The following is a 72,089-nucleotide window of genomic DNA, read 5'->3' as shown; positions in this document are numbered from 1 at the left end:
CATTTCTTCTTTCTCGATGTGATTTTCACTTCTTGAACCTTTTTCTTCTTGATATGTCCTTCTATCTTGAGAGTTCGAGGAGTGGTAATTCTTGTCAATGATTTACAAGATATGGTCGGATTAATTTCTTCTTTCTCTGAGGTTGGTTCTTGGTATATATCCTCTCCTTTTGATGTTTCTTGATCCTTTTCTTCCTCCTCTTCATAATCTATGTAAAATAATTTCTTATCAACACACTTATGACCTTTAGTGCATTTTCTATCACAATTGTAACAAAGCCCTTTTTCGCTTTCTTCTTCCAATTGTTGTGGCGTAAACCTTGTAGGTTGTGGAAGGCTAGGAGAAAAAACACTTCCATAATTATAGTCATGAGTGGTGGGTTTCACTGTTTCCATAATTTCGCTTTCAATTTTTCTTGCCCACCTGAATGCCTTCTCCAATGAATCAGGTTCCCAAAGACGAACCTCATGTTGAATGTTATCCTTTAAATTACCTATGAAGACATCAATCCTTTACTTCTCTGGAATATCATTTACCCTAATATTCAATTTTTGAAAGTCCTCAATGTGTTCTACCATTGAACAATTTTTTTTGAGATTTATCAATTGGCTAAAGAAGGTGTTTCTCTTTGTATCCTCCTAATGTGCTATCATTTCCTCCCTAAAAATTGACCACGTAACAAGTGGTTTACGAGAAAAAAGCCATTTATACCATAAAAGTTGATCCGGTTCTAAATATGAAGATACAATACATACCTTTTGTAACAATTGCACCTCATGTAGATCAAAATATTGATCCATCTGTAGTATCCAATTTACTGGATCCTTGCCATCAAACTTCCTCATATTACCTTTTCTTGATTTTAGGAGCTCGATATTGAAACAACTGTAACTCTGTAATTTCAGCTTTTCCAGTTCAGAAATTGTTACCTGTAGTAGCCCTTTGCGTCCTCTTTCCAATGCCACCAGTCTGATCAAAATTGGATTCTCCAAGCAAGAGTTATGCACAATCTCCCAAGATGACCTGATTATATACCTTTTCAGAAGAGTGAACTTGCATGAAGTGGCACGTGTCACTTTTTTGACCTTTGGATATGAAAACTATAAACAGGAAACTACAGTCTGCCCTATTTTTGTAACTTCTTACGAAATTTCAATATGATGCTCAAAGAGAAAGTTATGACAATTTTCCCAAGGTCACTTGTTTAAGATGTAATTTAGGAGTCTGAAAACATCCTAAATTCCTCATATCATATATCCTAAAATATAGCAAGACAAGATATGAAATCTGGACCCGAGGTTCAGACTGGTTTCTTCTAAAATGGGTTTTTTTTTTAAGCTTCTGAAACTTCATAGCAAACAAGTTATAGTGAAACTTCCACGATGACCCGTTTTAGATGAAATTCTGGATTTTGCAAAAACCCTAAATTCCTCAGATCATATTGCCAAACATATAGTGAGACAAGTTCTAAAATTTGGATGCGGGCTTCAGTGCAATTTCGACTCAAATGGGCTTTTCTTTTTAGCTTCTGAAACATCATAGCAAAATATTTATAGCGTAAATTCCATGATGACCTATTTGGAGCAATGAAAACCCTAGAATCCAAAGCTCTGATACCAAATGTTATGAAACCAGCTCACAAAAAGATAGAAAAGACAGATGAACACTTTATAAATAAGCCTCTTCAAGGGGGCAACCTCCTTTACTTTACACAAATGAACAATTCTTGGATGATACAAATGAGAAGACCTCCTTTCAATATCTAGGAGCATAAGGGGTCATAATATAATCAGAGCTGACATAAAAATAATAATGTAAGGGCACAATAATAACGATAGTGGGTTTCTATGGAGCACAATAATAACAATATGGGGACTACATGGGTACAAAAATATAATAGGCGGCCTATACTAGTAACAATAAGGGGTTACACTAGTAGTATAGGGGCCTAACAGTGGTGGAGAAACCGGTGGAAGAAGCAGAAGCCGTAGTTGACACTTCTACAAAAGAACTAGCATCGACTGTCGAGTAAGCAACTAAAATGGAAAAAAAAGTGGCATAGGAAGAAAAGGAGAGGGAAAGTGCAGAGCAACCCGTAAGAAAGGGGGAAGAAGAAAGAATTTAAATAGAAGGAACTAAAAGGATGGAAATCGAGGAGGATATCCTCATTCTCTGCTTTTCGCTTCCTTGTTAAGAGGGACAAGAAAATTTCTCTCCCCTAGACACTCAGTGAAAGAAAATATATCTCCCCCAATAATAAAATTTGCAGGGACAGTTACGGGCACCATCGTCAACACTACCACACAAGAACCAGTGTCAACTGCTGAACAAATTGGGCAAATTGAAGAACTAGTGGTCAAAATTGTTACGCAAGATCTAGTGTTGAATGAGGGGAAAGTGGAAGAAACTGTGGCTAACTCTATTTGCAGAGAGCCATTGGAATAAAATGTTGTTTTTGGTACAAACCCGCAAGGGCCAGAACCAATTTCTGAGAAAATGGAGGAAGATGACCGTGTAATAGAGCAACCACAGGAAAAGGGTGTTGAAAGTGCTACTCTGCAAGGGCCTATGGTGGCTCTAGAGTTATTCAGGAAGGATATGGAATTTCAAAGGCTAGCAGAAGAACATGTTGGGGTCGTGCCCCGAGTTGTGGAGCAGAGGGAAGATATAAGGGTGAAACAGAAGATGGTTGATGAGTTTCCTGAATTCAATATGCCAAATACAAGACCAACCATGAGACCAATGGAGGAGGTCATTATCAAACACGAATTCATTGAAAAATGTGCAAAGAGAAGGGCCCCCATCCAGGAAAGGTACTAGTCACAATTTAAGGAAAATATGCAGTTGAAAATGGAAATTATTAAGCTAAGGAAGAAAGTATTATGCTTAAGAGATGAGTGAGGAAGCATAACAGGAAATCCATCTAGGTTTCTGTAAATCCTCGAGCTAAAACCACTTTAGCATTAGTACAAACCGATCCATTTTGCATCTGCTTGAGTTGCTGGAATTATTGTTCACCGCAGAAATTCAGAAATGGTAGGCTACTACATCTCATCTTCAACGGGGTTCTATCTCTTTGAAAGCCCACTAGAAAGGAGTGAAAGGAATTCGGGAACAACCTGCAAAATTAGTAACTGATTACATGACCTAGATGGAGAAAGAAAAGTAGAAACATGAAAACTAGCAGAAAAAGATTGAGGAACTAGAAGAGCAAGTGCAGCTACTGAAGGTTGACAAAGATGAAATGTTTTCTCTGGTGTAGTAGGTGATGGCGTTCCAACCTCCTTCTCATAGTTATGCTTTTTTCCTCCACGAATAATACCTATTCTTCTGTTTGGAGAGCATCGATTAGGAGATGAGCCATGAAATCCAAGATCCGATACAGTTTCTACAGAGGCGTCACAATATTCTGAACCAGCACTTGATGTATGAAATCTACATGCATGATTATTTTCTGTGGATTGACCATTCGTTCAATCCAGTGCCATATTTGGGGGATATTCAGTTGAGAGCCTTCACCTCCTTCATTATTAACCAAGTTAAATGGAAGAAAGCCTTCGACACATTCAAAGAGAACCAAGCGAACATGCCACTTGCAGTTTGAGCGGAGCATTGTCAGGCTATGAATATTTTCAACAAAAATCATACCTTCTTGGGAATAGAAGGATGGAAGGGTTAGATGTTGATGACACAGAAGTGGTGCGATGACATGTTTACAAATAAAAATTTTACTTGTCAAGAGAAGGCCCAAGGCGACTCTCAAAAATGATGTGTGTTGTCATCATCTACAGTAAGGATACACGAACCTTTTGGGGCCCCTAATTTTGTTCAGGCATTGGATAGAATACCACAATTTATTGCATGTATTCAGAACTGTGGGACCCAATGGATGGGCCTAAGATTTCGGTTTTCCATTGTTTGGCTACCAGCTGAGAAATACACACCAGCTTATGTGGTACACAAGGATTGGTGGAAGGAAGTCCTTCACACAGATGGATATAAGGTTCTCAGAATAGGAATGACCGCGAAATATGACCTCGCACAGCTTCATGCTGAGCATAGTAGCTCTAACCCAGATCTGCGTAGAAAATGAGATGCATGAGGACATGTAGAATGGCTAGTTGGGGGGAGATGTTGGTTGCTAGATTTTCCCATTTTTTACCGACCTTTTTATCCCTTTCCTGTACACATTTCATGTCCTTATTGATTGATTTGTATTCTAAACAAAAAAGGTATAAATATTATCATGTCCTTGTGAATTGTTAATCAATGAAGTGTAGGGGATTATTTCTTAAAGAGACTTGCTAACTTAAGTTTCCCTGCAGATTTGAAGGAATGATGATCAAGAGCATGATTCAACATATGATGACTATCGAAATGGTAGCTATCTTAGGATATCAGCTGCAACAATGGTTTAGATTATTGACCACCATAAGTGTTATCTTTATATTATGTTATATCTCAAGAATCGCTATGTATTTGTAGGTAGACAACTGCCATAATATTAGGCATTGTTAGTTTTTAAATGAAATGTATAAGTAGTGTTATGAGGCTCGGTAATCCACCACGAAGAGATACACGAGAATATTGAGTTGTAACAGCACACCTGTGTAATGCTATTTTAATTAATACAAATGTTGATCTTCTGAGTATTTTATAGTTCTTGATATTACCGCAACCCTGATCAGGGAGTTGGGCCCACTATCCTGACCAAGCGCTATTGGATTAGTTGTGTGGATAGGTTTATTTTTGTTGTATTATTTCCTTGTTGTGCAATGAATTCGGTGTATTGTTGTGAGCCTTAAATTGTTGTTACTCTGATTGTTTTTACACATTGTTATGTTTATGATTGAATTTTTAATGTTGGGTAGGGAAAATGTGGCCTACATATACCTTACATGATAGCCTTGAAATGATCAGTCGAGCCCAGGGGTTGACAATTAATGTGGAATTGGGTGAATTGTATGATTCATATATGAACATCAACACCTAGCTCATCTAGTGTTTTCATGCTCCAAGCCTCATAGGTCGCCGATAAATGGTCTGGTATGCCTTCATAATAGCCAACACCTCCACAACCTGTTATTTCTAACTCAACCCAAACTTCTAGTATTACTCCTCAAGGACCATTTCCTTCTTCTAGTATATCTCCTAATTCATTTCAACCTAGAATAGTTCCCTCGGGTCTTAACCATATTAGGCACTTCCCCAAGGCCATTACCCTTCTATTCAAATACAATTCTTATTTCCACCAGGAGGAGTTTATTCTACACCTATCATGGCTACGTTGGGTTTCCCTAACATCACCTTGGGGATCCTAGTCTGGTACATTGATCCACCCACAAACAATCCCCCCAATCAACTCAAACCTTACACTGCTTTGACCTCAATCCAACCTATTGTTCCTACCCCTTCCTTTTCTTGAGTTCCACATCAACATCAACATGAACCTTATCCTGTTGTGTAAGCATCTGGAGAGGGGTGGAAAACCTAGAAAAAGGGAACCAAAGATATGGCACCCGCAACAACTCCAGGTCCTCCTAAGCCACCAAAGCCTATTCCTCCATGTCCTTTGTGTGATGTTGTTGGTCATGCCACCAATAATTGTCTTCAGCTCCCTCATATCAAGAATTTGGTCTCTGATGCCTTCCTTGATTCTAACATTCCTAAGATCCATGTCACCTTACGTGAGTCAACTAAGAATAATATATCATTGTGCATGAACCACCCTTATGGTTTAAGAAGAATAGATCATTGTGCACGAGTTACTTTTGTCCTTCTCGCTTTAGCAATTGTATTGAGGCAGTCAAACAATATTCCAATTTCCATTTATATGCCCCTAAGGTGCAAGCTCCACCCACTCCCCTCCACCTTCTCATCGCAGTAATTCCATTTTGTAAATGGGCTATTGGATTTATGGGATTTCAATTCCCGTTTTCTAATAAACACAGGTATATTATCATGGTCTTCGACTATTTCCCCAAGTGGGATGAATCCATGCCAATGTTCAATAACATTGTGGCTAGTACAACCCTCTTTCTCGTTAACCCTGTGATCGCTCGACTTAGGGTTCCAAAAAAATTGGTCTCTGACCATGGATGACACTTTGAAGATGAGATGTGGTGTGAGATATCCTCTCTGTTGGGCCTTGAATACCAAGATTCATAACCTTATTACCCCCATGGCAATGGCCAAGTTGAAGCAGTCAACAAAATTAATAAGACTATGCTTCAACAGACGGTGAGTAAACACAAGACAAGCTGGCATCTAATGCTCTTCCCTGCTTTGTGGCCCTATAAAACTTATGTCAAGACTGCCAACGATTTTACTCCTTTCCACCTCATTTTTGGAGACGAGGCAATCTTACTAATTGAGTGTGAAATCCCCTCCCTCAACCTTGTCGTTAAATTCCTCCCAAACACCCAACCTTTAGAAGAACAACTTGTCATGCTTGAGTGTGCCAATGAAGACCGGTGTGTTGCATTTCAAACCATTGAAGTAGCCAAAAAGCACACCAAAGCTCAGTATGACTGCAAAGTCCACTCTCGTACCTTCCATGAAGCTGAAATTGTTCTTTTTAATGACCAAGCTCACAATGTACTAGGGCACAAAAAGTCCAAACCATTATGGCTAGGACCTTACATCATCCATAAGTGTTTGGGAAAAGGGGCATACCTTTTGGAGGGTCTAGAAGGAGAAATCCTTCCCAACCCTCACAATGTACTCTACCTGAAGAAATTTTACCCATAACATTTCCCCCCTGAGATGCGTGTAGCTTTTTATTTTTCTTGCATTTAGGTAGCTTACATCCCCCACCATCTTATACATTGTCTTCTTTCATATTTCAGATGGATCCATCATTTGCATCTTATATCGATTATGCTGATGGTGCAAGTCACTTCACCAGGAATCTAACCTCGGCAACTTAGGCCATTTTCACCCCCTTGCATTCGTTAGTTCACTCCAACGACGTATGTATTCGATCTGCCACTAATAACCAAGCTTAATATGATACTGTGATAGGTTTGTTAGCTGATTCCCTTGATCATTATATCCTTCACCTTCAAGTTTGTCTTAATTCCTTACTACTTGTCATGCAAATGAACGACATTTATCATGTGCATAATCCTGTCTTATTTAGAAAATATCTACGAGTTAAACTTTTGGCACGTGAATTTGAATTGGTTACATTTAATCATGTTCCTCAAGCCCAAAATCACTATGTATATACCAATATGAAAATTTTAAGGATGGAATTTTATCTTAAAATTAGAAACCTTGGCGAATGTTACTAATCCTTACTATAAAAATTATATTTTTAATTATTTTATATTAGTCTATATAAAATTTTGTCGATTTTCAAGGTAAAATAATTTTATACTATAAAATGTGGGTGAACCATTTTTAGCAAAAATGGAAATTGGCGAATCTTTATTTTGGAAAAAATGGAAAATTAGCCCACCTACAAATATTAGCCCCTAAAATTTTCCCTATATCATACCATTGCAAATAACATTCTTGATTGGCATTTATCACATGCATATATAAGAAGACATCGATAACATAAATAAATGTAAAACCACAATTGTCACAAAAAGTTGTGTAACCATAATTATGTGTCATAATACAGTGTTTTGAGTCCACTATTCTAAATACATCTGACATGCTCATTCACATGTTATAAAAAAATAAAAATGGGCACCCACATGTCCCTATGCCTAATAACTATCATTTGGAGGCTCCTGAGCTAATGGCTCCATCGCACTAGCCCATAGGTCTCGTACTGCCTAAGCGACCATAGAAATGTGTCGTGTGATTCCTTGCCACTCTGAGGTAAGACTGGTGCACTCATATATATACTGATCTTCTAACTCATTCCATACATGCTCTTTCACCCCAGTTAGTAGCACATTGAATGTATGTTGAAGATCCTCCAGTAGAGTATCAACACCTAATCTCTGTGGTGATGAGAGCCCACCCTGATTCGCAGTGGTAGGTGCTACGGCTCATCTTGTTTATCCTACCTACCTTACCGGTGCTATATGTTCATACCGAAAAGTTTATAAATCAGTACCACATACACATATTTCTTAAACTATAAATGCATCAAATATATAGAAACTTTCACTTACCATCTGGACCCCATGCTTGTCGCCGAAGTGGTAAGTTAGGGTCCCCTTGATATTTCAGTCCACTATATGAATAACGATATATGTACACTAACATCTAGTCCTAATGAGAAAAAAAATCAGGTCAGAACACTTTCCTAACTCCCCGTCCTCCACCTCATTATAGTAGCTTCCCCCAACAATGTATCCTAGTCTCTTGTGGGCCCTCATCACAGTCCTTACATGAGGACAGATAATGGGGATCTTCTTAAAGAAGAATGAGCATAATACTGTCCCAAAAGAATAGTTATCATTATTCCTGCACCTGCATAGTGTCAACTGTAATTTCAATGATGAAAAAATAATTTGGGCCCACCCATACCAGGTCCCTACTAACACACTCTCCACCAACATCATTTGCCCCCCAGTAATGTGGTGGAAGGAATGACTACCCAAGATCTGCAACACTACTACAGTTGTAGCTCATGTCTCAATCATCCCCAATTCATTGATATGAATGGTAATTCCCTTTGCACAAACCCTCAATACGTAGTGATGATCAACAACCTAACCTATATTCCTCTCACGAGGCATCACTAGATGTATCTCCCCCACTACCACCAAGGGGTGCAATCCTGTCAGAAAATATATGTCCTGAATCATGATCTCGATCTAGTGCCCCTATACTTTAAACAACTCCATATATGGGTCCCAAAAACTCACAATCCTCAACAACAAGGGCTCACCATCACTCATCAAAGACTTATCCAAGAACTTTAGCATGCCATACCGTTCCAAAATTCCTCTCACTACTTGATTCCCCTAAATCTCAACACCAAGGGTCTCCAAATCTCATTCTCACCATACAACCTTTAGCTCTGCCATACCTATAAAATGCCATTATGTTTTTCTAGTTCAGATTCAAAAGTATGCATGTTTGGTTCTTAGCTTTAACTTGCCATAGACCACCAGTCTTACTTTTCCTCTCAGCCCAGAACATAGTTTTTGCCTTCAAAATTGAGATGGACACACTTGTTATCCTAGTTTCTATGTTCTAGAATGTAGAACATGCCCCCAAAAGTGCATTACAACCGTGAGGATAAGCAGGGGTCCCCAACAGTGAACTCAAGCCCTAATTTGAAAGTCTAATCAACCAAAAATGATGAGTAAGGTTAGGCCACCTACCTCCAACTTGCTTATCCTGATTCCCATGGTCAGTTTGTATGCTACAATCTCCACAAGATTTAGGGCCTTCTCCTCCTCTCCAAATTCTCCAACAAATAACTATGCAAATGAATTGGATTTGGGTGCAAAAAGCCCTTTTATAGGAAAAACCCTAGATTTTCATTTCCCGTTACGACCAAATTGTAGCTCCATTTGATGAACCATCAAGACCATTGGAAAGATCTCACCAATTTCTATAATGGGTCTCCCTTCGTTTTAGTTAATTTGACACTTCACAAGGAGGCCATCTTTTCCATTAGGTCTCACTTTGTTGCCAATTAAAACCAAATTGCCTCATATGAGTCACGTGTACTTTGGTACCACTTTTCATTAACACTTGTCAACTCATGTTTTTATGGTTCCCTCATTATTTACTCATGTTTTTATTGTACCCTTTGGGCCTTCCCCATGTGGCATCATCATCGAGTCACCCTTGTTCAAAGCATCCGAGATGAGTCACCCCTATATCTATGGAGTCTATTCTCAATCCCCTTGAGTCTAGTTACAATGTTCCATACATTTTTGTGTCACATCCATCCTATTATATTCATATTTTACCTATATCTCTATTGCTTCATATTTCCCAAACCCCCGTTTGAGCCATTTATCATCCCCTCCGGAATCGAGTCAGTTGCTACCAGGTCAACCATACATATCATGATTTGACAAGGGAAGTCATCAATATGCCACTTATCTTGTTACCTTCCATCATCATCCCTAGTGTCAATCCATTAGTAACTCTACTCTGATACCTCATGCCTTTGCAAAGGATTCATTATTGCCTTAACTTTGGCGGGCCCTCTTCTATCAACCTCAATACAATTATTCCAGAAGAATGGTCTAGAAGGAATTGTACCTTTGTTCCATCTTTCATATTTGTTCAGCGACTCAGATCAAGCAAAGGGAATTGTCATTTCCCTTTGACTTGGTTGTTTCTCACATGTTTGACTCGAGTTCTTTATCACATTATCAAGAATCATGCACATGATGGTTTGGTGATCCAAATGATTGTCTGAGTGATTCCTGAGTGTGTGTGAGACATTCAAGACTTCATGAGTGGTGGCCCTTCAGGTGGCCCCCCACATGCCCATATGTACGGAGATGTTGATCGAGCCTCAAATGCAGTTCCGTAGATACGATGGGTTCAAATTTAGCCACTTGTAGTGCCCACAACATACATATCTTCTTAAAATGATCCATTTAGATCCCTAGAGGCCTTTCCTGGTTAGCAAGTCAAGAGGGTTTCTTTGGTTGCAGTCACATCCCTCACCATGTCAACTTGAGGGGAATTATGTCTCATGTACTCAAATTTTATTGTATATAGTCTTGGTCTATGTCTTTCCAGGCGCATTATGTACGTGGGATTCATTGTATTATTTTTTAACCCATTGATGCCAGCATATGATGTATCATGTACTTTATAGCTAAATTTCACATTGTTGTGCTCACCATTATTCTTTGTACATAGTTATCTTGTCCAGTATGAGTATGCCTCCCTCACCTCATTTGAGATCATGTAATCCAACATAAAATGAGACTTCTATTAGTTTAGTAGGTCTCACCCCCTCCATTTTTTTCTATCCTTGAATTTATTCAGTTATATCTCTCTCTCTATAAGACTCCCCTTTGGTGTCTCATGGAAGTTCAACCTACAAGATATTTCAATCATACGATTTTATCCTAACGCTCATAGGTTGCGGGGCAATCTATTATCACCCAAAAATGATCACCTAGCCATTTCAAACTAGGTGGATTGAAATACACCATGTAGGATTAATTTTGACATAGTAAAATAACTTTCATCATAGGAAATAATTTAGTAAACCATTTTTATTAAATTATTTTTCTGATTAGAATAAAAAAATCCCATGAGAATAATTGAATAAATCATTATTTTTTTTCTCTAGGAATAATTACTAAATCATTGTTTGATAATTATTCCTTGTCACATTTGACTAAATCTCCTAGGAATAATTAAATAAATCATTATTTATTTATTATTCCTTATTTTCATTATTGGAAGAATTGTTAAATCATTATTTAATAATTATTTCAATTTCATGCCACTCTCTATCCTCGTGAAATAATTAATAAATCATTTTATTTGTTAATTATTTCTAAATAAAGATATTTAACCATTTCGAATATATTTTCCCTCTCCAAAAAATATAATAAAATATTCCTAATGATTAGATCTTTATTGGGTCAACATTATTTTATTATTCTCCATCTTTGAGATTAACTCGATACTTTGTTATAAATAGGAGGGTTGACCATATCATTATCATCGTCATCATTATCGTCTCTTTTCACTTGAGCTCCCATTTGAGTTTTCTACATTTTTTTTGGGTCTTTCAAATATTGAGAGAGAGAATCGATTACGGAAGCATAAAGGACATCAAAGGACCCATCTCACAAAGGGGGATTCGTAGACCTTTTTTGTAGATTTCCTTCACAAGGTGTTATCAATAGAATATTTATTCATTTTAAAGTCTTTCCATTTGGGTTATTGCATACATACATACATACATACATACATATAGATATATATATATATATATATATATATATATATATATATATATATATATATATATATATATATATATATATATATATATATATACATACATATAAATACATACATACATACATACATACATACATACATACATATATATATCTATATATATATATATATATATAGATATATATATATATGTATATTTGTTGTTTTGCATCGTATAAGTAATTTTATTGCATGTTTTCCAAGTTTTATTACAGATCTGAAGCGTAAACAACCACAAATTGTTTTTAGGTTCACGTGTCACCTAGTGATTTAAGTGGAGTACTTTTGGTACACCTTCCAAGAAATTTCACAATAACAAATGCGACATTAGACCATGGTTGATTTTCATATTGAGAAAATCTTTCTCATAATGTGACGTCGGAGCATGGTTGACCATGATTATAAACCAAGGGAATTTATACTAAACCTAAGTATTAATATTATAAACCCTATGAATAATATTATACCCTAGGAATAAGAACCCTGAGATTAATAAACCCAAGGGATTGACATTATAAACTCAAGGGATAATAAACCAAAACAAGTAATACCAAGAACCCAAGAGATTATAAACCCAAGGGAATAATACTAAATCCAAGGGATAAATATTATAAACACAAAGTATATAAACTCAAAGATAAATTTTAAAACAGGAAATTGAATGGATTATAAATGCTCGAGAAAAATATTTGACCCAAGGGAACAATATTAAACCCTATGGAATAATATAAATTGAATGTATATAAACCCAAACAAAAATATTATACATTGTCTAATAAACATGTCCATCGATGTCTAGCCATGGTTGATTTTTATTTGGATACAATCTTTTGCGCATAGAGATAATGGACCATCGTCAACCATTAAGCCCTAACATTGATACTATAAAAGTAAATAATATTAGTACATTAAAAACCATTAACACATTAATATAATCCATTATTATCAATAAATTAATATTAATACATTATAAACTATTCATAAATTTTAAACCTTTAATACATTAATATTAATACATCAATATTAATACATCAATACATTAAAAATATAAACCTCAAGAATATTAATATATTAAAACTTAAGGGATTAAAAATCCAAGGGAATAAAATTAAACCGAAGGGACAAATACTATAAACCTAAGGTATATAAACACCAAGATACATATTATAAATGCTAAAACAAACATGATTGACCATGGGTGATCATGGTTTATTTTATATTGAGACAATCCTTGTCACAATGTGACGTAAGATGATGGTCGACAACGTTTGAACATTATCATTGCCATATCGATACAATCTTTGTCACAATGAAATGTTCGACTGTGGTTGACCATGATTGATTTCACACAATGTAGTTCGCCATGGTTCACCATGGTTGGCCAAGTTGACCATGGATTACAAAGATTTACCTTTGTTGGTCATGGTTTACCATGATTGGTCATGATTCAACATGATTGATATTTTAAAGAAGAGGGAATAATATACACAATCAAAAATAGCTAAAATCCTAATGGATTATAAACACTAGGGAATAACATTCAACTGAAGGGAACAATATGAACCCAAGGTATATAAGCCCTAAGATCAATATTATAAACCCTTAAATAAACATGTATGGCCATGCTTGACCATGATTCAACCCTTAGATTAATAAACCCATTTATTGATTTTATAAACCCAAGGAAACAATAAACCCATAGGATAAATACTAAAACCCCAAGGGATTATCAACCCTATGCAATAACATTGAACCCAAGGCATTAATATTATAAACCCAAGGTATATAAGCCCTAAAATAAATATTATAAACCCTAAAATAAACACGGTTGACCATGGTTGATTTTGATATTGAGACAACCCTTGTCACAGTGCAATATTGGACCATGGTTTACCCTGCTTGCCCATGATTGACTTTATATGGAGACAATGTTTGCTACAACGTGACGTTGAACCATGGTTTATTTTCATATTAAGACAATATTTTTCAAATTGCAATGTTCGACCATGGTTGACCATGATTGACCATGGTCGACCATGGTTTACCATGATTGATATTATGAACCCAAGGGAATAATAAACCTGAGGGTTCAATACTAAAATCCAAAGGGAATAATGTTAAATGCAGGTAAATAATATTAAAAGCGAATAAAAATCCAAAAGGATTCATACTAAAACCATAAGGGATGTTGAATGCAAGCAAATAATAATAAACTGAAGGGATTAATATTATAAACCCAATGCATATATTTATAACATAAATATTATAAACCCTAAAATAAACATGGTTGACCATGGTTGATTTTCATATTGAGAGAACCCTTGTCATAATGTCACCCTCATGATAATATTAAACCGAAGGCGACAATATAAACCCAAGGTATATAAACCCTACGATAAATATTATAAACCCTTAAATAAACATGTTTGGCCATGCTTGGCCATGGTTGATTTTGATATTGAGACAATATTTGTCACAATGCAACGTTATACCATGCGTGACCATGGTTCAACCATTAGATTAATAAACCTTTAGATTAATATTAATGTTATAATTTCAATGTTATTATGTAAATAAAATTAGATAGCTTATTATGATTAATAATATTATTGATTTTAATGTTAATTTGAATATTATTGTTATTAATAATAATATTTTTTATTTATGTTTTTTTTTTTAAATAATATTTCTTATGATAATAATTATTATAAACTAATAAAAACTTTAAAATAGATAATTAATAAACCCAAACGAATAATAAATATAAAGGATTTATACTAAAACCATAAGGGATGTTGAATGCAAGCAAATAATATGAAACCAAAGGGATCAAAATTATCAAAATTATAAACCCGATGCATATATTTATAACATTTAAGTATTATAAACCCTAAAATAGACATGGGTGGCCATGGTTGATTTTAATATTGAGAGAGCTCTTGTCATAATTCCACCTTCATGATAACATTCAACCGAAGGCGACAATATAAACCCAAGATATATAAAGCCTAAGGTAAATATTATAAACCTTTAAATAAACATGTTTGTCCACGTTTGTCCATGGCCAATTTTCCTATTGAGACAATATTTGTCATAACGTGACGTTAGACCATATCTACCATGGTTCAACCATTAAATTAATAAACCTTTAGATTAATATTAATGTTATCATTTAAATGTTATTAATAATTTTAATGTTATTATGTAAATAAAACTAAATAAATTATTATGATTAATAATATTATTATTTTTAATGTTAATTTAAATTTTATTGCTATTATTAATAATAACTTTTATTTAGATTTTCTTCAAAAATAATATTTCTTATGATAATAAGAAATAAAAACTATTTAAAAATTTAAAATAGACAATTAATAAATGTATAAAATTTATAGTAATACTTATTATAAAAGTATTTATGATAATATTTAGTATAAAATTTATTTATGATGATAATTAGTAAAAGCTAAAGTTATGAAAACCAAAATGAAATTATAAAAACTTTATATCTAAAATACATAAGAATTTAAATATATAAAAACCAAATATTACGAAAACCTAATACCAAAAGCCCTAAATAAGTTAAAGTTATAAAATCCTAAAATATAAAACCTAAAATTATAAAAACCTAAGCTATCACATTTATTAACTTGATATATTTTTTTAATATTTAGTAACCTAAAATTATAAAAGGTTATGAATATGATATTTAATATTTTAAATATTAAATATATTTTAAACTATTTTTTTTTTTTAATATTATGTTATAAGGTGATTATTTTTCAACTGTGGTTCATGGATGTTGAGTGATAGTTACATCCATGGCTTATAATATGGGCAAATCAATTTGAAGGGATCTATCTTCCACCCTAATTTGTCAACCCTAACCTCAAAGGCATTGCGGAGATTTGACCGTGTGACCTCCCTAATTAGCAAGGTACTTAACAACGTGAACTCGACCAACTGAGCTATCCCTTGGGACTACTATGGGATGATCATATATAAGACATTCAAATTTAATTTATTGAAAGGACATAACTATGACACTCATATTTAACTTTATACTAATTAAATATTAAAACCTAATAACACAAATTAACTTTACTATCAATGTAAATGTATAAATGTAAATAATAATGGTTTGAATAAAATTAAACATACATGTATTACAAACAACATTGGCATGTGATTATGAAATTCTCTATATTACGAATAATTTACTTCTATATATCTATTGTTCTTTCTAAACAAAAGCACAACATGCCAATTATAAATAAATAAACTAATATTAATAACATCTTATTAATATTATTAGTAAGATGTTATTAATATCATAGCTATTAATAATATTAATGTTGATAAATTTCTTTCAGATTAATCATATTAATGTTATTATGTTATAACATTAAATGTTAATAATTTTGAAAATTTATTATGATTAATAACTTTATTAATATTATTTTTTTAAACATATTAATATTTTATAAGGCATTCAAATTTAATGTATTCCAAAAGCAAAAATATGATGTTTGTATTCAACTTTACATTAATTAAATATTAAAATTTAACCACATAAAATTACTATTCTTAACTTTATTATCAATATAAATTTATAAATGTAAATATTGATAGTTTTAATAAAATTGGATATGATTGAGTATACATTTATTATAAATAGCATTTAACTTGTGAGTATGAGTTTTGTATATCAATTATTCTTTCTAAACCAATGCAAAGTAGATTCATGCTATACTTTTAATATTATTAATAATTTTCATGTTATTAACATTAAATATTATTAAAAAGAAAATAGAAAAAAACATTAAATATCAATAATTTTTAAAAATTATTATAATTAATAATGTTATTAACATTTTTTTAACATCATTAATATTACATTAATAATGTTATTAATAATATTATTAATAATACTCTTTATAATGTTATTATTAATAATATTTTTTATTTATATTTTTAAGAGGTAATATTTTTTATGATAATAAATATTATAAATTATAAAAAAAATATTATTATAAATTAATTTAAAAATCTAAAATAAAGAATTTATAGAAATATAAATTTTATGGAAATATTTATTACAAATTTATTTATAATAATAATTATTAAAAAATAAAAGTATAAAAAACCAAAACAAAATTAATAAATTTTTATATTATAACAACCTAAAACCTTAAATTTATAAAAAAAACAAATATTACAAAAACCTAATATCGTAAAACCTAAATAACTTAAAATAATTAATGGAATAACATTAAAATATTAATATAAATATTGTAACTTTATTATATTATTAATTAGAGGAAGCCGCCATCGTTTAATCACAAGTTGAGATTGATATTTAATTATTAATTTAATGTTTAATAACAACATTAAGCATTAATAAAAAAAATGTTTAATGTGTTGTGGACTTGCGGGGTCTGGAAGGAAAGTGGGTGTAATACAAAGTTACAGGTGGTTTAAATGTCACCTCTTTAGTGTATTCTTCATTATCACTTAGAAGTGATTTATGGCTTTTAATATTTAAATTAAAATGGGAAGGCAATAACTCAAACACATAAGCACATATCATTTAATATCTCATTTCAAATGGCTTTGCTTGGATGGAATACTTGAGTTCACTATTTTAAAATTATATTTCTGTTCATGTTCTTTTAGTTTGGGGGATTCATAAGCAACAATCATGTTATTCTGCATTAAAATCCTATTTACCTCTTCTTTGCAAGCATCTGTGCATACTATAAAATTTTCTTCTTGATCTGCAACCTTTAATACTGGAGTTGTGGTAAGCAATCGTTTTAAGTTTTCAAAACTTTCTTGACAATTTGGGTCCATTTGAAAGTTGTTCCCTTTTTTTGTAAGGAGTTAATTAGGTTAGCAACTTTAGAGAACCCCCTTATAAACCTCTTATAATAGCCTCCATGACCCATGAAAGAGCGTATGTCAGCCACATTGGTTGGGATGAGCCAATTCATGATCAACTGCTATACCTTCAGAGGATATAACCTGTCCTAGGTTCCTTATAAAAATCACACTTGCTGAATTTGGCTAATAGTTGGTTTTCTCTTAAGATCTGCAGCACTATCCGAAGGTGCTCTTTATGTTCTTCCATGCTTCTGGAATACACCAGAATGTCATCAACAAATATAAGAACGAATTTATGTAGATGTGGATGAAAAATTCCATTCATCATAGTCATGAATGTTGCTGGAGCATTAGTAAGTCTGAACGACAAGACTACAAAATCATAGTGGCCATGGCGTGTTCTAAATGTAGTCCTTAATTCGAATCTCATGATATCCAGATCTCAAATCAATTTTTGAGAATACTATTGCTTCTTTAACTTGATCAAAGAGATCATCGGTACTTATTCTTGATGGTTAACTTGTTCAGTTGTCTGAAATCTATACATAGCCGTAGAGTACCATCATTCTTCTTCACTAATAAAATAGGAGCTTCCTAAGGGGATACACTGGGTCAGATATACCCTTTATCAAGCAGCTCCTGTAACTGTATTTTGAGTTTTGTTAACTCGGGAACACTCATTCTTTAGGGAGCTCTGGAGACTCTGGTAGCTCCAGGGAGCAACTCTATGGTAAAGTCGAGCTTCCTCTTGGAGGTTAGTCTTGGAATTTATTGTAGAAATACATCCCTAAATTCTTAGATTACATGTATTTTCTCCAAGATTGACATTTTACCTTTGGAATTTGTATACCCCACTTGGACCGCATAGATTTGACAACCTTTGTGCATACATCTTGCTAGCTAGTGCACTCAGGTGGTAACTTGTCTTCTCTTTTAACACCCTGAATCTCTATCTCTATTCTGGTACCATAATTTGACAAAAAATTAATGGTCTTATATTTACAGTTTACTAAAGGCCACTACCCTTCCAACCAGTCCATGCCTATCAAGACATCGTATGAACTTAAGGGTAATATATTTAAATTTGTCTGCCATATTTATTTCACAGTCTTCTGCTTTTACACTTCTACCTTTGGACCTATTGCTAGTTGAACCAGCTAGCGGTTCTTAAATTTTGATATTTTTAGGTGGAAAATATCAACTATTATGGCGCTGACATAGCTCAAGCTAGCACCCAGAATTATTAAAATGGAAAGATGATTGAAGATTTTACCTTCCAGTTCTACCATCGAGGGTTGATAATCTGCTTGGCAGTCTTCCAATGGTGAGTTAATCTAGGGCATGCCCAGTGCCATGTCACCAAAAGTAGAAGCTTCGTGTACATTTGCAGTTGGTTTTTCTCTCCCTTTATGAGGACAATTCTTGTAGTAATGGGGTTCCCCACAGCCCCAACACTACAAGGGAGGTTTGGGAATTTGACTCTTTTCCAGCTTACTGGATGGTTCATTTTGCTTCATTTTGTTTTGCGATCTGTACCTCTACTGGTTTCGGTTAACAAACCCATTTGGTCCCTTCCGCCATGAATATCTGGTACCTGCATTCTTCAGATTCTTATTATTTGCAAAAAAAAAATTCCCCTTCTTACTGGGCCAACTTTTATTTCCTTCACCTTTCTGTTTAATTTGCTGGTAGTAGATCTAACCCTTTTGGACTACTTTGTCCATCATTTTTGGATTATCAAATTCAAGTTTATCTTTCATGAAAGAGAATAAACTACCGATAAAGGCGTTGAACTTTTGATTTTTCTTCATTTATATATGGAACATATCTTAATAGGGAGGTGAACTTGGTTATAAATTCATCCATGGTCTGTTGTCCTAGTTTGAAGTCATGAAATTCTTTTGCTCTATCATCATAAAATTGTTCATTCAAATATCTATCCTTGAAATTCCTTTGAAATTTTTCCTAGGTGACCTCATGTTCATTAATTTCTTTGATTGTTTTGATTTATTCCCACCATAGGGTGGCCTTACCTTGTAACTGATAAATTGCTAAACTTGCCCTTAAATTGTCATCATATTCATATATCTGGAAATATTTATTCATATTAATTAACCAGGCTTTCACTTCTTCTTCATCCTCACCATTATAGTTCAGTGGCTTTATTTTTTTTAACTCCCCTTGAAGTTCCATCTTCTATCTTTTTAATCGCTTTTTACTGGGGACGTTATCTGATTCTTCCCCATTCCCGGTTTGTCCCTTTGTAGACTCCAGGTGTTTCTCTTGTTGTCTATGAGATTCCGTCTTGTTCTCTTCTCCTTGACTGGGGTCTACGTACCTCTGATTCTGTCTATGTGACAAACTTTTCATAATCTTTTCTTGTTCCAAACGCAATCAACAGGTAGACTCTACATTTCTGCTTGTAACTGTTGCATTGTTTCTAATAAAATATCATTGGTGCTGGCAGTTTCTTCTCCCAGTTGTACCCACACTTTGGGGTTATGTCCTATAGTTCCACCAGAAGGGACGGATCCCATTCCTTGTCCCCTGTTCTTTCTGCTGCTCCTCTGTGCATCATAACTAGTTTGTTATTTCTAAGATCATTCATTCATGCCATAGAGTAGTAATATGAGGCTCTGATACCAATTGTAACACCGATTATAAAAAAAAAAAAAAAACATTATAAAGCATCATAACCAAAAAACAAATTTACTCACCAGGACCCTAGGATTAACTTTAACTGAACATCAGTATTGAAACGGATTAAAGTGCAAGCATATTTACAGAAGTACAACAAATACTACTGCCATGGATTACGATGGTACTCATTAAAGTTTATAATATCCATTTAATTAAATTGCTGACACGACTATACATAGAAATTAAGTTTTGGTTATTAAATTACATTACACACAACATGGCATTGACATTCCTTGGCCTTATCCGGTCGGTCCATGGTTGGATGGCTGCCAACTGCTAAGTCTCATCCTCATGATGTGCCATCAGTTGCTGGGACTACTGTTCGAAGGAGGCTTTGAGCTTGACACGTCGTCGGACCTTGAGGGTCTACCCTTATGATTTGGTGCCTTATCTCTGTTTTGAAGTCATTCGTCTTGGTGTGTCTCATAGAGTTGTAACTTGGGAAAATCCTGATCACTTCGGTGATAACCTCCCTCAATCCGTCTCCTCCTCATCTACAATGCACCGTGGTGGAAAGCGTTCCAACTTACAGACTGGTTCGCCTATGAGTTGCACTCTGCCGTTTCAAGGTCATTCGCTTTCTTCATGTAACATATTAACATGGATTACATCGACTACTTTCCTTTTTGGTTAATTTCAGTCTCTACACCAACAGGTTTACATATGATTCATGGTTAAGGGTATTAATATTAACCCATCTTTTCTGCAGAGATTGCTTCTACAGTGGTACCCGAAGTTTACGCTGTTAAGAACCATTGTTACACCTGCCCTTGGCTAAGTATGTTGATAAGTGGTTAAGGTTTCTCTTGCTAATATTTCTTGGATTATTCAACCGTGTTTTCTTTAAATTCCTATTCTATGTCTTACTTCAGGGTTTGATGTAGGGTTTTGATCTACTGGAGGATGGATGAGGGTGCCAAACCTTTAGAAGACTCGGTTTTCCCCATCGCAAAATAGACGGGTATGAAGGCTTTCCTTCTATTGGAAAATTTTGCTGGAATCTATTAACAGATGTATGATGGTTTCTTCCTTTGAAGGTTTTTTCATTTCGGGTTAACAACCCTTGTTGTATTTAACTCAAGCTTTGGAATAGGATGTTGCTTCTCATCACAGCTCCGTGGGAAACTTCCCAATGGGAATTTTGGCACAAATTCTGACTTGTATTTGGTTCTTGCTGTAACAGTTATCGAATATAAATATATCAACAGTAATCTACTGAATAGTCTTTCTTCCTATATGATGATTGGTGTGCAGACTAAGTTGTTTCCTAATCATTCTATTAATAGCTAATGTTTATGTTAATGGAATACCATTTTTCCTTATGCATGGTTGCTCATCCTTCAGAACAACATTCCTTGGCGTCCTTCCCAGGACTGACACCAGAACAAATCTGACAGGTTACGTGAATGTTAATTACATTCTGTTGTCTTTAAACATAAGCTTTCTTATTTAGTTTCTGTACCTAGGTTATAGCCATTGCACTGTTTAATTCTTTTCTGAGAATGGAATTATAGTTGCTAATCTGGCCGTAAATTTCTATTAACAATTGGAAGTTATTTCCCAGCTATCCCAGAGATATTCGATTGTTGACGAATTTATTTCTGCATGCATTTTGTTCTCATGGTTATTGGCAACGGCTGGACTGATTTCATAATATAGGTGACCATACTTTGAGTTTATCATTAATATATTTCACTGGTTTGCTTAATAGCATTAATATTTGATGTAATCTTAAATTTCGAGTTCAGGTTATTCCGAACGTTTATCAATGGTAAATTCTCTATATCATGTTTGATAGAAATCGTTCTTTGCCACAACAACTCATCTATTTTCTTTCATATATGGTTACATTCTTGGCTAGTTTAATATGAAAATACTATAACATAAACAATGGGTGTACAGTCTATGCCCAGATTCTTGGTTTGGGTAACATGACTATTTTGTTCAGGTAGCAAGGTACAATGTCTATACATTTGGTCTGTACATAAGGTATTATATTAACCTCTAAACAACATATTACCTGTATACCTAGGTTAACTATTCACAAATACTTGTATTCTCAGAACAATCTGAAATTCAAGATTAACTTCTTCACTACATTCTCTTTCTAGCTATAGTGAAGTTAGAGAACATGCAATACTAAATACCATAAAATTTATTATCTACTTGCATAATATTAACAGGTTTGCATTCCTTCAAAAGTAATCATAACACAGAAAACCATTTGCACTTATCTGCTATTGAAAGTCTAAATTGTTGTCAATGAACCTCTCCATCCTTCCAATGAGAACTTTTGCAATTACATCCAATTGTTCTCCCCCCTAGCTTCTCTTTTCCCACCAATCAACTTTCTATGAGATAGCAGTTATGTTGCTTTGGCCTCAGGACTCCAAGTCCAGCCTGCAATTGAGCATTTCTTCCTCTAGGGTAGTCTCTCTCTAGGTCATTCCCACTCACATCCTTAGCTTAGCTCAAGGAGTTCTTTTTCTGGTTTTTCCAACCCCCCTTCCTCTTCCTCTCTTCCCTTTTCTAAGGGAAAGACTGGTAAGGGGTAACTATTTCTTTAACAAATAACTGATAACTAATAACTGATAACCGTCGAGTGCAAAGAGAGTTAGTAAGGTTAGTAATTCTTTAGATATTTCATGGAAACCGTATTAATATTCCTATAACTTGACTTAATTAAATTTAAAATTAATAACACCACAAAATCAACTTGTTTATCTATTCCCTCAAATGTAATAGTAAAAACAAACAAAAAAAAATGTTCATAAAATAACATAAAGATCTGAAGATGTCATAGTCAAGGTAGAGGAATGGAACTGTAAATGCAAACAATCCAGGTGGTTCGAAATTATATTGGTGGGGTGATGTTTCGGAACTGAACCTTTGTGCATGTTCCTTTCTTCTGGTTTCTATTACTTGCGTGTGTAAAATTTCTAGGTGGTTGGAAAACGTTGTTGGATTCCTAGGCTCGATTTGGGATGATGCGAGTTGTTGCTGGGGATGCGTTGTGCAGATTTTATTTTGGTCTACTGTGGCCTTTAAAAGGTCTACCTCCCTTCCTATGGTGTTTTTTTTGGAAAATGAAATGCTAAATGAGAAAGGATTTTTTTTTATTTTTTATTTATTTATTTTTTTAATGGAAAATGATGTGGGAGCATGGACATAAGTTCTGTGAGCATCGTGTACAGTTCAATAGCCTCTATAGAGACCCTAGTTAGTTACCAAGAATCAACCAAGATAAATAGGCTTGGGTTCTCTTAGAGGTCCAGGGTTGTCGTTATGGGATTTTTGAAATTGGTAAACTACACAGTACTGCAATGATAAAAAATAGTTGCGTTGTCTTTTAATTTTTTTTTGCAATGACAAATGATGTACGAGTGTGGACATAAGCTCCAAGAGCCATGTGAATAGTTCATTAGCATCTATAGAGACTCGGGTTAGTTACCAGGCCCGACTAGCTAGGGTGCAGTCCACAAAAATAGTCCCGGGTTCTCTTAGAGGTCTGGGGTTTTCGTTATGGGATTTTTTAGATTGATAACTACACGGTATCACAATAATAAAAAATATTTGTGTTGTCAACATCTTTAACCAAGATGTATAATAAAAAAAAGACCAAAATCTGAGACTGCCCAAAGAATACATGGAATTCTATTTTTGTTAAGTGATAAATGAAGCAGAAACCATAAGGTTTTTGAAAATAATGTAGTGTAAATATATCGTATATAACATTTTTCTAAACATTCAGCTAGAAAACATCCAGGTCCAAAACAAGTTAACCCTCAGAGCTTAAGAAGTTGATAAACTGGATATATACATTGAGGTTGTGGTTATGGCATTTTTTGAAATTGTTGAAGTGCACAGTGTCGCAAAGTGATAAATGAAGCAGAAACCCATAGGGATTTCAAAATATTGTAGCGTAGATATTTGAATTTAAACAATGAGCTTGAAAACATTGAGCTTGAGAACATTCAGGTTGAAAACAGGTTAAACATTTTTGAAATTGCTAAACTACACAGTACCACAATGATAAAAAATAGTTGAGTTTTTGACATCTTTAACCAAGATGTCAAACAGAAAAAAATACCAAAATTTGAGAGAGTCGAAATAATACATGGAAGTTTATTTGAGTTAAGCGATAAATGAAGAAGAAACCCCGAGGTTTTTCAAAATAATGTATCATAAATATATCGAATATAACATTTTGTAAACATTTAGTTGGAAAACATTCAGGTCCAACCAGATAAACCTTAGAGTTAAAGAGTTTGATAAAACCCATATATGCACTCCGGATGTGGTTATGGGATTTTTTGAAATTGCTAAAGTGCATAGTCCCACAAAGTGATAAATGAAGAAGAAACCCTTAGGTTAAGAAGAAACCCTTAGGTTTTTCAAAATATTATAGCTTAGATATTTGAAAATAAAAAACATTTTTTAAAAAATCAACTCGAAAACATTCACGTTGAAAACATGCTAAACATGAGACCTTGGGACTTTCATAGACCCGATATATTCAATGAGGTTGTCGTGATGGGATTTTTCAAATTCATAAACTATAGAGAACCGCAACAATAAAAATTGCATGTGTTGTCGAAGTCTTTAAGAAAAATTGTGAAATACAAATAATGAAAAAATTCTAAGACAGTCGAAAGGATACATGCAACTCTATTTCAATTAACCAATAAATGAAGCAGAAACCCTTAGGGTTTTGAAAGTATTGTTCCGTAACATTTAATAGAAACACATGGAAAATATTTTGAACATAACATTTTGAGCATAACATATGGAAATAATTTCGAGCATAAATATTTTGAGCATAACATTTAATAAAAACATATGGAAAATATGAAAACGGTCTTGTTGTTTCGGGAAAAGCTATCTAGTAAACCTAACTACCCTTGGATGTGGTATTCTTTTAAAATGGGAGAATAAATAGCGGTTTTTGCGACCTACCATGAAAAAAAAAACTTGAATAAAATAAGTAATAAGCTCGGATTAGGAGAGGCACAACTAGGAACTAGTTGGCATCCATGCTTGCACAAAAAAACAAGGACTATGCTAGGTTGTGACTAGTAGTTGTGTGTGGGGATTAAAGAACCTTCGACGTCTATGGTTATGATATAATATTTTCATATCAACGCCAACCTCGATCTCTAAAAGGTATTGATCTTTAGAATTATCCATTTATAGAATTATAGAATGAGTACTAACCATAATGAACCAAATGTTACTGGCTCTGGTACCAAATTTGTAGCAAGTGCTTCTCCAAGCTTGCTCTTGTTGAGTCTCTTCTCTGTGATCAATAGACGAACCTTTACAGGAACCCATACACGAACCTCTAGACTTTCACACACTAGTGTCCTTCACACAAACAGATACTACCTCAACAGACAATATAACATAGGGAGAAAATAGCAAAGTACTCAGATGAAAGTTCAACTCAAAAATGGATACTCATATTATTTATGAATATTTTTACAAATTCATAGAGAAATTGTAAAGCTCTTTTCCATAGAGAGACTGTTTAAGCATTTATCAGATGTTGTGACTTGTCAAGCAAGAAGTTATTTTAAGGCTTCCTGACCTTTCACAGACTCTATCTTTCAAAATTGAATTCTTATGAAACACACAGACTCAAAACCTAAGAATCTCGACACTTTAGGTTCTACCCAGAGCTCTCACTCTCATGCGAAGGCTTCTCAGATCTGACTCTAAAGAGATGGAAGTAAGAACTTCCTCGTCAGACTCAAAAAATCAAAATTCTCAGCAAAATCACACTCACGCTTTGAATGCCCTAGAATGAGCCTTACTCCTTCCTTATATAGGAAATGAGGCCGATAGATTAAGTACTATCTTTCATGAGTCGAAGAGATGTGGCTCAAATCTCACCAAAAGTCAGAGAAGTGCTCTGAGTCTCGTGACTAAAGAATCTTTGTACTAGGTTACATTGTGGAAGATTTAAACAAATCCCACAGAAAACTTTGTACTGTAAATAACTTTTACATATTGGATGCTTTTAAACAGAAAAGCCCACGAGAACCATTAGTCCCCCAAGGGTGTGGCCCCTGGAAGTCTTATCTGAGAATATCTACAAGAATCCCAAGCCTTTGTATAAATTATTGATACAATCATAGGCTTTCTTAAGATGATTTGGTGTTTAACCTTAGTCATGACTAACCATTCATGGTGTCTTTTGATAAAGTAAACAAGAGTTTGATTGTCTTGATAATTAAATTGAAATCTCCAATAGTTTTACATGGAGAATGCTAGCATCCAATTAAAAATCCACAAGTGTCACATTCTAGCTGAAAGTCACACTGGAAGAAAAGAGGATCCATAGTAGCCTTGTTGAGGCCAAAATCGTTCCACCATTGTTGAAGCCATTCACATTGTTGTTGTCTTTGTGTGGTCCATGTGGGCCTGAATTTTACTCTTGTGTAGTGAGTTTTGTTTTTTTCCATCTACATTCATGATGTCCCACCACAAATTTTTGTAGTCCAAAAAGTTGTAAATGGTATCTAGGAAGATAATGCTTGGATTACCCTGTGGCTACATTTATGGCATGTCGTACCAACTTGGCCATCTAGTCCGATTTATGGCAAGATATTTGTTAAATATTTTCCTCTGGTTGCTCCCTTATGTCCAGATCATATGAGAGTTAGAAAAAGGGAAGAAAACTAAGGATTCATATGATGAATACTACACCAACCCAAATATTGAAATATTTGAAGGAAAAAAGGATGATACTATAGGTTTCACCGACCAATATCAGTAACATCATGTTATGTTAGATATCTATATAAATGGTGAATTGTTTTCCCTAAAAACACTTATTGATCTGAAAATGAGATCTTAGACAGTTATTAAGGTATTACAGACTCATGTGCATGGATTGCCTATGTTACTTTGTGCAATGGATCGATAAGATTGCAAAATACATAGATAATGAAGCAGTTAAAGAACATAATAGACAAACACATATAAACACAACAAGTTTAATAAGGAGTTCACCCAACACTCCTGGGCTACGTCTCCTGGTCTAGCATTCAATGGTGACCTCTCTATTATGTCCTAAAAACCAGAGTTTTACAATAGTGAGCTCAAATTGAGCCTCACAAAACAGATACAAAACAATAAGGCTTTACTTGGATCCCCCAAGTCTCCTTGAGTACACAGACTCTCCTCACTGACTCTCTGTCTCTGTTTTCTCTCTATCTCAAGACTTCTCGCCTCTACTTCTGTCAGTCTGTGGCTTTAAAGCCAATCTACGCTATCTGTTCATTTCTCCTTCTTAGTTTCTATGGCTTCCCGGCCTCTGTCCGCTCAGATCCCCCTCTAAGCATTAGCAATCATTGCTAAATGCTTTCAGGGATGGTGGCCACCTATTCTGTAATGAAATGGGTCGTAAGGCCTTTGAAATCCCTAGAAACAACATTCTCTGTGTTCATAGAGAAATACATTGAAAACTGTGAAAAATCACCAAACTTCCATTTATCGGGCTTGAAACATTATGAATCTACCTTATAACTCCTATTGGGTCTGCCTGCATATCGACATCGCATCTCCACCATTGATCTGGGAGATCCAGATCCAATGGTTGTGGTTCATTTCAGGGGGCTCTTTCATATGGGGGTTAACCGCCCAATAAGGGTGGTTTTCTCTCTCCTTAGCCTGGACATGTGGTAGCCAATGTATGGGCTTGGGCAGAGCCCGACCAAAACCATTTACCGGCTTTCGTCCTGCCGAAATCTCGCTTGTATCGTGATTTCTCTTTGTATTTAAAAATACATTGAAACATGAAAATCCCACTCATATCAGACTTGAATAATATGTAACAGCATTAACAAACCCTTTCGAGTCTAGCAACATCGCATCAGCCCATTTTCTTTTATTTTTTCTTTATTTATCGAAAACGTGATTTACATTGAAAAAGCCATTTTTCTAGACATGAAAATATATCAAATATCGTTTATAATTTTATCGGTTCCGGCTATCGCAGTCATAGTTATTATTGGCCTCGCTCCTTCGCATAGCTCTGATGCGATATTGCGATGTGAATTATTTCAATTACATGTCACATGAGCCCTGGACCGTTGTAAGGGCTTCCGTTGTAATTTGCTGATGCGATATGGCGGGTTAATGTGGGCCGTCAATCTGCGTGCTTAATCGACGGTCCTCATTGACCCCACTGATCGCTATCGCAAAATTTATGTGACCCCCTCCAATAGCCTCCGATAGCCTCCGTCGATTTTCGATATGCCGATCGGATCTGGACCGTTGATCGGCGAGATCTGACGGCTCCTGTGCATTTTTCCTTTTGACCACCAATACGCCTGTTTTCACTATTTTCTTCATATTTTTTCCTCCCGATAGTGTAATCCGATATTTCTAAAACTTCTTCTTTTTGTGATTATTTTGATTTTTGAAGACTTAGAGGGTTTCTTGGATCCCTTTTGGATCATGCCTTCCCCCTGAAAAAGCTTTTGGACAACCAAAAGTTTTTTTTAAAGTATCAATCAAGTGAGGATACAACTTCCTCACTTTCCCAATCTTTATCCATCTTGCACTGCTTGGTTTTGAACCTTTGAGTCCAATTCTGAGGTACTCAACATCCCCTCTGCGTGTAGTTCTCACCTTCCTATCCAAAACTATATCTTCATGCAATTCATTGAGATATTCAGGCAAACGATCATCAAGAGAAGGCAACTGACTTTTCTCTTCGGGATCTTCAATTAATGAAGGTTCAAATAGTCTCAAGTTCTCTGCATTAACTACTGAATAGATGTGCATGTAAGTTGGCAAATCAAGGTGAAAATCATTCTCACCAATTTTCTCAAGTATCTTGAAAGGCCCATAGCTTATTGGCTTTAGCTTCTTTCCTTCACCTTGCATTCTGTCTTTGCTGATGTACAGCTAGACTTGATCACCAACTTGGAAGTTGTGCTCCATTCGATGCTTATCATGCCTTTCTTTTTACTTGGCTTGGCTCTTTTCCAGTTGTTCCTGCACTGCTTGGGGAATTTCTTGGATTTGTTCAATGAACTTGGTTGCTTTGTCCACATCATTGTGTCCATCAATTGCTATGTCTTTACTAAAGACAAAATCCAAGGGAGACTTTGGTGTAAAACCAAAACAAGTCTCAAAAGGAGATCTTCGTGTAGAAGAATGTTTAACACAATTGTAAGCATGTTGCACATAACACAAATGTTCATCCCAAAGCTTGGGACGTTTGTTGCAATAGCTCCTGAGCAACTGGATCACTGTCATGTTGACCACCTTTGTTTGGCTATCTGTTTGTGGATGAAAGGTTGTGCTCTTCTTCAGTCTGGTGTCCATTAATTCCCACAGAATTTACCAAAAATTCCCCACAAATCGGGAATATTGATCAGATACAATGGACGTGGGTAACCCAAAATGAACCTAGACATGCTGAAAGAACAACTTTGTTGTTTGTTCAGCTATAATCTTCTTGTTACAAGGTATTAAAATACACATTTTGCTGAACCTGTCCATAATAATAGATAAATAGTCATGATGTTTTCTAGATTTTGGCAATCCCCCAACAAAGTCCATGGAAACACTTTCCCAAGGATGAGAAGGAACTTGTAGTGGAGTGTACAAGCCTATTTTTCTATTGCTGGGCTTGCTTTTAGCACACATGGTACACCCTTTAATATACCTAGAAATTGTTTTATGCATTCTTGGCCAATAGCAGAATCTTTGTAGCTGTGCAACTATTTTACTTACACCAAAATGACCAGATATGAGAGAAGTATGTGCTTCTCGGATTATGTTAACTCTTTCATTTTTAGGAATGCATAACATTCCCAAATGATACAAGAGTTGGTCCTTAACATGATAATCCAATTCTTCTACTTGTTTGCCATGACTTAAAGTTGCATATACATATGTAAAATCTATATCTTGAGCATATTGTTCAATGTAGCTTTCATGCAATACTGAATTATGCTCAAGTATAGTAGATGCATTTATGATTGGTCTTGATAACATTTCTGCAACTTTATTGTGTATGCCTTTCTTGTATCTCATGACAAGATGAAATTGTTGTAGAAAACCCATCCACCTATAGTGTATTGATTGTTGCAATTTAGTTTGTGAGTGAAAATATTGAAGTGGTTGATGATCAGTATGTATAACTGTTTCTTTTCCCATTAAGTAATGTTTCCACTTTTTCACACTCTGTACTAATGCATACAATTCTTTTTCATATGTGGGATAATTAACTATTGCAAAATTAAATGTCTCAGAATGATAACATATGGGTTTACCATGTTGCATCAACACTGCTCCCATGGCATAGTCACTGGCATCTGTTTCGATCTCAAATGGTCTTTGAAGATCTGGAAATGCTAGTACTAGTGCTGTACTAATTTTTCCTTTCAAGGTGTCGAAGGCTTTCTGCTGTTTTCCTCCCCACTAAAACACCTTATTCAATCTTGTTAAAGCATGTAAGGGAGCTGCAATCAAGGAAAAGTTAGCAATAAACTTTCTCCAATATTGTGCTACTCCTAGGAAGCTTCTAATTTCTGTAGCAGATCTGGGTTTAGGCCAGTTCACAATGACTTCAACCTTAGAGGGATCTACCTTCAATTCACCACCACCTACAGTATGACCCAAATAATTCAAAGAGTTTTTGCCAAATTCACATTTTGATAACTTAACATAGATATTTTCTCTTTTCAAAACATTTAGTGTCTACTTTACATGCTTTAAATGTTCTTCCCATGTTTTACTAAAAACAAGAATGTCATCTAAATATACAATTACAAAATCATCAATAAAATGCCTAAGTACATCATTCATAACTCTCATGAAAGTGGCAGGAGCATTAGTTAAGCCAAAAGGAATAACTAGCCATTCTTACAACCCTTGCTTTGTTTTGAAAGCAGTCTTACATGCATCTTGTTCTGCTACTCTGACCTGATGGTAGCCACTATTCAATTCCAACTTGGAAAAGTAAAAAACTTCTTTCAGCTGATCCAATAGATCATAAATGCGAGGAATGCGATAACGATTCTTGATCGTTATTTTATTCAGTGCTTTGTAATCAATGCACATCCTCCATGAACCATCTTTCTTTCTCACCAACACGATTGGAGATCCGCATGGTGATGTGCTGGGTCTTATGAACCCTTTCTCGAGCAGCTCCTGTACCTACTTCTTGATCTCTGCATTCTGTAAAGCGGATAACCTGTACATTCCAATGTTAGGCAATGGAGCATCTTGCTGCAAATGAATATCATGTAAAATTTCCCTTTTGGGTGGCATAACTTTAGGTTCTTGAAATAGGATATCATATTCTGAAACAACTTTTTCTAAATCATCTTTCTGTTTAGCATCACAGCCCTCAAATACATTGGTTTTATCAGGTTTCTTTTCCTTTACAACCATTAGTAAAAATTGCTTGCATGAATTTACAATTCATTTCATCTGCCTTGAGTTTATGAGAGTGTAATTATTTTTTGAGTTTATGAGCTCTTACAATATATTCTATTCCATGTTTGGTGAGTTGATACTTATTTTCAACTCTATAGAAAATGGCTTTTCTATCATACAAGTAAGGACTTCCTAAAAAAATTCCACATATATCCAAGGGAACGATATCTAACTCAACCTCATCTACAAATGTTGACCCAAAAGAAAACCTAAGTTTACATTGTCTAGTCACATTGTCTAGTCACTTGTAGCTTTTCTTTATCACATACAAAACCTAATGGATATGACTTCTTGTGAGGTGTGGTTAGTAATCCCAACTTCTTTACAATTGCTTCAGAAATCAAGTTTACTTTTGAACCACTATCAAATAAAGTATCAATATTTTGATGCTTGGAAATAACTCTAATATGAAAAAGGTCATGTCTCTTCCTCTCATTTTCTTCATTATAAACAGTCTGTGAAGAATTACTAGTAGACGCTTCAGAATTTTCACCTTTTATACCTGTGGCTGTGATTGTTGTTTCATCATCTGAGTCTGACCCCAAATATTTTTGTATAATAGCCGCAATATTCTTATTCTTTCCATTGAACTTATTGTGTTTCAACTCTGGATGCAAAGACTAGCAACGTTCATCATCATGTCCATCCTTCTTGCAGTGATTGCATCAAGGTTTTCCTTTTTGTACAGTGTTTGCCTTCCTCTCTTTCCATTTCTACTTCTTCTTTCCTTGTTCTTGCTTGCAATGTATTTTGATGATCCCCTAATCTTTGGGTTCACATTCTTGCCTCTAGCCTCTAGATGTGTAGCCTGAAAGGATACCTCATCTATGCTAGTGGGGTTAAACATGAGAATGGTGTGCCTCAAATAGCTATGTAGACCACCTATATACTTCATCAAAGTTTTAGGTGAGTCTGGAGAAATGCCTAGAATTAAAGATCTTTTCCTAAATTCCTCGGTATAACTTTGTAAACTTTTCCCCTTTAATTGGCAAAGATTTTGCCAACTCATCATGGCTTGCTGCATATAGGCTAGTGGATAGAATTGTTTTTTAATGGCAAAAACAAATTCATTCTAGGTAGAAAGAATTTTACCATCCTTCTTCAAATCAGCTTTTTTCCTACCTTCCCACCACACTAGGGAAGTTCCTCCAAGGCGAAGGTTGGCCATCTAAATCTTTCTCCTTTCTGAATCGATGTTCTGCACCCTGCCATATAAATCGATCTATCTAATCTAGGTATCTAGATTTTCTACATTTAATTCTCCATAATATGTTGGAAAATCAAATTTTACATCTAATTTAATCATAGAAGTATTCTTCTTTTTATTTTTAGGGCTAGAAGGAGGTGTTGATGGAGGAGGTTCTTCCCCTTTCCCTTTGCCTTCTGAATGGGCAACTAGAAGAGGTTCCTCTACTCCTTTTCCTGTTTGAGATGCTGAAGGGCTTTCCCCTCGGCCTTTCTTAAATTCTCAGTACATTTCTTCTACCATGGCTCTAATGGTCATGAAACTATCCATGAACTGAGAGCTTGATTCCAAGGGAATTTTTTCTGTCAGTTTCCTCCTAGGATAGACTCTTCCAATCTCTTGGTTGGCCTCAACCAATTCTCCTTCTCCTAATTTGAGCTTTGACCTAGTTAGCATTCAACATTCCAGCACAAGCTTGTCTAACCTTAGCAAACCTAAAGCTCTGATACCACTTGATCTGAAAATGAGATCTTAAACAATTATTAAGGCATTACAGACTCATGCGCATGGATTTCCTATGTTACTTTGTGCAATGGATCAATAAGATTGTGAAATACATAGACAATGAAGCAGTTAAAGAACGTAATAGAAAAACACATATAAACACAACAAGTTTAATAAGGAGTTCACCCAACACTCCTGGGCTACGTCCCCTGGTCCGACCTTCAGTGGTGACCTCTCTATTATGTCCTCAAAAACATAGTTTTACAACAGTGAGCTCAAATTGAGCCTCACACAACAGATACAAAACAATAAGGCTTTACTTGGATCCCCCAAGTCTCCTTGAGTACACAGACTCTCCTTACTGACTCTCTGTCTTTGTTTTCTCTCTGTCTCAGCATTGCTTGCCTCTGCTTTTCTCAGTATATGGATTTAAAGCCAATATGCAATGTTTGTTCATTTCTCCTTCTCGGGCTCTCTGGCTTCCTAGCCTCTGTCCACTTAGATCCCCCTCTGAGTGTTAACAATCATTGCTAAATGATTTCAGGGATGGTGGGCACCTGTTCTGTAACGGAATGGGTCATTGGGCCTTTGAAATCCCCAGAAGCAAAGTTCTCCGTGTTCATAGAGAAAGACATTAAAAACTGTGAAAATTTGCAAAACTTCTATTTATCGGAGTTGAAACGTTGAATCTGCCTTATAACTCCTATCAAGTCTGCCTGCATATGGACATCACATCTCCACCATTGATCTGGGAAATCCAGATCCAATGGCTCTGGTTCATTTCGGGCGATTCTTTTGTACGGGGGTTAAATGGTCGATAAGGGTGGTTTTCTCTCTCCTTAGCCTGCATACGTGGTAGCCAATGTATGGGCTTGGGCAGAGCCCAGCCAAAACCATTTACCACCTTTGGTCCTCCCAAAATCATGCTTGTATCGTGATTTCCCATTGTACTTAAAAGTACATTGAAACATGAAAATCCCACTCATATCGGACTTGAAATAATATATAATAGCATTAAAAAACCCTTTTGGGTCCGACAACATCTCATCGGCGCATTCCTTTTGTTTTTTGTTTATTTAACGAAAATGTGATTTACATTGAAAAATCCCTTTTTCCAGACTTGAAAATATATCAACTATCATTTATAATTTTATCAGGTCTGGTTATCATAGTCATAGTTATTATTTGCCCCGCTCCTTCGCATATCTCCGATGCAATATTGCGATGTGACTTGTCACAATCATATGTCGCATGAGACTCGGACCGTTGTAAGCACTTCCGCTGTAATCTGTTGATGCGATATGGCAGGTTAACGTGGGCTGTCGATTTGTGCACTTGATCGACGGTCCTCATTGACCCCGCTGATTGCTATCGCAACATTTATGTTACCGCATCCGATAGCCTCCGATAGCCTCCGTCAATTTGCGATATGCCGATCGGATCTGGACCGTTGATCGACCTGATCCGATGGCTCTTGTGCATTGTTCCTTTTGACTGCCAACAAGCCTGTTTTCACTGTCTTGTTCATATTTTTGCCTCCCAATAGTGTAATCTGATATTTCTAAAACTTCTTCTTTTTGCAATTGTTTTGATTTTTGAAGACTTAGAGGGTTTCTTGGATCCCTTTTGGATCGCTTAATGACTATGGGGTAGATATCAATATTCTGAACTCAAAAATAGTACCTGCAAAGTACTGGGTAAAATTATTTAGAAAAGTGATTGGGTTAGGAGACAAATATCTATTGTATGAAGTACCTCAGGATTTTATTTTCTTTAAAGAGCACTACATCAAATTAAAATTTTCTGTTGCAGACATTCCTATTGATTGTATTTTGGGGAATGTATTTTTAGCAGCTGTAGAGCCACTTGGTCAGCCAGATTGAAATATGGTATGGTTGGTTGTTTTATATTTGTAACAAGCTCAGATGGTAAATTACAAACAATCAAGTTACCTTTTGTCTCTACTCCAAGAGTGTCTACCATCGTACAAGCAATGTAGAAGATTGGAAAGTCAAAAAATAAAATTGAAGAGCTCAAAGAGATAAAGACCACCATAAACAAGGAGATTATCTTCAAACTCCTATAATTAAACAAAGTATCTCAAGTTTGAGATCACTGTCCTGAAGAACCAAATGAGTTTTGGCATAGAAAACAAAACTGTGTAGAATTTCCCTACAAAGATGAGTATCAACAAAATCACTGCAAGAGTAGAGAAATTCCTATCAACAAATAATATAGAGATCTTTGTCAAAAAGAGATAGAAAGCCTCCTAAAAAGGAGACTGATCAGAGAATCTAGCAGCCCTTGGAACTACTATGGTTTTTATCTTAATAAACATTCAGAACAGTTAAGAGGGATCCCAAGATTGGTTATAAACTATAAACCTCTAAATATTGTCCTCTCAAATGATACTTACCCCATTCCTCACAAAGGAAATATTCTAGCAAGAATGGCAGGGGCTAAAGTATTTTCTAAATTTGAAATGAAATCAGGATTTTGGTAGGTGGCAATCAATGAAGATGATAAATTTAAGACAGCTTTCAGTGTCCCAGCAGGACACTATGAATGGAACATCATGCCTTTTGGACTAAAGCATGCTCTGTGGTGAAGTAAAATTATAAGTGCAGACACGAACGAATTCCTCTAGCCTGATAATGGGTCTAGCCACAACAGATACATTCTATGGAAGATTTACTTAGGTTAGAATCAATCAAGAGGGCCTACCTCTTGGTCACTTATCTTGCTTGATGATGTCCTCACTTTCTCGCTCCAGAAATCTCTCACTTCCTTCTGCAAGCTCTTGTAACAAGTAAACAACAACAACACACAAACATAATAATAGACAAATTGCAATTAAACCTACTCAACAAGTCAAGAAACATTAAGACATGGATATGTAATATTACAAAACATGTAGGAAATCAATCGATAGTTGCATATATTAACATCAAAGAGAGATTACAACCATTCATCTTAACATTGCAATCTTCCTCTGACAAGACCAGGTTCCCACACACTTCTGCTAGCATTCCATGATGGCTTCAAACAATAATATTTTAAAGGTTCTTCCCTTTAGGCTTCACTCCAAACCAAATCACACTTCTCCCCCACACAACTAGATAGCTACAACTAGTAATGGCTTGCTTCTCTACTCCAAAATAGTATCAACACTCAACAATAACTCTAGCAAAACTATCAATTGTGACTAGTTTGTGCTTGGGAAGAAGGGAGGTTTATATAGAAAATATGGATGGGAGATGGATCCTCTTCTCATGGGAGAAGGACTTATCCCTTGAGGTAGTTCCATCATTATAAGGGAAAGGAGCCCAAATTGTCATCCTCAACCCCATCCAACCAAACCATTTACCAGACTTCTGTTACGGAGCTTCTAGAGCTAGAAGCTTCGACTCTAATTTAAGAAACTGTGCATAACAAGATCGACGCAACTGAGACACAACCTAGTCGCTTCGGTCGGTGTGAGGAGTAGTGCTAATCTCTACACATTGACGTGGGCGAGACAAATTCCATTAGCATTAGTCTTCTAAACTGGGAAAAATAGACGTTTAAGGGGAAATGGTGCAAAAGGGAATTGATCCACTCATGAAGAGTGACACAATGGGGGTTTCTTCATGAAGGAAAAGCAAGTAGGGTTCATTGTAGAAGTCCTCTAGGATCAAGGAATGGGGAGTATAGGGACAGTGAAAAATGTTTTGTAACAGATTCCCCCTAAAGTGTGAAGGCCGAGCTGGAGTGAGGGATGAAATGCTTTATAAATCAGTGCGGGGAATCGGTCTGCCATCAGAAAACCTGCAAGCAAGTACAGATACATATACATAAACTGAGATCTCTGTCAAATGATACATGAATCATGGCATGGACGCAGCCATCTAGAGAATGATCATTTAAATGGATCCAAGTATGGGTGCAGCCATCTGTCAAGGGGGATCATAACGAAACCAAGGTATGGTCGCAACCATCCATTAATGAGAAGGATCACATATGATAACTCATGGTCTGGTCATAGCGAGCCATATGAAAGAGACATGGATATCAACATAACCATGTCACATCACTTCGCAACCTGGACTTTTTGTCCTCTGAGTCCAGGGCCTTGCGCTCCAACACGACCTGATCCAAGTACAGATCCTAGCATGCGAATGGATGTGTTGACGTCGAACATGTTAGAAAGTCACTCGATTACCAGTCAATGATGTAAATTGTTAATAAGCATGAGAGAAACCACCAATAATGACAATGATCCTCAAGGTACTATCGGTACAATTCACAGAATGTGAATAGAGGAACTGAAGTCGAACACTCGTGGTTTCACTCGATTGAAAGCCAATGATGCGAACTTGTTGTTGAGTGCGAAGAAGTTGCCATTAGGGCATGCAAGCTCTACGGTACTAGAAGGGAGTCTCTCGGTCAACTTTCTAGATAATGAGTTGAATTCGATGCAAAGCCACCATGTCAAAGGAGGGCCATAATGAATCCCACATCATCGACATGAGACGAGAGGATGAAATATTATTTTGGATGATACAGAGAATCAGAGGTAAGTGTAATTGTAGAAGGACAACTCTTGAACATATCGACGACACAACTGGAAGTTTGGCAGCTTTTGGATCCATAGGATCAGTGGTCATGATGACATAACAGAGATCAGATGGAAGGTAAAATGAATGGTCAAAATCCAAGAAGGTCAAAAATGTAAAGGAGGATGTCCCAACCCGACGCGAGGCAAAGAGTTTCATGTTTAAGAGTGAGTTTCTGACACAAGTGATAGATTTCCAAAATTTTCCCCCACCATTTCTGGCAAGTACCCCAATTATTTTTTAATCGCAAGCTTGAAGGGGATAGCATATGCTTTCACTATAATTTCATCCTTAGGATGAATCTAACCTAGTAAGTTTAACGAGCCCTAGGAAGGAGAAGTTCATGTTATTCATGGTGATGAATCCATTGTCGTTGAATAGTTTAATGAGTCTGACAAAGGTGTAACTCAATATCTTTTTCATGTTTAGAGAGTTTTAAAAGACAAGGTAGAAAAAAATACTTGAGAGAACCACTTGACGATTTCAGTCGAGATGTACCATTTCGTAAATAGTGCCTCCCAACCACAAAAATGGGTAAACTTATACCGGGTGCACGACGTTTCGCATCCATTAATGAGTTCAAAACGACAAGGGCTCGACCATATTTTTGCTTTTAAAGGGTAGGAAAAGAGATGAAAGCAGACCCCCCGTTTTTATTCTCTTTAACAAGTTAAAAAGGGAAAAATTACTTGGAAATCTTTTCATATGAGTTTAACGAGTCGAGGAAAGAGTTGAAACGTGACCCATCGTCATCGTCGAACATCCATCACCTGTTGCTGCACAAGTAAGGCAAAGTGTATTATCACGTCCTTAAGGCAAAATATGTCAAAAATATATACAAAACTGGATATTTTCATGAAAAAATGAATAAAAAGGTGAAAAGTAAATACATTTTACCATTTACCATTTTACCTTTGCTATGAAGACTTTTTACCCACTTTTTCCCTAATTGTTTCGGAGTAGATTGCGGGAGATCTGGGAGGTCAATCAATGAGTCGTCAGTCCCAGGTAACAGCCGACACCCTAAGCTCCATTTTCATGCTATTTATTTATGTTTTTTGTCATTTCTTTGGATTTTTAGGGAGCTTTTTGAAAATATTTTTCGCCCATGGTCGGCACGATTTCCATACATGGAATCACACCAACTGAGGGAGATTTTCAAATCTATCCACGCCGATCAGCACAACTGTTTTTAAAACAGGTGCACTAGTGCCATGGATAGGGAAAAATCCTATGTTCTCAAAAACTGGCTGTTTAATCTTGAATTTTATGTGCCAAGGACGATTATTGACTCAAATTAATGGCTTTTGCAGGAGAAAATCGCTGAAAATGGTGGATAGGAAGGAGAGGGAACATGAAGATGTTGACACCTAGGCAATGAATGATCCAAATTACCTGGAGGCTTTGAGGGCTTGTGCGCTCCTCAAATTCTTCCTTACACCAGGGACTCCGGCCCAGCCCGAGTTGCTTTGATACTTGACAAGCCTTTGGGACATTAATTGGGAGATTTTTTTCATTGGGGACCAGGAGCTCCCCAGGAGATGGATTTGACAACGTCAGATATCTACTTCATCCCTAGACTATCTCGCAAAGGTGAGCCAGTGATCTTGTATGGGTCATGTTCGATCATAGCAAGCATATCTTCCTGCTTTTGAACAACTGAGGCACTGAAATCCAAGAGTGGGAAGATAGAGATTTCTAGTGTGTGGGATTTGACACTGAGGGTACTTCTGTTGACTATCAATAGAGTGGTGGATTCCTAGGAGGAACATGAGACTAACAAGTCGAAGTTCCTTTATGCTATTGACTGCACAACTCCTACGATCTTCAACTCGGTAGAGGCCATGAAGATGAACATCAAGCGTGAGTTGTCCAAGGCCAAGGCGAGGAATCTGAAGCAATTTGGCTTCGGATCTATACTTGTGACCTTCTTCCTAGAACGAGTGCTCATATTCCAATATCAGTTGACTGAGGTAGATTCTCCTGCACCACACGATCCGTGAATGGCCCGCTGGAGTCATTTGATGCCCAAGAACACTAGGGGTCAGCACATGTCATACTGACTTGCATTCTTCTCATGGTTACGACGACAGAAGATCGTGGTGGAGGATTGGCCATATAGTGGCACTGATTTCCATGGAGATCCATATATGCCCTTACAAGATGGAGAGGACTTTGATGATGAAGGTAACAAATCAAATTTTGAGATTTTGAGATTTTTTAATTGTTTTTGGTATATGCGTGCTTATAACATTTCTCTTGTTTATAAAAATGTTAGACCAGAGCAGCCAGCTGGGATGTCCTCAATAGCTAGGCGTGCCCCCCACCATATTGATGTTATCACCCATTATCAAGAAGGGAGTGACAACGTGGAGGAGATCACAAGGAACCTTGAGGGGTTAACTCATGGTATCTTGGAGTATGCTCAGATAGCAGACATGCCCCGTCGGTACCAGAGGCACATGGTGGGAGTCTCAGATCAGATCCGTTGACTGCTAAGTTGAGTTGCACGAGATGTCTCATGCTATCATGACCACCATGCTGATTAGTTCCTAGGTCGAGCACTTACATATTTTTTGAGGCCTGTGTGCCACGGATGTATGAGGCGTGCGAGACACGATGTTATTGTAAACACACATATTATTTTTTTGGGTTATGATGTATCAAACATTCTCACCATATATATATATATATATATATATATATATATATATATATATATATATATATATATATATATATATATATATATATATATGTTTTATTTTCCTATCTATTATCATACAAATGGTTTGTCTTATCTTATACATGTTTTGCAAATGTCTATCCAACACGTAATTAGCTAATGCATTTGTCAATGTATTCATGCATCTAGGAATATGATGATATGTAATATAATCAAAGTGCCTTTCCATTACACGAATATGGAGATACATTCGTAATATTTGAGGGTTCCCAATGGAATATTGCCTATTGAGTTGAAGGACGACAAGCTGTGAATCCAGGTTGACAACCAATTCTCTGATGCCCAAAGCGATGCCATCTGACAACAGTTTGATGACCGCACTGTATTAAGAATTGTTGTTGGTTGTATGACCTAGGCAGATAGCTTGAAGGTCAATCAACTCACCGCTAGGGTCATAGATGTCCCATTCTATGGATAATAGGTTCCAGGTACTACGGCAAGCACCATTGGTGAAACCAACGTGAGGAGTCATAGACATCTGCAAATCAAGAAAAGCATAGTAAATAGGAAAGTTGTTTGAAAAATATCACACGAAACCATGCTATACAAAAATGAATCACACACTAATGTACATAAGTAACCATGCAAGATGACCTAAGCATAGTAATTTTTGAGTTAAGTCCCATTTCGAGGATTATCGAGAGGATTTCCTTCATAATCAATAAGCTTATAGGCTCCTTTCTGCAAAACGCATTTTACAATATAGGGGTCATGCCACATAGGTTCAAACTTTCCTACCCCTAGCTTATCATTAGCTTGCTCATATAATAGAACCAAATAACCCTCAGAAAATGCATGAGGGGAGACTGACTGATTGAAATGGGATTTTAACTGTTTCTTTTGTGCTTCAATGACCAAGGTAGCGAGATCGTGAGTCTCATCCAATCATTCTAAATATAGGAGGAGTTCCTCTTGAGGTGATGTTTCAGGGAGGCGTTCAACAGCTAACTTGAGTGAAGGAATCTCACATTTGATCGGCAATGTTGCTTCCATACCATAGACCAGCTGGAATGGTGTGAAACCGGTTGCATCTTTGGTTGAAGTTCAGTAGGCCCACAGAGGTGAAAAGAGCATGAGATGCCAAATTGACTTGTGCATCCAAATAATATGCTAAAGCATTGTGACCAAAACCTTGTTCACGGCTTCAACTTGGCCATTGGCCTGAGGGTAATATGGGGTCAAGCCATCGTGGCACAAACCCAATGCAAAAGACAACTCTGCCATCATGTAATCTCGCAAGCCATGGTCTGTGACAATGGCTTGGGGTACGCCGAACCTGGAAATAACATGGTTAAAAAGGAATTGAGCCATCATCTTACCATGTGCAGAATGTGTAGGCATCACTTCGGCCCATTTGGTGAAATAATCCACAACGACCATAATATAACCATGCCCCCTAGTCAAACGAGGTTTACATGTCATAATTAATGCCCAATTTGGCAAAGGGACAAACAGTAATGATGGGGTGTAGGTGAGCAGGTGGGGCGCGCATCTTGCATTGGTAAATTTGGCATTTGTGGCACTTAAGGACAGCAAGAATGCAATCCTTGAAGATAGACGACCAAAAATAACCAATGTGAAGGATTTTTTTGAGCTGTAGCATAACCAAACATATGACCAACACATGCCATGGAGTGGAAATCATTGAGAGCTCTTTCATCTTCCTCAGTCATGAGGCATCGGCGAAGAACAAAGTCGACACTGACATGGTATAAAGTATCACCAATAATATGGTAGGGTTGGGAATGATGTTGAATCCTTCGATGATCATCCTTGGGAAACACAGACCAGAAAATGGAGGTTTGGAGATACATAATGATATCACCATACCATGGATTAAGGGTGCTAATCACTAAAAGGGTCTCATTTGGAAGTTGTTCATCTGCACCAACATGGAGAGCTTTGGAGGGAAGGGAACAAATCAATTCATCAAAAACAAGTGATTTATTATATTTGGCCATAGTGAATACCAAATCAAATTCTTGTAGGATAATGATAAAATTAGAATACTTGCCCCCCAACAACTAGCGAGTCAGGATATAGGTCAGAGGGTTTCATTCATAAATCATTGTAGTCGTACGTAAAAGGATATAGTACTAAAAGCATTGAACAGCCTAAACGGCAACCAAAGCCAACTTCTCAACATGTGCATAACATGTTTCAATGTCGAGGAGATTCCGACTAAGGTAGTAGATCACATGTTCGCTGCCTTCGTCATTGTCTTGGAACAAAACCATAGCAATGGTGCTAGGGGCCACAACTAGCTAAAGGAAGTAATCTCAATAATAGTCTGGCAGATGCAACAGAGTATTTATGAGGATGGTCTTAAGATCATCAAAATATTTTTGGGCCACCTCGTCCCATGCAAAGGGCGTTCCTTGTTTGAGTAACCGGGTAAATCCTATGGCTAGCCTAAAATAGTTGGGTATAAAAGGACAGAGAAAGTTGGCCTTTCCTTGTAGGCTCTTGAGTTAGTGCAGTGAAGATGGAGGGGCTAAATTTACAATGGCCTCGAATTTGAGCGGATTCAAGCGAATACCGTCCTTGGAAACGATAAATTCAAGGAGTCATCCTGATTCCATGGAGAAAACACATTTGTGTGGATTTAACCGAATGTTATAGTGTCTACAGTGTAGAAAAATCTGCCAAAGATGGTCTAGGTGGTCTTGGCGCTTACAAGAATGGGCAGGAAGGTCATCTAAGTAAGGCTGTACAATGTTGCGAATATCACAAAATGCATCCAACATTGCTCATTGAAACGCGGCTCCAGTATTTTTGAGACTGAAAGGGAGCTTCTTGTACACAAACATACCCCATGGATAGATAAATTTTGTCTTTTCTTGTTCGGCCGATGCGATATTAATCTAGTTATAACCAGAAAAATTGTCCATAAAGGAAAACATCTTTCTCCTCGCACATTCATCAATGATTTTATCAATGAAGGGAGTAGGATAGTTATCTTTAGGACATGCATGATTAGTATCTCGATAATCCATGCAAACGTGAATCGTGCCTTGCTTTTTAGTCACCTGGAAAATATTTGACACCCAGTCTGTAAGGGGGATGGGATAGATGAACCCAACCTTGAGAAGCTTTTTGACTTCACCCTTAATAGTAGCGGCCTTCCTAGGGTGCATCGGGCGAAGTCGTTGGCGAACGGGCTTCACGTGTGGATACGTTGGTATTTCATGCACCACAATCCTAGGATCGATGCCAGGCATTTCTTCATAAGACCACGAACCACATCAAGGAATTCTTGAAATAGATGAGTATATGTCTTGATCTCATCTCGCAAACAAGATACCCCAATATGAATTTGTTCAATGACACCAGGTTTGATAGAAATGACAATCGGCATCATTTGGGTAATATTACCTAGATTTCTTTCCGATCATACTTCATGAGTAATAGTCGGTGGCAGAAAAGGAGAAGAAGACTCTTCGAAAGTGGTAGACATGACCACCGGGTGAGGCAGGAACGAGGAGAGATGATGAGTATCGATCCATGGTGGTTCCTTGAGAGACATGATTTCCATAATACATTCATCAATGAGGAAGGTCTCGGCTAAGGGATTAGATGATTCCAAAGTTCCAAGAAAATGGGATTGAGAGTACATATCGAGAGAGGTCTTCGACATATGAGAATCAGAGGATGCAGATTTCGAAGCCGAAACAATTTCCACGTAACTGACTACGGCAAGACTAAGCGGCATAACCTCACCCCAAGTATCAACATGATCTTGTGCAAATATGACCCAAGGATCAGATTTGACTGAGATCATGTTGAGAGAGGCAACATGAGGAGGTGGGAGTGGAAAAATTCCCATTAAGGTAGAAGCTTTTAAGATACCTACCCCCACACTCTGATAAGGAGCACTAGAGTTCTTAACATACAGAAACTTTCCATCTGAGGAGGAAGAGGAAAAGAAAGACAACTAATCAACAGTGACAATTTTCCCTTGATGGGGAAAATGGATCATGCGGAACAAGGAGGAGGCCAAGGAATGCACGAAATGAGTCCAACTTTGGCCAAGTAGAAGATTATAATTGAGATTGGCGTCCTGCACTGTCTTGCCTTCCAAGGTTATGGCAATGTTAGGTAAGACACCGAAGGGTCACAAATCGTGCCCATCGAAAGCTTCCAAAGTGTTCAGAGACTGGTTCAGTGCAAGGGAACCAATAGCCTTCCAACATGCAGTTGACATGATGCATGTGGAAGCAACTTCATTGATGACAGTGCGATGGATGGTCTTCTCATTAATGACTACCTGACTAAGAAAGGAAATCTGATGAGGGAGCTGTGGAACATGGTTCTCCAGATCGAAACATATCAAATTAGAATTGGTGGGATCGGTGCCCCCGATAGATGAAAACAAATATTTTCGCTGCGATGGGCAGCTTTGGAGTACCTTGAGAGCCAACATGGCTGACGGCACCTGAGCCAAGTCCTTAACAATATTGTAGAGCTAAGCAGCTCAGGCGTTGGGATTATACAAGGATTTCCGGAGCACACCTTGAGAGGGTGGTTGCATAGTGGAATCAGTGTTAGGGCACTCAATTTGCAGAGGCCCATAACTCAGGGTAGAAGAAGAAGGTGCAACTTCTTTTTCTTTCCCAGCTACCAAAGCTAGAGTTTGATAATCTTTCGGTTGGGTAGCCACATTAATAGGCGTGCTCATCATGAACACTTGAGATCCAAAGGACACAGATCGGGGTTGGTCTACCATTTGGGTTTACTGAGATGAAAATGGCTCTTTAAGGATAGCAGGGGTCCCTTTGAGTAGGAGAATAACTTCAGATCATCGAGGACAATCCTTGGTGTAGTGATCCTCCTCGCAAATGAGGTAGATATATTTAGGTTTCCATTGCAAATATTCGCTAGTAGACGATTTGGGAGGACCCTATTTCAGGGCATCAACTTTAGCTTTTCCTTTGCCTTTCTTTTTTCCTTTCGAGGATTTGTCCACTGCAGTAGACTGGACAATGTGGACCTCTGAGGTTTTACCAGGGCTAGGTGGATTCTGAGATGAATTGGTAGGAGCAGCATTCGAGAATGACTTCTGTTTGGAGGAAGTTTTAGCAGGGGTATGAGATACTGAACCAATAACTCTATCAATGGGAGGAACAACTAGTGACTTTTATGTTGTAGGATTGGATGATAGCTACAGACCATTGGGTAACAACTCATATAAAGTGCAAGACTGGGAGTAAACTGGATCCGAGTACTGGGCACGAGCGATGACTTTCTCTTTAGGGATGCATCCGCCCATAGCTATATCACGAGAAATTGGGGCTACGAATGATTTGGTAAACCATTCAGTGAGCAACTGATCAACTATCTCGAATTTGATTAGGCGACGTCTATGTCTCCATTCATGGATGTGATCAGAGATGTGTGTCGCAGTATATTGCTTAAGCGATGTGAGGAAATAGGTGCCAGTTTCATAGCGAACCAACCACTGAAGATGCATGAGGAAATCCATGGCTAATGAATTAAAGTCATGGTAAGTACTTCGAGGTAACTTGATGTACCATTTCGCTACAACACCCATGAGGTTTGGTTGGAAAAGATGAAGACAAATGGAATCATCCACGTACGAGTTCAATGAGAACCAAAGTTGATATGTCATCACATAGGCCTAAAGATCTTCTTTAGGTTTTCCCATGAATTTTGGGAAATCACTTGGTATCTTGGATGACAATGGAGGCCAGTACGACAAATGAAGAATCGGATCATTCGTAAGGTAAGATACATCTGAAAACTCAATTGTAGCCAAGGAAGGTAATTGAGTGTTAAAAGGCATGGGAGGCTGATAAGTGGGCCCAAAGGGAGGAGCCCATCCCTGCTGGTAAGGATTTTGGTCCCATAGTGGTGGAGTTGGTCATATGGCATCTGAGGTTGCCCCCATTGTGGATTACCTTGACCATAGGCAATATTTTGACCTTGAATACCTTGAAACCGTCTAGGCATAGGTTGCTGATAGGAAATGTATGGGTTAAAAGGTTGTTGAGCCAGTTGACCTTGTACATATGGATATGGAACCTATTGTCCTAGAACATACTACTGATGAACATGTTGTCCCTGAATAAGAGGATTCTAGCCCTGCAACCCTTGGGCATAAGGTTGATACACTTGTTTCCCTTGGACGTAAGGGTTTTATACCTGGTTCCCTTGCCCGACACGATTTTGAACCTGTTGACCTAGGACAAGAGGGTTTTGGGCCTACTGCTCTAAGACTTGACCTTGACCGTACCCTTTCAAGGGTTGACCTTGTTGGTATGTATACAAGGGTTGTTGTTGCCCTGGTTGGTTTTGCTGTTGCAAGGGTTGACCTTGCGGTTGAAAAATTTGTCCCTGGGGTTGCAGAGGTTGGCCACGCAAGGGTATGAGTTGAGAGGTGTGTGGAGCATATTTCATCTGTTGTTGCATGGCTTGCTACAACTATTATAAGGGTTGACCTTGTGGTTGTTGCAGGTGACCTTGCTGCGGGATAATTTTCCCTTGCTATTGTGTGTGGAGCCCTTGCTGCAACAAAGGTTTCCCTTGCAGTAACAAAGGTTGTCCTAGTTGTTGTAAAGCTTGTCCTTGTTGTTGTAAGGGTACTTGAACAGTGCTCAGGAAATTACCGAACTGAATATAGCTATAACCAGGCTAGATGTATTTCCTGGATTGGAGGTTGTAAGGTTTGTTACATTAAAAGTTGTCACCATGACTATTTGCAGTTAGTATGGCTCCATCAACTGTCATACTATCCTCCTTGGCAAGCCTCATACCTCTGCTCTCCATGTCAAACTCCAAGAAAGAGAGAAAGTCATTAAAAATCTATATATCTCTGGGTACGCAGTTTCTCTCAGCCTTACCTACGTGTACGCACTCCAAGTTCACAATACCTGCGTACTTGTACGCTCTGTATGTAAAGCAATGGGTGCGTACTCCTGTAAAGGTAAAAAGGCACAAGTTTCACTCCAAAAAGGTTACTTGTGGTCATTTCTAGAGCATTCTAGAAGCTTGTTTGACGTGTATGAAGCGCCTCCAGATGGTTCATGTATCCCTACCAAAGAGGAACTTATCCCATCAAGAGGGGAGCTATCCCATCCAAAGAGGGGCTTATCCCATTGATGGTGGACCTGAATAGCTTCCTCTAGAGCACTATAAATACAGGAATTGGGCCAAAGGGAGGGGAAGTTGAAAGCTGAACATTCCTAAGGGTAGATGCTGCTAGAATTAGGACTCCCTTGTAAAGCTTGAGAGGAGAGATTCCCATCCTTTCCTAGCCTTATTTGAGAGTGGGTGAGCTGATCAAAGTAAAAGAAAACTCTTGCTGGACCCTAGGAGGGACTTGCACAACACCAAGGCTCAGGTTGTAATGGTTCCTTTTGTTACCTTTTAATGCAAATGAACTTATTTTTCTCAACAGATTGTTATTCATGGTTTGTTTCATATACTCCTTGGTCTGTATGATGGATATGTATTGTTTTGTGAGTTTACTGGTTCTATTTAATCTTTTGGCTTGTTAGTGAATGCTGGTTTCGAAGAGAAGGAGGAGCTCATCTGGATCGACGAGGCTGGACTACTACAAAGCGTTGGACTAAAGGTATGTTAAAGATCCCCTGATTACTTGTATTTGCAATGCATGTTTAGAGAAAGGTAGGATTTATTTGTTTTGTTTGTCACTAGAAAGCTTTTGCTTCTAGGGAGGTCGGTTGCGTCCGCACTAACGACTCTTTCCGCATGACAAGGTTGATTAACCAATCCTTGAGAACCATATGGAATGCAAGGATTTTGGTATTAGCCCTAAGCCCCATAGGGCTACTGATAGTGAAAATTGCTCAATCCAGATGGTCGAACGAGATTCAGAACCTGTTGGTACTGGACATTGCTTGATCTAGTGGGATCAGTAGGGTTATAAATAATACTAGAAGAGGGCTGGTTTATACCAAGCATGTGAGCATGTGAGCAACTCACATTAGTGGCACCTGACACCATAAAAGCATTGAGGTTCTGGCCTCTAGGCGGTGGCATAATCTGGCCACTGACTAATGGGACAGGGGAACTGACAGAGGCAATCTTTGAAACTTTCGATGATGACTGGCGTGTAACTTAGATCGATGATACAAGAGTATTCAGAATGGTCGGTTGCACCGAGACTAAAGTAATAGCCTGTTGGGAAGTTATGTTCATGATGAACACACCTAATGTAGACCTAACCCCTGATGCCCATACAACATTATGGTAGAGTGATGAGGCAATAGGTGTGACTAAAACTAAGTGCCCCAAAGACACATATTTGGGTGGCAAGCTGGCGGGAATAGATTCCGAAAAAAGGAAACCCTCGGGAGGGGACTGCAATTTCAATTCTTCCCCGTCAACAGTGTGTGGAGTAGAAACTTCAGACTCATCGAGAGATGTGACTAGGGCATCACCTTCAGGTTCCATGCTTGAAAACAAAATACAATGAATGGCCAAATGTGTACTAGGGGATAGTTCCAAAGGAACACCCCGCTAGTCCTACGGACTGTAAGGATCTTGCGGTGATATCTTAACAATGTCAAGAAGAGGGTTTGGAGGATAGATAACTAGTCCAAGCTAACCGTCAGTCGTCGATGAGTTCTGTGGAGTTCAAACGGTATTGTCTGGATATTCTGGCCAAGATCAGCACGTGACCCTGTATCGAAAGTAGGTGGAGGACGAGATGACAATGGCTGAACACTCAAAACAATTGCAAGTTCAACATTTTGGTCCTCGAGCAACTCTGATAACTCAGGAAACAACTCCTCAGGCAATCTTTCAGATGGAGGAGAGGAAGAGGAATTGGTTGAACTAGATGGTTCAACCACGATGACCTTGTCTTAGTCAACAGAAAAAATAACTTCAATGCTTTAAAATTTCCTTTTAAGGTAACTCATGATTTGGTCAAAAAGACTAATAGGATGTTTTGGATTGTGGGCAATCAATTATTAAGACACATCAAAGACTGATGCTCTTTCATTTTTTAAGAGTCAAGAAAGAAACAAAGATGACTCTATCACTTTCGATTGGAAATGAGCTCGAAAGGACAAGTTCTCGAATGATCTTTTAAATTTAATGAGTTAAAAAGATCAAATGGATGCTCTGGATGATCTAGGTAAATATGATTACTAAGAAAACGTGAACTGCAGAATACCTCCTTGTGAACCAAGAAGCATGAGCAAGCAATCTCCCCGAATGTTATGTTCGGTGTATCACATTCGCAAGGCTGCTGACTCGACTTCCTAAGGATAAAAGGATTGCAGCCTAGTGGAGTCTCCCATTATATACTCGACGATACAGGGAGCACAAATCCATGCTAGCATTGTCTAATGCTGAAGATAACGACAACTGCTAGGTTTAAAGATGCTGGAACACATCTCTTAGCCTAGACCTTCTAGATATGATCGTTAATGTTAAATGTGCCTTAGGTTAATTGAATTCATTTTAGAGTTGATCTTGAGTTAAGTTTCAGTTTTCAGGTCTTAGCAATTCTACTCGAAAAACCTCAAATGCAACTAAATGAGACAAGACCCTTTCAATTGGATGAAATGCCTACACTAGAGAGGGTAGAAACTACTCAATCAAATGGAAACAATCAAGAAACTAAAAACGAAATGATCTTTCACTACCTTACCTTTTCCAATAAATAAACTAATGAAAAATGCATTCCAATTCCTAATTTCCTGACAAGAACTTATCTATTAGTCCTTTCAAAATGAAAAATTCTCTTCCTTTTTCAAATGTTGATGCAATTCTAGTCTTTAAATAGATGCAAATTATCATAACATAATGATGCAACAAGCTAGAATTTCACACTTTCTCATGAAATAACGAAACAAACTTTTCGCATAAAATCTTTCAATGAAAATTTTTTCAAGACAATGAGCTCTTCAAGAATATGAAAATATGAAAAGAGAAGTTCATTTAGATCAATGAAACACTGACTTTACCAAACACAAGGCCAACAATGTAATCTATGTCAGAAAGAGACATTCAAGCTAGTAAATGAAACTTTTTCTAACTTGTCCAAAAAGAGGTCAAAGTTGTAAAAGGACTAAAAAAAAATGCAAGGAGTAAACACACCTACAACCGGACTTAGCGAGTTGACAAACTTCTCAATGGGTGACCGGCTAGATGCCCTAGGTCACTGGCCACTCAATGACTCAATCATCAAATAGAAAGATGACAAGACAACAAGCAAGCAAAAGCAAATGAAAGGCAACTTTATGATCAGGAAGAAAACAGTCAAGAAAGCTCACAAGGTCAAAAACACAAGAGCATAAAACATTGGCTAAGATTGGGTTCGAACCATAATCTTCACTTACAGGCATCGAAATGATTGCCTAACTAACAACAACCACCAGAGGTTGGTCGACTTGACTATTCCTCAACAATTCTCATTGGTTGGCGTGATAATCAGTGAATTAAGTGCACTGGCCAAGGTAACCAAGGAAAAAAAAGAATCAAAACAGGGACCACATCTGCTACTATCAATTTTAGACATAGCCTAGTAAGCAGGAGAGAAGAAACAGAACCAAAGGGAAAATGTGAAACAAGAAAAGTTCTCACAAAATCATGAAATCCAAAACAAACAAAGGAATTGGGTTCCCCAACAGAGTCGCCAATTTGTGGTGAAGTAAAATTATAAGTGCGGACACGAACGAATTCCTCTAGCCCGATAATGGGTCTAGCCACAATAGATACATTCTATGGAATATTACCTTAGGTTATAATCAATCAAGAGGGCCTACCTCTTGGTCGCTTATCCTGCTTAATGATGTCCTCACTTTCTCACTTTAGCAATCTCTCGATTCCTTCTTCAAGATCTTGTAACAAGTAAACAACAACAACACACAAACATAATAATAGAAAAACTATAATTCAACCTACTTAAAAAGTCAAGAAACATTAAGACATGGATATGTAATATTACAAAACATGTAGGAAATCAATCGATAGTTGCATATATTAATATCAAAGAGAGCTTACAACCATTCATCTTAACGTTGCAGTCTTCCTCTGACAAGACCAGGTTCCAACACACTTCTGCTAGCATTCCAAGATGGCTTCAAACAACAATAGTTTAAAGGTTCTTCCCTTTAGGCTTCACTCCAAACCAAAACACACTTCTCCCCCACACAACTAGATAGCTACAACTAGTAATGGCTTGCTTGTCTACTCCAAAATAGTATCAACACTCAACAATAACTCTACCAAAACTATCAACTGTGACTAGTTTGTGCTTGGGAAGAAGGGAGGTTTATATAGTAAATATGGATGGGATATGGATGCTCTTCTCATGGGAGAAGGACTTATCCTTTGAGGTATTTCCATCATTATAGGGGAAAGGAGCCCAAACTGTCATCCTCGACCCCATCCAGCCAAACCATTTATCAGACTTTTGTTATGGAGCTTCTAGAACTGGAAGCTTCGCCTCTAATTTAAAATAAAATCCATAGCAGGACTGGCATGACTGAGACATAGCTCAATCGCTTAGGTCAAGGCAAGGAGTAGTGCTAATCTATACAGAACAGTGTAGGGGAGACAAAGGCCATTAGTGTTGGTCTTGTAAATAGGGCAAAGCAGAAGTTTAAGGGAAAATGGTGCAAAAGGGAATTGATCTGCTCATGAAGAGGGACACAATGGGAGTTTCTTCATGGAGGAAAAGCATGCGGGGTTCACTATAGAGGTCCTACAGGATCAAGGAATGGGGAGTACAAGGGCAGTGGCAAAATGTTGTGTAACATGCCCCCTCCAAATTCCAGAAGGTTACGGATAATATTTTCAAGCCATATTTTGATTGGTTACTAGTATACATTGATCATATACTTATATTTTCTAAAAACGTCCATGATCACTTTAAACATATCTAGAAATTTGTACAACTTGTCAAAACCAATGGATTAGTTCTTAGCAAGACAAATATTGAATTATTTCAGACAAGTATCAATTTTCTTGGCCATACAATTAAAAATGGGCAGATCACTCTGGAAAGACATGCTCTAGAATTTGTTGATAAATTTCTAGATATTATCACTGACAAAACTCAATTACAGAGATTCTTGGGATGTTTAAACTATGTAAGAAGCTTTTACAAAGATTGTGCCAAATATAGATCATTACTCAATAGAAGACTGCAAAAACATCTAGAACCTTGGTCTCAGGCCCACACTGAAGCTTTCAGAAGAATCAAAATGAAGGTAAAAACTCTTCCTATTCTTCATATCTGTGATGAATATTATTTTAAAATTGTTGAAACAGATTCCAGTAATGAAAGGTGGGGAGGAATTTTGAAGCAAAAGAAAGAAGGAGAAGAACAAATAGTTCATTTTTTCTCAGGGACTTGGAGCCCACCTTAGAAAATATATTCTACTATAGAAAAAGAGGTCAAAGTAGCATGGAACTGCATTGATAAATTTGATGTCCACCCGATACACAAACATTTCTCTTAAGAATGGATGCCTCTGCACTAAATAAAGTCCTTAGTAAAGTAATATAGAAAGCGAGAGAAGCTAGTTCTCAAGGTGGCAAGCTCTATTTGCAAATTTTGACTTTGAAGTCGAGCACATCAGAGGCAAAAAGAATTTTCTACCTGACTTCCTAAGCAGGGAATATTTAAATCAGAATGACACTACCATGGTGATAGTAACAGAATGGGACCCTTCACAACATACAAAGACTCTGAGAAGTATTTCTGAAATGCAGAATTGGAAAGAATATTGTTACAAATGGAAACCATCATGGCAGTTAAGAAACACAAAAGCGCTCAATGTAAACTTGCAATCTCATTCAAATATTTAGAACTTAGTACCTGAAAGGAAAGTCTACCCCAAAGGTAGAAAATGGATACACAACATGGTGTATCAGAGGAGTATGATGGCCGCACACTTGGTTGAAGAATCCCTAAGAAAAAATTTTAGAGATATCAATATGATCTGGATAGAAGGAAGCAACTAGAGGAGAATCTTCAAAAAATATATTACCATAAATCAGACCAGATGGCCAGGATGGTACGACATGCCAGAAATGTTGCCATAGGGTAATCCAAGAATTATCTTCCCGGATACCATTTACAACTTTTCAAACTATAAAACATTGTGGTGGGACATCATGAATGTAGATGTAAAAAACAAAACTCACTACACTAGAGTAAAATTTGGGGCCACATTGACCACGCAAAGACAACGACAATGTGAATGGCTTCAACAATGGTGGAACGATTTTGGCCTCAACAAGAATGTTATGGATCCTCTTTTCTTCCTACGTGACTTTCAGCTAGAATGTGACACTTGTGGATTTTTAACTGAATATTGGCATTCTCCATGCAAAATTGTTAGAGATGTCAATAATTATCAAGACAATCAGATGCTTGGTTACTTTATGAAAAGACACCATTAATGGTTAGTCATGACTAATATTAAACACCAAATCATCTTAAGAAAGCCTATGATTATATGAAGAATTTATACAAAGGCTTGGGATTCTTGTAGATATTCTCCGATAAGATTTCCAAGGGCCACACCCTTGGGGTACTAATAGTTGTCGTGGGCTTGTCCTTAAAGCTTCCACAATTTAATAATGATGTCTAGTCACAAGAATAAATGTGACAAGTTTTCTCGTGGGCTTTCTGTTTAAAAGCATCCACTATGTAAAAGTTATTTACAATACAAAGTTTTCCATGGGATTTGTTCAAATCTTCCACAGTGTAACCTAGTATGAAGATTCTTCAGTCACGAGACTTGGAGCACTTCTCTGACTTTTGGTGAGCTCTGAGCAACATCTCTTCAACTGATGAAAGGTAGTACTAAATATGTGTGCTTTACTGTCAGATGTTTGTCCCCGAATTTTCCTATATAACGAAGGAATAAGGCTCATTATGGGGCATTTGGAGTGTGAGTGTGATTTTGGTGAGGTTTTTGATTTTTTGAGTCCAAGGAGGTAGTTCTTGCTTCCATTTCTTTAGAGTCAAATCAGAGAATCTTGTGCATCAGAGTGAGAGCTCTGGTGAGAACCTAAAGTGGTCAGATGCTTAGGTTTTGAGTCTACGTGTTTCATAAGAATTCAAGTTCAAAAGACAGAGTCTGTGAAAGGACAAGAAGCCTTCAGATAGCTTCTTGATTTATAAGTCGCAACATCTGATAAATGCATAAACATTCTATCTCTGGAAAAGAGCTTCAGAATTTCCCTGTGAATTTGTAAAAATCTTCATAAATAATATGAGTATCCATTTCTGAGTTGAACTTTCGGCTGAGTACTTTCCTATTTTATGCCTATGTTATATTGTCTATTGAGATAGTATCTGTGAGACAAGAGGTTTGCTTGAGGTTCACCAAGGTCTGAGGAACACCAGTCCATTACAGGCAAGGGGCCATGCGAAGGATGCTAGTGTGTGAAGGTCTAGAGGTTCATGTAACAATTCATGTATTGATCATAGAGAACAGACTCAAAAAGAGCAAGCTTATAGAAGCCCCTACTACAAATTTGGTTTCAGAGCCAATAACGTCTGGTTCATTATGGTTAGTACTCATTCTATAAGTCTATAAATGGATAATTCTAGAAGATCAATATCTTTCAGAGAGATTGAAGCTGAAGAACAAGCTGAAGAAAACCCATTAAGAGATATATTTTCATCATCATCTAAAAGGGTTATAAATTCTGCGGAACTTGAATGTTTCGAAATTCAGCCTATACCTAAGTGGTTTTTGCCTAGTATCCCCTCATCAGAAGTATATGCTAGCCTATCTATGTTACATATTAAAGTTGTAACTAGAATATCTATCAAAGAATGTATTAGTCAAATACAAGAGAAATCAAACTTTCTACAAATGGTTTCTCTTCTTGATACTAAGAAACTTCAGGCTAAAGCTAAAAGACTGGGAACCAAATATTTGCATCTAGGGTGCATAAGGATAGGGATCAATCCCTTAGTCCACAGAGGATTGAATACTTTTGTTCTTGCCACAATCAGAGATTTGACACATAACAAATATTTTGATTCATTGATAGGAGGGATGGTTGCTCCATTATCAAATGGACCCGTATACTTTGATTGCTATGCAAACTTTTTTGTATAAACATTTGATGAGCACATAAAAGATATCTTACAACTACAAGTTCAAACAATAGGGTTTGATATGAAGAAAAAGAGAAATAATATTGCCATTCAAACTTGTGGTTGTTTTAGACATAAAAATACCCTCTATCATACAGTCCTCCATGCTTCCAGCAAAGAATCCAAATCCAGTGTGGTTGTTCTAACAGATACCCAAAACCAGAAGTTAGAACATCAGATTAGTAAATGGGAAGACTTAAGTTTCCCAGAACATTGGGTTGTTGATAACCCAAAACTTCCAACAATGCAAAAGATTACTTCTGTTGATATACAAGAACGACGATCATCTAGTGTAGTGTCCTTTCCTAGAAGATTTACAATAGATCACAGAAGGGTTGACTTAGCTTGCAAGTCATCGTCTATGTATATTGATCCACAAAATAATAGATACCGCTAGTTATTTTACACTATCTATAAATTGCCCACATATAGGTCTATTTGAATATGCCCAAATTGTACTATAATCATATTATTTGCATATAAATAATATAAAATATATAACACAATATAATATGTATATAGCATTCATTTATGATGAAACATTCATTCGATGAGTTATAAGTGCAAGTACAATCTTTTAATGTCAACGTTATTAAATAATATAATTATTTTTAAAAATTCAACATTAAATTTTCATTTATTACTTAAAATTCAATAAAATACTTTATTGTTTCAAATTTTCATATATAATTATTTTTTAATTTTATAAATTTAAATTAACATGTTTATATATAATATTTTTTTTTGAATCTTTTTAAATTTAACTAATATTCTATTACTTGATGCAAACTAATAAAAATACATAATCTTCATTATTGAGATATTAATTTTATTAACTAAATAAAATTTAGTTTAAACAAAAAAATACAATTTATTCTATAAGTTTTTTGGTTTAAATTAGATTAAATTTAGAATATAAAAAAAAAAATTAGGAAAATAAAAAAATAAATGTAAATTACAAAAAAAAATTATATTATTTCAATGGTTTAAAAAAATATTGAATTTATTAATACATTTAAGAATATAGTTTAAATATAGAAATTTTAAATGCATAGAATATTTTTTTTTTGCATATGTTGAGAGATCAAATGTATAGTAATTTTCTAGGAAATCAAATGTGGGCATATTATTATCCAAAAATTCGAAGAATTTTAACTAAATAATTTAATTAAGAGAAACTTTGTTTTTTGTGTTTTCTTTTGTCAACTGTTGTAACTACGAATAATCTTGACTCTCTTAACTATGAATAATTTAAACGAAAGATTGTTGTAATTCTATTAGGATTTCAATGACTTCATGTTGTTAAAATGTACCACATATATGGATGTGTCCTCCAATTGTTGTTTAGTGTGTGCACCCATATATGGATGTGTCCTCCCATTGTTGTTTAGTGTATGCACCCATAGTCACGAATGTGGTTTGTTAACCTCATTGTTTCAATACAATGTTTTTATATTTTTTTATTCATGGAATGTGTTAGTAATTTAGGTTAACAATGTTAATATAATGATTTTCAACATTATATTGAGTAATTTATATTAAAATTTAGTAACTTTAATAATAATATTAAAAGTGTTCACTAACAAAAAATATTATTCTTTAATATTAATAATCATGAAACACAAAAAGTATTTGCATTTTAAAAAAGAGAATCTCCATTGAAAACATTATAGTGTGGTTATTTATTTAAAAGCACACATTGCAAGAAAACGATTATGCATCATGTAGTAAAGTAAAGTTGGCGCCATTTTGGATACTTAACCATATTCCTCATGGTTGTACATATTTTATTCGTAAAAATCATTTTAATTATGTTTATGGTTTCCATAGGACGATGGCTACATTCAAGGTTTTGTATATGTCATCTTTTTGAAAATGTTTGTACATTGTTTTTTACATGTTACAATGTTGAATATTATGTGCATTTTTTTGACATCCTTTTTGTTTTGTTGTGCCATAAAACTTACATTGTCTTCTTTAGTTTCAGTAAACTTCTTTGTGTAACCATGGATGTAGTTGTTTGGGAGTTTTTACCATTTGAAATTATTGCACTTGTTTTTCATTGGCTTCCATTGTCCGTGTTGATGACATTTAAGATGGTTTGGAAACAATGGTGTCTTTTGTTGGAAGATCCACTATTTCTTGTTGGTTGCGATTGTTCTGCTCTCAAAGAGTTTGGATTTATTTATTTAACAACTCATAGAGGCCATGGTTGTTTCGTTGGATCTTACCTTTGTGATAAGGGAGTAATATCCTCCATGATTTTCCCTTTTATTCATTATGGATTTCAAATTGAAAGCACTATTGGATCGATGATTGTATTCAGTTCGCCTTGTAATTCTTTGGGTTTTAAAAGTTTCTTTCTTGTAACCCTTTTACAAAATGTTTAGGAATATTGATTTTCTTCATCTTGGTGAGCAAGGATTCTTATATGTTTTACAAAAATCTAGCCCTCAAAAATATGTTTGGGTTTTTTCGAAAAGGTGTCCTATGAGTTGTATCCATACTTTTTACTTTTTAGTAGTGATGACATGGTTTGGCGGAGAGCAATACTTCCTTATTGTGGTGTCCCATCATTGAAGAAGGTTATATTTTATAAAGGATTTTTTTTATTTTTTTATTTTTATTTGGAAAAATATTATGATGATTATCCTACATATGGATACACCATATATTGGTTGGAACTACAAAGGAACAGTTGGGGTTTTGCGTTTGTGCCTATTTCAAGCATACAGTGTATAACAATAGGGCATTACAGGAACCAACTTTTTTGTTTTGTGAATAATGGTGCTACGTCTCTTTGGTCACTGGAAGAAATTTATAATTCTGAAATTGGCCAACCTTCAAATGAAAGAATTGTTGAATATTTTGAAGATAAATGGGGGTTCAGTTGGACATTGCTTGAGGAGATGTGTGTGGAGATAGATGATAAATGACCGGGGTGCCTTCCTTTTCGTGTTGTGCAAGAAAGAGTGCCTCTTTTTGGTTTCATAGAAGTGAAATTTAAACTATATGATATGTTGAGTGGGGTTTGTACATAAGAAATTGCTGATGGTGTGTTGATGTTTCAAACATCAAGGTTCCATGTTCCTACTATTGATCGTTTCAATTAATGCATTGAAAATGGAAATGTATTCTCACTTCTTCCTTATGTTGATTCAATTGTAGATATACGAGTAACTGTGGGTGTCAATATATAGTGTTTGAGCATTGGAGATGTTTTTTATTACATGTTGTTGAAAATGTATACTTTTCCAATATTTTCAAATTTGAATTTGTATTCATTGTGTTTTGAATTGTGATGTTTCACTAAGCACATATTTATGTTGACATTGATTTATTTTTTTCGCAGATAAATATTGCTTTCTATGTTCTTTGTCATGATCTAGGATCTTTATCTCAAAGTTGTTGTTGTTCGAAATACATTTTTCGACAACAGTTGTTTGGAAAGGAAAAATTGTTATTTTCTTTTCCAGTTTTTAAATATATTGCTTCTTTTTTGGATTTTCTTTGATAGTTTTCTCGTTGTTTTTTCCTTCCTTTTGGGAAGTGTTCGTTTCATTTATAGATTTATTTTTTGAAACTATTGGGGGATAATTTTTTTGTGAATATGGCTTGTTTACTGTTGTTGCGGTTATGAAAAATAAAGTGAGAAAATAGAGTTTAAAATGGTTGTGGAAATGTCGAGTGAAAAAATGAGCAAGTTTGTAGGTAAAAGCATTCACTCCCCTTCGTCTCCTGAGAGAATGAATGAATATTAGAGGGAATGGTCTCGACAAAAAAATGATGTTATAAATGCTCACAAAAGGGTTGTTTACCAACAAAGGAGAAAAGCTTCAACAAATCATGGAGATGTTGGGGTTGAAATTCGTGAGTATCATAATAGCATGATTGTGTTTGGAATGATGAATTGTTTGAATAATTTTTTAATTCATGTTGACAAAGGAGATTGTTTCTCTTTATATGTTTTATTTTTTAATTTGACTGCTTGTACAACAAGAGCTGGGTGAAAGACGTGTGAACTAGATGACAGGCTTGCAAGAATTTGATCTTGACATCAAGCTATCTCACACTGTCAAGGGTCATGGTCTCTACAGACTCGCAGCTGAAGCAGTCCATTTACAGGAGGAAGAAGAAGATCTTGCTCATTGGGAGAAAGAAATCGAGATGTACGATGTAGAGTGAGCACCACCCACTTCATGCAGAAACTCTTGGTATGAAGATGTACACAAGTACCTTAAGCATGACACCATACCCTCTCACTTATCCATGAGACAGAAGAGGTCAATTCACCTCAAAGATTTACCTTATCAATTGGTGCATGGAGTGCTTTACAGAAAGCACAGTAACAGAATTTTTCTCAAGTTCCTGGTGGCACATGATTTAGAGAAGGTCTTGCATGATGCACATGATGAACCAGCAGGGGGCCACTTTGTGGGAAACACCACTACACACAAAGCCATTCAAGTTGGTTTCTACTGGCTCACATTATTCAAGGATTCACATTCTTATGCCCACTACCGCCCGATCTGTCAGCAATGCGCCGACAGAACAAGAAGGTTAGCAGCCTTGCTGCACCCTGTTGCAGTGACTAAATCATTTCAACTATGGGGTCTGTACATCATTAGGAAAATCTTCCAACATTCATCAAAACAACATTACTACATCCTGACAGCTACAAATTACTTCACTCGATGGATGGAAGTAGTTGCGGTTAAGCAAGTGAATGACCAGGAAGTCATCAGCTTCCTCTGATAGAGCATCATCTCACAATTTGGCATTTCGGTATCACTTGTTTTTGAAAATGAAACTTACTTTTCGTCTTTAAAGTTTCATTATTTTGCATTTCAATAAGGTATCGTGCTTAAACACTCATCTAACTACTACTTGTGGGGAAATGGTTTCACAGAATCTACAAATATACAACTTATCCACATTATAAACAAGACCATTTACTCTAAGCGGCTTAACTAGCACTCCACTTTGACGAATTCCATATGCGCAGACTATATAACACCCAAACCCTCTCTAAACACTTCACCATACTTCCTGGTTTATGGGAAAGAAGTCATCCTTCTGCCAAACATCTACTTGCCCATGCTCCAATTGTCCGAAGAGTCCCAAGGAAATCCTTGTCTACTAGTTCAACATAGGATGGATACACTTCACAAGTTACAAAAACTGTATCAAGAGATGGTTCAACAGGAATTCTGCAGGGAATGTTGACATCGACGTGGGTGACTTAGTCTTGAAATGGGACAAACCCCATGAAGACAAAGGCAACATATGAAGTTCCAATCCCTGTGGATTGGTCCATACACTGTCCAGGAAATGCTTAGCATGCACACGTAACATCTGCAATCACTTGATGGGAGGATGGAAAACCTTCCTATCAACAACCAAGATTTAAATCACTACTTTCAGTAAGTCGAGGTTGCACCCCATGCCATGTACATAGCTTGTTTACTGCTTGTCATCTTTTCACTTTTCTTTGCTATTTTTGCTTTGTTTTTCTTTGTTTTCTTAATATCATGTTATTTTTGGTTTTGTCAATAAGTGTTTCGCTATACTAAGTTCTGTCTTTTGAATGAGTATGTGCCTAAGATCCAAAGACTCCTATGACACCACAACACTTGGCCAGTCCTATGTCCATCTTCTTTATGCTTGGTTATAACCTTCAACCAATGAAGTCTTCATAGAAAATACGAGCTGTCTCTAAGGGAAGATTTGGTCCAACCGTTAACCTGTGTCCACACTGGAAAACCCCATGCCTACACTCAGTCTTCTGCTCTATGTGATCAAGGTCATCCAACTAGTAGAGACGGAGAAGGTCAAAATCTAAACGAGAAAACATAAATCAGAGGTCATACATGATTCTCTGAAGTAACAAGCTCTTCTGTTTTCAATAAGTTGAGATCCCTCTTCCGCCCCAAAAATAAATAAGTGCCTATGCATTGTCCTCTTTTCGGAAAAATACAAAGGCAAAAGAAGAAAAAGGCTTCCTACGTAGAGAGGTGAAGCATGCCACTCCACCAGGGTACTGATCAGGCTTGGTGGTACTGGAGAAACACATGTGTTCCTACATGGCCTCATCGACGTACTGTCCAGGCTTACTGGTAGTGGAGCAACACCAAAGATGTAAAATTATACTCTGAGAATTTTAAACTTGTGATCCAAACTACCCTTCTTGATTTTGAAACACTATGATCAAGCTGAATCTTTTTGTTGTGTTTGACTGATCTAGGAAAAGGTAAACCATGTATGTCCATTGGGTAAGTGGGGCAACCAAAGTAACTTGCACAGTGATTCAATACTCCCTGATACACCAAGGCCCCGTGTTATCAATGACCTGAAACAGAGAAGCTAGTATTCAACAAGTGTGTCGCCAAGTGTTGTAGCGGCTGCAACACCCTCGAAAATTTTGGCCTACATCCAATTTCAGAGCCTTCCTTAGTTTTTTCAATCATGTTTGCAAACACTCAAGCTCATCTCATGAGCTCATGTCGAGTCTTTACACCCTCTTTACTTGACCATTGACCGGACATCTTTTAGCATGTTGGTCAAAATGTCATGCTTGCAGTCTTGTTTTGGTTATGTTCAAGGTCCATCTTCTTGTGTACAAGTTTTATTTGCTATGTAAGCCTATGTTGCACTCACACATGAAATTTTATGCAATGTCATGCAAGTGCCGTCACGGTCATTCAACAATCTCTATCAAGTGTCGCACTTATCACCCATGCCCTTTGGCAAGTCACACTGAGCCTATGTTGTCTTGTCGATTTAAGGTGTCTTGTTGTCAAGTCATGTTGAGTGCGTGTTTGAAAGGTCATGTCTACACAAGTTCACTTGCTCACACACTTAACCATTTTGTCAAAGATCTGTCGACGCGACCACCCTCCATCAACCAAACCTCCACTGAGCTGCACTATGTAGTCTCAACCCTTAGTAACCAAGTACTGCTACCCATAATTGCGCAGAGCACTATTCTACCTCCCAGGAAGTCTGCATTGTGCAATCCTAGAATTGACTTGGCTGAATATCATCCAAAATAGCCCAGAATTTTCCCAAGAATCTATCTCAATATGAACTACTCGCAATCCTATCCATCAATCCTCTCATTGGTCAATCGAAAAAATTAATCGGGCAATGACCCTAGGCTTCACTCCTCCCAAAAAGTGCATAGAAGTTGTTAAGCATGACTTCTACCACTGACTCAAGAATTTCTGCATATAAGAGGGACAAGCACTCGCTTCCTATCACTGCACTTTCTCTTAAAATTGTACAATTCTATTAGCCAAACCCCCTGTCAGCTGACCTACTACTCCTCCTGAAAATTACACAGTTTTCTTGGACGTCCCACTAGCTACTCGACACCCCACTTAGCCCGGAAACTGTGCAGACATGTACTGCATGGCTGCCTCCCATTTCTGCATAGTTTTGTCTAGCAAGCTCCTGTAACTTACTCCCAGCCTCCCCTAAGAATCTATGCAATTTTCACTGCTAGTGCTCCTTGCTGTCTGCACTACCTTCCCTGGAAAAATTGTGCAGTTGTGCCTCCCAGTAGAGCCAGATCCCACAGAATGTCACTACTGTCCTGGAATTCTCAACCTAGCTTTTCAATGACCTTTGCGTAGTTTTTCTTGACAGTGTTGTGAAGCCCCAAATCCTGGCCTAAATTGTGCTTTCATAGTTTCAGAGCCTTGTCCTCTCTCCCGGTCACCTGCACCCGAAAACGAAAGACAATGCATCATGTTAGGCAAGGGGATTTATGAATTCGATGGCATCTCGTCATTTGTGATTGCATATAAAAGTACATGGATGACACATGGAATGATGATGAACATGATGAACAAGGAACTCTTGCTAGGAGACATGTTCATGAATGGATGAACACATGAAGCATGCCAAATACCAACGAAGGGGATACATGCACATGCAACATCAAGAAAACACCAAGACCATCAAAGACTCTGCACACCTTGCCATGCAAAGGTGAAGCTATGATACACCAAGAGCACACTCATCACTCAGCAACACTGTACCTTGACATGGAGACGACCATCAACATGAACATACCAACACTGTCATGTTGATTCATGTCATGAGTCATCCTGGTCACATTACTATTGTGGGCCATACTACTGTAATCAATGTAATGTAATGTGGAAGTCCAAGAGACCCACATACGAAGTTGAAGAGTAGTGTCAGTTAAAGAGTCATGTAAGTCAAACAGTCATGAGGGAAGTTGAAGAGTCACAAGGGTCACGTTTTCCCTTGGCTATATATACCCCTCATTTGTACATGAAAATGAATTTTCACCTTGTCTCCTCCCACATAGCCTTGAGAGTTTCTAGACATTTCTTTGAGGAGAGAGCAGTGGCTCCAATGCCTCACTATCGGGGTTAGTGATGTATGGTGTACAGATGTGTCTTGGAAATTTCACTTAATTAAGAAGCCCTTTAATAGGTCAGCATGTTTTCACACATGTATTGTATTTGTTTGTAAGAATACTCTTTGGATGCTTGTAGTGCATGTTTCTTTAACCTGTATTAAGACAGTTGAACTATTTTAGTTTTTTTAGTGCATGTGTTATTGGAAATGTGTTGTATCAATTGTTAAATCTATCTCGCCCATGTGAACTATTCCATCAAACACTCGACAAATTGATTCTTGTAAACTTATTATAACGATCGTCGCACTCGTGTGGATTATTCCAATAAGCGTTGTGCGTGCTATTTTTTCACTTTGTGTTTGTGACTTCCACATCTGTTTGGACTACTCTGCTGGAAGTTGCACATGTCCTGATGTGTCGTGTGTCACTAACAGAGTTGGGATTATTCCCTTTCATCTTGAGACTCACTCTCACCCTCTCCCTCTACAGTGAAAGAAGTTAGACACAAGTTACACTAATCACTCACCAATCACACAAACCTCATTATTTGAAGACTAAGTATGCCACTCTAATGCATTGACAAGCAACAACGAAGGCATATCTTTAAGATAATGGCAACTAGGCCATCATACTGGATGGGACCCCTACACCAAACAGTGTGAGGTCTAGTTGGGAATTTATACCGAGGTCCATGCCTAATGTGGAGACTTACCCTCCAAATCCGATGAAGGTTATCTATTAACTAGGTAACATTTATTCTCTATCACCTCTGCCCACAATTCCTTTCCTAACCCGAAAACATTGAGCATGCTTCTTTCCTTTTCCATCAACGTCTTGTTCATTATTTCTACAACTCCATTTTGTTGAGGTGTGTATGGAGTAGTATTATGTCATGCTATAACCCACTTCTTATGGAAATCTTCAAATTCATTCTTGCAGAACTCTCCACCATTATCTGTCCTCAACACCTTTATCTTCTTCTCTGTCTAGTTTTCCACCAGAACCTTAAATTCTTTAAACCTGTCAAAGACTTCATATTTCTTCGTCAGGAAATATATCTATGTATTCCTTGACAAGTCATCTATAAATGATACATAGTACACAAACTTACCCACTGATGGAAACGACACAGGTCCAAACACATCACTGTGCATAAGCTCTAATGTCCCTTTCGCCCTCTTAGCACCAGAGGGAAAACTCACCTGATGTTTCTTCCCATATAAACAATGTTGACAAAAATCAAAAGCCAGAGAGAAATTAGACATACCTTCTACCATACCATTATCATGAAGTATTCGAAGGCCCTTCTCTCCAATATTTCCAAGCTTTTGAGGTCATAGCATGGTCTTTTCTCTAGATACCACTAGATTTTTTGCTCCACTTTGAGGAAGCATAGAACTGTTGCACCCATCAGTAACAGTACTATCAATAAGCTTGTACAAATTTCCAATCTGAACTCCCCACATCAATACCAATCCTCCCAAATAATCTTGAAGGTATCCTTCTCGAACATTTATTTTACACCTGCATCATCCATCTTGCTTACATAAATCAGATTTTTGTCTAATACAGGAATATGCAGAACACCCAGAAGTGTTCTAATCCTTGCACCTTGCAAATTCAACTTGAATTTTCTTCATATGATTATTCTAGCCTTCATATCATCCCCTAAGAATACATCACCACCATGATAGTTCTCATACTTGCAAAACCACTCCCTATGGGGAGTGAAGTGAAAGGATCCACCTGAGTCAATCAACCATGCCACATGATCTACATGTGTACTTGAAGATGAAGCGAAGTACACATCCCCACCTTCATCTAAGGTGGTTTTATCCTCTGCAAATGGAGCACCATCAGATCCCTTTCATTTCTTAGGAGCTTTAGATCTATAGTTATTTTTGTAATGTCCATCCTTTCTGCATTTCCAACATACCTTTACAGTTTTTCCTAGAGGTTTAGTTCTCCCTCTATATTTAGATCTCCCACTCGAGGACTTATATTTGTTTCTGTTCTAGCACTATCCTTGTACAAACAAGGCATCTCCAATATGGATCTTCATATTTTTCCATCTCATCTTCCCCAACAACAAGGACTTGACTATTTCATCAAACTTCAGGGTAGTTGTATTTCTACCTATTGCAACAAGCAGACTATCCCATGAATCTGGTAGAGAACACAAGAAATTGATGCACTTATCTTCATCTGAAATTTTTATATCAACAGATAACAACTGCCTTACCATAATATTAAAGGCGTTTAGATGCTCTGCCACTGAGTATCCATCCTTCATTCTTAGGTTATACAACTTTTTCTGTAGGAACAATTTGTTCACCAGAGACTTAAATTGGTACAAAGTTCCTAACATGACCCAAAAATCCTTCATCGTAGCTTCCCCTGATAATTCACAATATTGAATCTGAGATACACAACTTTATTTTTCTCTTTGCATTCTGATCCAACTTCGCCCAGTCTTCTGTTGACATTGTCGTTGGTTTAGTACCCAGGTCTACTATTGTCCACTGATATTTATCCACTAGTAGATCCTCCATCTTGAGCTTCCACAACTTAAAACCCTGACCATTAAATTTCTTGATCTCTATCTTTCCATTTCTCGCCATCTTCTATCACCGTAAGAATCAATCACGTAGATCTCCCACTGAACAGGGTCTACCATAGGCCCAAGCAAAACCCCTCAGTAGTAAAGGTGTCCCCTTGAAACCGAAAAAACTTTGATACCAAATATGGGTTTCAAACCTATACATAAATTACCTGTAGATGAATTCTTAAAATAGAAAATAAACAATAACAAGAATATAAAACAAGTACACAGAGAATTTGCCCCGGATCCAAAAACCTAGACTACCAAATAGATTTTTCATTATATTTTTTTCAATGTTACACTACATATACATACATGATGAAGCATTCATAAACCCTAATCCATTAAACTTGGATTAGAACATAACCGTAGTTCCCTTGACCAGATCTACAAAATACCATGGGCAGAAAATCATCATGTCCAAAAACATGTTTAAAGCTCATGTAGAAAATCATAGGTGGATACGCCCATCTAATATATGGTGTAAAACAAAACTCTCTCGGGTGCTAACCCAGACCTCATACAAGTGGCCTACTACCCCTGAAATCCCCTGACAAGGCTGGATGCACCCCACCTGTGACCCCCTTGATGTGCCCAACACAACGAGCAAGGGGGGACAATCACCCCCCCCCCCCCCACCCCCCCCCTCGTGCGTGTGACTAGCCATGGAAAGAATATATGACACACCCAATAGTGTCTATAAAATATTAATGATAAGGTAATATGATTTTATCCTATAAAATATGGGTGAATCAATTTTAGAGAAAAAAAGAAATTGGGAAATCCTTTTTTTTGGAATAAACATGGAGAATTGGCACATCTGTGAATATTAACCCCTAAAATTTTCCTTGAAAAGGGTGAGTTTCATTGGAGAGAGAAAGATAAGCAAAGAGGGAGAGGTGGCAAGGAGAGAGAGATATATATGAATTCACAAGGGAGACATACACGGAACATAGAGAGAGAGAGATAGAGACAAAGACAGTGAGAAATAAAAGGGGGGGAGAGGGACAAGAAGGAAGAGAGGGATAGAAAGGGAGATTGGGGAAGGAGGTGGGAAATAGAGAAAGCATTAGGTGAAGGTGGGGAGGGAGACAGGAATATAAGAGATAGACATAGAGACATAAAGAGAGAGAGGGGGGGCGATATAAAGAGAGAGGTGGAGTGGGGATAGTTCGGTGGGAGAGAGAGAGTAAGAGATAGAAAGGGGATATATAGAAGAGGGAAAAGGGTAGAGGGAGAAAGGGATAGATAGGTAAAGGGAAAGGGAAATAGAAGAAAAAAGAGAGGGGATTAAAGAGAAAGTGTGTGTGTGTGTGTGTGTGTGTGTGTGAGAGAGAGAGAGAGAGAGAGGGAGAGAAAGAGGAAGAGGTGGGGGGCGAGAGATATCGATGTACGAGGGAGACATATAGGGGGGACAGAGAGAGAGGAGGAAAAGGAAATGAGGAATTGCGGAGAGAGATAGTGATAGGGATACATAGTTGGAGGGAGGGAGGAGAGGGATAAGGGAGACATAGGGGGGGGGGGGAGAGAGAAAGCTATAGGGAGAGATATGTCAACCTCTTTCTCATATAAAATCATAAATTCCTAATATACCAACTTTATGTATTATCATAAGTGTGTTTCTAGATTCTATTTTTCCTCATCCTACTTTATCACTTTGTGAGGTATCAAGGTGAGAGAAATTGAGGTGGTTTCGTAATTGTATTATATATTTGTATAATTGGAAAATGAATAAAGAATGTGTGAAATATTATGTCTTGCGACCCTTTTCACCAATATTATTTTCTTTTCTTCTTGTCTCTCTTATGAGATATATTTTCTTATTTGGTATCAAAGCTCCTATAGTTTTAAGGGACTAATATTCCATAATAGTGTCCAATGGGAAGCCACTGAATAACCTATGATTATTGTGAGGAATTCAAGCTTGAATGTATGATGTTTAAGAGAATATTGTTCTACCAATTAATCACTTCAAAAACAACCTCAATAAAGCAATATGTTGGTCTTAATATTCTTATTACTGCTTCAAATTAGTGCCATGAATATAAATTGTGATCTAAATACGTGGATATGAAAGCTATGAATATGAAGATATGAAATATTTCTTATAAAATAACTGGGGAAGTAGGAGTTCTTTTGGAGGATATAAATTTCGTGAATATTGTACTTTTTGTAGACACCCATATTCATCAAAGTCTCTATACGTTCCCTCTCTAAGAATAGGAATATTTTATTATTCTCTATGGATCAACGTGAGAATAATGGCGTTCATATCAAAAATCTTATGGTTAGTGAGAAAAGTGGGGAAAATGTTTCTTCTTCGATTCTTTCAGCAATTAATATTACTTCCTGAGAAGCAAGGGGAAAAGTATTAGCCTAAAAATTCCCTCCAAAATAATGCTCAGATGATCCTCATGTGTAATTATAATATGGATTATTATTCAGACTAATGTTAAATTTTGATTGTTGATTTGAACAATTATGTAGACTTTACTCTTACCTGTGGCTTCTACTTGGCCATATTCTCTTGTACTCCAATGAATTTATATACAAGATGTTGGAAATAATACTGAGAGGGTAGGGGGGTGAATCAGTATTATTAGTTCAACAATTTTTCATTTCCCAAACAGATTTATATATGCTACTTATGTGAAGTGAACTGGTGTGTACATGCTACTATGATATAGAAACTAGATTATACCGAAAGAACTTGTGATTTAGTCAATTTATCATGTGTTTATCTTTAATGAGTGCATTAGTAACTTATTAAACAATGCAGTAAAAATAGAATAAACCATCACACATAAGCAACACACATAAATGCCAAGATTTAAGGTGGAAACGCAATGCAGGGAAAAACCACCTGCTATTATCATCTCTATCTTCTTTTAATAATAAGAAAAAAAAATTACAACCTTGTAATGGTACAGTCTCATATCAATATGCAGGCACCCTCCTGTAGAAGGCTACAACCTTCTCTCATTTTTCGGCTTCTACTGGAAGGGAGTTACAACCCCCTAGTTCTTGTATTATCCAATGTGTTTACTAGTACGTAGGCGCCGACCTACAAAAGGCTACGACCTTCTCTCTTCTTCCAAGGACCATGTTTCATAATTTTTCAGACTGGATGCTCTTGGTACAGAACAATACACATGAAGGCCTCATTTCATCAAATTTTCATATTGGACCCATCAGAACTTTCAAACTGCATCAATCAATAATCAGTTAATCTGAACAGTCAGATCATTATCACCAGAACATTGTGCGGAACCCAGAAACCTGCATTATCATTTAGAACCAAACGCAACCTCAAAAATCATGCATCATAACATATACACTACTTTACTAAACCCAACCTGTGTGTATACGCCACTTCCTTTAATCAAACCTGTGTATACCTTCAAAACTACTGAAACATAAAACTTCTAACCAGTAATATACTAAACATCCATTGTCAATTTATAGAGCTTTACACATGCAGTAGCGGAGATCACCCTTCTCACTTATACAATCAATCAATCAGATATCAAACTCCCTATGCATTCAGTTTTACATTCAGATCTAAGAATACTTCATTGATATACAACAGTAAAACAACAGAACTGATCAGATAGATTAGTCATATCTTAAGAATAGGTTTTTCTTTTGTATATGCTACTTGGAAGAGTAGAACCTGTGTGTACACGGGCTTTTACCGTGATGAACCAGTGTATAAATCTTCAAATATTAACTCATAACTTCGTTGCTATTATAGATTTCAAACAAACCCATATCATTACATTTAAAGAATAAAACAAGTGTATTTAATCAAATCTAGCCCAACCAATATCAGATCTTTAAATGACAAGTCATTCCAGGTCTCATGATCCTGATCCAACATTGAATTCAAGGTGCACAAAATATTTCAGATCAAATCACAAACATAGCCCCTACAACATAAAATATACTTCAGATAGAAGTATTCATTAGAAACCCTTTCACTTGCACACTAGCCTTATGATCTTCTCCTCCTTATATAGTTTTTGGCCTTTCTCAATACCTTGGACCAAAACCACTTAGGACCTGTGGTATTCTTGGGCGGGATCAAATAGTTGTTACTATGCTCAATATTGTGGGCTAATACCATGGTATTGACCCCTGGTATTGTCTCGTCTTGAATTTCCTTGATTTTCCAACATATATGCACTTGTATTCTTGTGAAAGTGCGTGTATACACATATGCTCTTTTTGTTCTGTGAACCATCGTGTATACGTTGTTTTGACTAAGTGGACCTCCATATACATCTTAAACTACTTTACACCATCATTTACCTCCAACTTCTTCATTCTGATTATTAGACTTTAGTTCCATCTTCTTGTTCTTCTATACCAATGCCTTGTTACCTCTGAATAGACCTGTTACACTATGAGTGAGTTGCCATCAAGGACAACACTAGTATCATAATGCCAACAATCTCCCCCTTTGGACTTGATGGCAACCATGATGGTGTTGATTACTGCAAGCTGTAGAAACTATTAGAGATAACAAGCAACACCAAAATACTCTCCCCCTTTGACATCAAGGGAAAAGGGTGGACCAAGCTATTATCCCCCTTTGATATACATTATGTTGTCCATTCTCCCCCTGAGTACATGCCAAGTCTGTAGAGATATGATTCAAAAGAATAACATGACTCTATAACTCAACTAAGTGAGTATGACCTCCCTATGACCAATGACTCATACATACATCAATCACCCAACTAGTTTGGGATACACCATATTTGGCTCATCCACCCAACGAAGTGGGAATATACCAATTTTTTATACATTATAGAAATACAACAATTATTATATCATCCATCCCATGAAAAGCGGGGATATAAATGACATCATATGTCCAATAGGACTCATTGAAATATAGACCATGACAAAAGAAGTCATATCACACCCTAGATATTTACATGACTTATGCAACAAATGATATAACTATCTGAAGCCATAGATGAACTCAGCAACC

General features: G+C 36.8%; 1 long non-coding RNA gene across 1 annotated transcript; it reads left to right on the top strand.

The window, feature by feature from the left end:
* The first annotated feature begins 20,769 nt into the window (after window positions 1-20,769).
* On the top strand, window positions 20,770-21,530 carry LOC149141595 (uncharacterized). The gene is made up of 3 exons (XR_016264783.1): window positions 20,770-21,053; window positions 21,194-21,262; window positions 21,369-21,530. It is a non-coding gene; the product is annotated as an uncharacterized LOC149141595 (long non-coding RNA).
* Window positions 21,531-72,089: the final 50,559 nt, after the last annotated feature.

This window comes from Pinus tabuliformis, chromosome X, assembly GCF_031772625.1.
Source record: "Pinus tabuliformis cultivar Carrire ecotype Pingquan chromosome X, CPIR1, whole genome shotgun sequence".
NCBI lineage: Eukaryota > Viridiplantae > Streptophyta > Pinopsida > Pinales > Pinaceae > Pinus > Pinus tabuliformis.
Note: the sequence above shows the minus strand (reverse complement) of the source record. Positions and strands in the feature narration are given on the sequence as shown.